Source organism: Alligator mississippiensis, chromosome 11 (genome assembly GCF_030867095.1).
Source record: "Alligator mississippiensis isolate rAllMis1 chromosome 11, rAllMis1, whole genome shotgun sequence".
Classification (NCBI taxonomy): Eukaryota; Metazoa; Chordata; order Crocodylia; family Alligatoridae; genus Alligator; species Alligator mississippiensis.
The window spans coordinates 73,703,632-73,775,720 of NC_081834.1; the positions used below are offsets into that span (position 1 = coordinate 73,703,632).

Sequence of the window (72,089 nt, forward strand, 5' to 3'; positions counted from 1 at the left end):
TTGCTCAAAGACTTTATTCCAAGGTTTGGTATTCCTTTATCCATAAACTCCGATAGAGGAACTCATTTTACTGTGCAGATAATGAAAGAAGTCTGCAAAGTCCTGCAAATCCAGCAGAACTTTCATTGCCCGTACCATCCACAGGCCTCAGGCCAAGTGGAACACCAAAATGGCATTTGAAAAAAATAAACTGGCCAAAATTTGTGCTGAAAATCACTTAAAATGGCCAGATGCACTCCCCATAGACCTTATAAGTATGAGGTCTACTGTCAATCGAAAGACCAGACTTAGTCCACATGAAATCCTGATGGGAAGACCCATGCAGCTCCCTGCCTCACCACCTGTTGCCTCCCCCTTTTACGATATACATTTATTTGATGATACTATTCTAGACTACTGTACGGCAATAATGAAGTGTGTTAAGGCTTTTCATTCACAGGTACAAGCAGCTGTCCCGAAGAAACCAATGAGCCATGCCATTCCATCCTGCCTGGTGACTAGGTTCATGTAAAAGTCCATCAATGGAAGTCATTGCTGGAACCCCACTGGAAAGGCCCATTCCAGGTACTCCTGACAACCAACACTGCAATAAAGTGTCAAGGACTCCAACCGTGGATCCATGCTTCACACATTAAGAAAACATCAACCCTGTTAGACTTAGAGTCTCTTCTATATCAACCTTGTAATCAGCTTCCACAGACTGGTAATGAGCCTAGCACCTGTCAACAGAAGAGCTCAAGACCAGTAGTGAGCCAAACGCCTACTGGCGAAAAGGATTTGCCACTACAGAGTGAGGAGGATTTGCCACTACAGAATGAAGAAAATGTACCCCAATGACACCACTATGCCCTTCGGGAAAGGAAAAAGGCTTCTACCTAGTTCCTGGTTCCCGAGGTGGATTTGGTTAGTCATGACTTGGGTACTTCACAGTCTTTCCTTTTGGATTATCTTATATGAACTTAAAGACTCAGCAGGTAAAAGAAACTTTGTAAATCAGACTAGACTTCAAAACAGGTCAAAAAGATCACTCCCACACTGGCATGCTCACCAAAATGCTTTTCTTCAACTGTCTTATCAATATGCAAAGGATTTAAATGTTTCTAAATGTTGGGTATGTCCCCACTTGCCTCCTAGTACAATGACAGGGGTGCCCATGATTGCTTTATCCCTTAATTGGACGACTTTGTGATATGCATGTTAAAATAGTGAAAAGGTAAAAAGAAAGAACAATTATAAGTTAAAAGGCCCATGGCTATAAATATCTAATATGTTGGGCCCAAAAGGCCCAAAAGTGGGGAATGTGGAAATAAGTTTAACCAGGCCTCTTACTTGAGTAAGAAGAGAGAGAAAGAGAAGAGAAAAAGATGCTAATGCTGATGCTATGTGTTTTAAAATGTTCTAAGATAAGGAAAAACCTTCATGCCTTGTTTTGTCTGTGTGCAGATGTTAACCTCCTTCTTTCCGCCGAACCAGAAGCTGATAACTGTTCCCAAAACATAGTGTTTTGTTTTGTTGTTTCTAAATAAGTAAACTGCTTACATGCGACAAATGAATGATCAACATCTTTCTGTTTTTCTCAAGGATGCTTTGTCTGAACCCTGCATCTTTTCTCGCAATAAATACACTTGTAAATGTGTAGAGGTCAGAGTTCCTTTGAGAACCCTCCCTGTGATCACTTGTATAACTTTAAATAAACCTAGATGGCTCTGCCAATTCTAACACAACCACAACGCAAAGTTTGGTTTCTTCCACAAAGGCAAATAAACATTCAGGTTTTAAAGCCAGAAAAAAAAGTGGCAAATACATTTTATCAAACCTTTAACAATAAGCAAGGAAAAGAAATATATGTTAGTAGCAGTAGACATAGCCGCAGGCTACCCAGAAGTGTGGCCTACGGCCAAAGCAACCAAAAAGGCAGTAATATGAGCTTTACAAAAGGTAACAACTCATTTAAAAAAAAAAACAACACTCCATTTAAAAACAAACAATATCTCATTTTAAAAATTGGATAGTAAAGCAATAGTGTAAAATAAAAAAAAAAACATCAATTCAGCATCCCTTATCATTCGCAAAGTCAAAAAAAATAAACAAATTAAATCAGAAAATAAAAATTTAAGAATTACTCAAAAAGTTAAAAAAGGTGTTCAACAAATCGCTTAAATATTACAAGCTTTGCAAACATGTGAAGAAAAATTAAAAACTAGTCCTTTCACCCAAATAATAGACCAACCCCCTAAATTCCACTAAAAAAAAGAAGCAAAATCAAGTCTAAAACAAATGAATCAAAATCACTCCCTCAGACCTCCGTTAAAAATAAAAGTAAAATTAATTTCCCAGTCTAAACAATAAAAGAACAACAAAGTCTAGTTCTAGTGTGAAAACAAAGCAATACCATATCAGTCAAAACCCACACAAGCAAATACAAAGTCCCAACTGACCAAACAACTGTTTTCCACAAAACGCCGTAAAGGCTAAGGTACTGTGGCATTAAAACTAACCTAAACTAGCTATTAAAAAAGCAAACATCAAAAAGCACCCGTTATTAAAAACACAATAGCCGTCAGGCTAAAAGAGGCCTGAAAAATAGGCCTATACCCTGGCTACTAAAAAACAAGCGTTAAAATACAGCCACTAAAAGCAACCTGGCCCAATACTTCTTACCCGCCTATAGCCTGACAAAAGAACGTATCTAAAACACTCTTATTTCACACCTAAAATTCCAGCAATCTCCAAAGCTAAAAGCTAACAAAAGCCACCCGTAACCCTTACCAAGTGCAAGAGTGTGCCCAAATCAACACCACAAAAACAAAGAAAGTGCAACTGTGGAAAACTACCCACCGTACAGTATGTGTGTCCAACATCAACGAAACATTACGTTCCTCTACAAAATAGCTGTAGTCCCGAAAACCAATTCATCTCTGTTAGCCTACAACAAGAAATATATCACCAACACGGAAGGGTTTCAACCCGGAAAAACAAAAAAAGGGCAAAACTATGCAAAAAAAACATATAAACACGCGACAGGCTTCAAGTAAACTTTGTATTTATATTTGCCAGTATTGCAAAATCAATAGCAAATTGTACACCCAAAAAGCATCCCATCCCAGCAAAAGTATAAGAGGCTTCATATAAAAACAGACCCAAACCTAACTGACTAAATACAAAACAAAAACTAAAAAACAACAACAACAAAAAACCTATCTCCTTCAAAATTTCTATAGATCCTACCCACTCAAAGAAAATTCCCACAATTATAAAAAATAAAATCCCCAAAACTTTTATAATGTTCCCGTCATTGTTTTTTTTTTTTTAATTGTAATCCTACAGTAAAAGGTTCATGTCACCCAAGTCCATCCATAGTACAAGTAAACAAAACCAATCCTGTCTGCTTAGCAAACAAATCCCAGTCTACATCAAAAATGCCGCAAAAATGCCGCAACCATCCTAAATTCATTAAAAACTACCAAAACGGTGCTTAACCAAATAAATATAAAAGTAGTAAAAAACAAGATTACTAAAATAAAACAGCTTACCCAAGAAACCTTAAAAAATCAAATAGTAACTAACACAAAATATCCAAAAAAATCATGTCAGAACCCTAACCATAACAGTCCAACCGCTCAAACAATGACACACCATCATACATTCAGTGTTAAAAACAATACAAAACCTCACAAACAAAACAAGTTCTGCTATATCTTACATTACCAAACGAACTTTTATATTGCACCAAGATAAAAAAAAACAAATGCTTTAAAACAAGTCCAAAAACCCAGCGATTATATCCAGTTCCTATACAAAATAGTACCCAAAATACAAACCCCTTTTTACAAAAATTATTTCTTCAAAAATAAAAACACCCTTAAAAAATATAGGCACGTAAAATCAGTAAAAGTAAAAAAACAAAACTTAACCCCTCTTTAAGTATGTCCCCATCACTATAGTATTAGCAAAAAAAGTTTAAACCCCTAAATCCCCTGCAAAGTAACTCTTTAAAAAAAAACAAACTCTTAAACCCTAAAAAATATACACAATACAAACAGCCCAAATAAATATACTGTCGTAAAAACTTCCTAATAAATCCTTGTCAATTACACCAAAAAATATTTAAAATTACATTTTCAATAAAATTTTCAACCAAACAACAGTAATAATTAACAGTACCATTTAATATCTATGTGTAACTTCAGTAAAATAAAATAACAAAAAAAATCTCCCAAGCTCCTATTAAAAAATACAGTTGTAACACTACCGGGGTAAAAGTAAAAACCATATCTATACTCAACCTACTTATTCCCAGTCTTTAACCTTAACAAAAGTCTTCCCAGTAAATTAAACAACGTCATTAAATCCTTCCTATAAAACTGTTTACCAACAATTATAAAAATTTAAAAAACAATTAGTACTTATACTAACACTCTAAATAAAAAAACAAACAAACTTCCATATAATACCCAAAAAAGTAAACTCCTAAAACTAACAGCAAAATTAAAATCAGTATCTAAACATCACTAATACATTTTCCTAAAATATAAACCCATATAGACAAAATTAATACATTTTATGTTACATCCTATAATCATTACTTTATTATACATCATTATCTCATGTTTTTTTAATGTGTGTACTTACTTGCTATGCCCAAAGGCTATATTAACAAATAATAAAACTAACAAATTACATCAACAACTATATCATCCTAAAACATTTTAATCAGCATAAATATGTGCAAATGCAACCAGTCAAGAAAAAATTGGAAAACCCATTCCATCCCCCAAAAAAACCTTTAAAAAAACACAAACTAACACCCCAGCAAAAAACACAACTTCACAAAACCCAAAGGCCACAAAATCATAACCTAATACTTCTGCTACTCTGCTGAAAACAACCCCAAAACTGCTTTCTATAGCTATTCTAAAAAAATACCCAAAATAACATCTATAAATAAAACTTCAACAAAGCCCAAAGTAACCCTGCTTTGCAACATAGAATTAAGCTTACTCTAACCCGTAAAAAGTAATAAAACTTAAAACTTCATATAATTAAAAAATCCCCTAAAAATAAAAAGCACTAAAAACAAAAATAAAAATCATAAAAACAAAACCTTAAACAAAACTACTTTAAAAAAAAAAAACATTAAAAACCCAATAAAAAAATTAATCTTGCCACCCTGAACGCCAGGTAAAATTCCCCAAACCCATCAAATAATAATATAAAACAAAGTAAAAAGTGTGTTTGATCCTAACCTATGTGCTAGCAACGTATAAATATAATAATAATTACAATGTGTGTATATATATTATATTCATTACAATAAAACTCATACATAAGTTTTCCCTTAACATGTAACTTATAAGTTACTCGCATTCTCCCTTAAAAAAAACACAACCCCACAGAGAGATCAAGAAGCCTCTACTCAAGCCCGAGCCTAAGCCCGCAGGAAAAACACCATTTTTTGCAGCGTGCCAGGCAGGGTTACCATGTCCATCATTAGCACACTGCAGGGCCCAGCAGCCACCTCAGCTTGAGCCTCGGGTAAGGAGGTTGACACGCAGAGGGGTTTCCATTTCAAGGACCTTTGAACTCCTGGATGGGCCAAGGAGTTCAAGGACCATTGAACTCCTGGATGGGCCAAGGAGTTCAAGGACCATTGAACTCCTGGATGGGCCCCCACTGGTAGAAAACAGGAAAGAAAAGTTACTTCCCAACTTTGAGTGACTGTGTTTCTTTTTCCCTTGGGGTCAGCATCCTCGAAGCCCTCCTGCAGGACATAAACAGAGAAATCAGGCAGAGAGACTGAAAACAGCAGCCCTCAGGGGAGAAGGCTGAGAAACCAGAGAGAAGACAGACTTTTTTTCCCCTTCCCTTTCAACTACATTTATAACTCTGTGCAGGGACTAATGATCAAAAAATTACTTTAAAGACATGAAACCAGGGAACAAGGAGACCTGGAGGAGAAAGAAAAGGACAGAAGAGATTGGGTTTGGGTTTTTTTAGGAGCTTTGCTATTACGAAAGAAACAATCGATGAATTTGGGTCTTAAGGAAAGTTGGGACTGCAGATGAAATTGGAAGCATGAGAAAAGACCCCAAAGCCTCACGAAAGCCCCAAAAGCTTGAGCAGCATTTATGTGGTCAGCGCGGTTCCTCTGCAGGAGGCAGGATGGAAACCTGGCAGCACTGGATATATCCACGCACAGGGCTGCCAGATGATTCGACATGTCGAGATCACGCCTGGACTGCGCACCCATTGAACAAGAGCCTACGGGCAGCATGACCCCACTACATAATGCTCGGGTTGAGCATTTCTGCTGGAAGGCATCTTTGAAAAATGAAGTGAAAAAGGCCCAAAAGGCTGGATTGGGCGCAGAAATGCTCCAATGTCCCAGCTACCACAGGACGCATGGGTGGAAGTAGCAAGCAAGGGAGCAAAAGGCCTCGGACAGCCTGCCTGCCTGTCTTTTCCAAGAACCCAAGGAGAGGTCGTGGTTCACCCGCCTGCAACCTAAACATACTGGAAAAGGGAGGGAAGAGCTCCCCTCATTGCATGAGAAGATGGAGGGCAGGAGTCATTTCCAGGGTATACACGGCCAGCGGGCTGCACTTTTCCAGAAAAGAGGCCATCTCAGAAGTAGCAAACACACCTCAGAGGCAAACGTGTTGCGGCGGCCAAAACAGCTGAGCGCACTGCAAAGGGAGCCTTAAGGGCAAGGCACGGCCGTAATCTAGCCTAGCGCTAACAAGGTCTGCACGGCTGGAAAGACATCTCACAGGAGACTCAAGTGAAGCAAAACAAAAGAACCCCTCCAGATCAGTGCTCGCCAACCTTTTTAAGGCAACAATCACTTTTTGAAGTAAAGGGGCAACCCAGGATCTACCACCCGACAGTGGGACATCAGCCTGTTGGGGTTGGGGGGAGGGGTGCAGTGGGTGACCACTGCTCTATGTGGATAACCCCAGGTATGCTTTTCTTTTCATGTGATGTAAAATCGGAATAACTCACTTGAGGGCAATGGAGTTCAACTAGGAGAACAATCAAGGATAAAATCGGTTTCTTTTGGTGAGAAGAGCCCATATCCAGAGGCAGAATTTGGCTCTTTGACCACCTTGGCCCCAAAACAAACAAGCCTTTATTCTTTTGTGGGATGGGATCAAAAGCCACTGTAAATCTGGGTCTGGGAAACGCCACTGCTACTCCTCTCCACGGCCAGAAGGAACTGCTGAGCTTCTAGGAGAGATGTCATGGTCGATACCTGGGAGGGCTCCCTTGCCTGTTTTGTTTCGCTTTCATAAAGCGCTTTCATGCAAGGTGGGGGCAATTTTAAAGACCTGCAAACCACAGAGCAGTGGCTCTTGGAATTGCCCAAAGAGCAAAGAAAAAAATCTCTCTTGTGAGCTCAGCAATTTTGCCAAGGAGTAAGGAGAGTGTCAATAGAGCTATTATTACAGCGCACTGAGATGCTGACAGACACATGCCACCCTCCATCACAAAGTGCTGCTAACTTGCCCGCAGGTCTGTGTGCAGCTGGATGGAGCTGCATGATGCCAGCTTCATTTGCACTCTTTGAGGGGACAGTGGAGCATGGCAGTGGGAGCTGACCCTGTCTCCCCAGAAGCTCTCGCTTGGTGATTTCTTACCGGAGGCTGCATACCACAAAAAGCTGCCTTGTGACTGTAGCAACACACTGGGCACCCTCCGCCTCACCCAGACCCAGGGAGGAAACCCTCCTCCCCTCTTCCTTTTTTCTGCCCTGAAAAACTTCATTTCAAAATTCCTAGGTGAAATGTTTTGTCCAAATCCATCCTGGCCCAGGATCTTTGATGACTCCCTCACCATTGGTTGTAGCGACATCAGTTTTTTTTTTTTTTTCTCTTTTGAACATGTTAGCCAGATCTTCTCCCTCCAAAATCAGCGGGTGCTAAATATTATTGCACACAGATTCATGCCAGGTGTCATCGCTGAAATTGGCCTGATGACAGGAGCACTCTATAGAACATGAACATGTAACCCCGCTTGATAGCTAAGATGCTCACGAAGAAGACATTTTCATGCTGAAGAACAAGCTGCAGAGAGAAGTCGCTTCAGCCATTATCTACAACAGCCCCTGGAAGCACTGCAGGAGTCAGCACTGCAACATGAGATCCCCCTGAGCTGAGACTGTGGCGGCTACATCTGCTTTCAACAAGCTAAAAATAACAGAGGGAACAGTTTGTGGCTGTGTCTGAAAACAACAGAGAGAAAAATCTAGAACTATAAATAACATTACAAACTCAGGGAGCTCACATTTTCCTTACCAATGGGACATACAGCAGGCCCTCCATATCTTTTTCAGTATGGTCAGTTAACAAAACCCAACAGGTACTAAGTGGGGCTATATAACTACTGTATACAGCAATCTGCACCTCGGCATATGTAGCGCAGAACAAGGGCATTTATGTGTTCCAGACCGATACTGAACATGATGCAAATCTGCTTCACGGTTCATTGTGCAATGCCTGCTCCCACTTGCAAGAGTTTTGGTCAGACTAATGCAATGGGACAAGTTGCATTTATGTCACTGAAGGAATCGAGGTAGGTGTCTCAGACCTAAAGCCTCAGACCAGGTGTTGGAACAGCAGGTGGCATAGGAGGTCCATGCAATGCCAAGGCTTGATCAGAGTCTGTAATTAAATCCAGCAGTATTAGGAAAGATCAATGGTTCCTGAAGTGGGGCAGCAGAGAAGTTCCCTGTCCAAAGCAGCTGGGATCTGCCCCCCTGCCCAGGCTTGGAAGAAAGGGCACATCATGATGGGGGCAGGGCGTGGAAGGACGGGGTCCTGGCGGTTCTCTGCTAAGTCCATGTTCCAATGCAGCATTGTCCATGAAAGATGCTATCCTGATTGTAACCCTGGGCATGACACTACATGCGTCCTCACCAGAATAATGGGATCCTGGGGTACCCGGTAGCCAGTAGCCCTGCCCAGCCCCACTGAGAAGCTGCTGCAGTGCCCCCGAGTGGAGAGCCTCCCCTTATAATCAAGCACCCTCGCAGACAATTCCCAAACTATTTACAAGATTTAATTATTTACAACATAACAAATAATCATTAAATAAGCACATAGATATACCGACTAATAAACCCTCAAGAACTTATTTACACAGTCTCTCACTTGCACACGGTGTACTGGGGATCCCGTGTGCACTGCCCCTGGTGGGGTATCTCAGGAAGCAGGACTGTCTGTGTCCCTGCACATGGTCTGTAGATGCTCCCTGGTGTTGGTGTCTGCCTCCGTGCTCCTGGAGTCTCCAGGCAGCAAGCATCAACTCCTCTTCTGCAGACCCTGCAAGACAGCCCCCCCCCCTGCCTTTGACCCCCTTCCCCGACTCTGCTGTGAACAATGTCTGGGCTGCAGGCTGTAGCAACCCTCCTGTCCCCAGCCTCACAGCCCCGGCAAATGCAGCCCCTACCTGGGCTTTGCCTGCCCCTGGGGCCCCTCACCCATCAGGGAAACTAGGGCAGAGCCCGGAAGCGCCCCCCCTCCCCTGACTGGCTCTGCTGTGCTCACCCAGCCACACCGGGTGCAGTCAGGTCCCTCCAGGCTTGGAGTCTCCACACAAGCAGTCCCTGCCTGATCCTACCGCCGCAGCCTCCTGGGCCAGAGAAAAGAACTGGATATTGTATCACACTGGATACTGTGTCACTCCCATTGCAGCTTCTGCTGCTGCTTCCTCAGGGCTCTCTCAGGGGTTCCTCGAGGGACCACTGGGTTGAGACTCTGAATCCGGTCTCTAGCCTGTCCCTCAGCCCCCTCTCTCTCTCTTATTCCCTGCCGTGGGAAAAACTGCTCTCCCCTTTTATCCAAGCCTCTCAGCCAATCCCAGGCTTTTGCTGATGGCTCTATTTAAAAACTTTTCTGGGGTTACATCACCCCTCCCACTTGCAACAAGGCTGCTTCAAACAGCGTCACTTGCTCTCAGAGCCTGCAGTGTCCCCTCTGGGACAAACTCTGTGTCTCTGCCAGGAAGCCCTTCCCCTTCTGTTCAGGTGGGTCCATTTTTTAAAGGCTGCTACATGACGTTGCAAGTTGGAGCCATTAGGATGCTCATGATGCTGAAAAGCATGGAGTCGGAGCAGTGCTCTGACACCCTGCCTCCCGCGCACCTGCTCAGGCACCAAAGACTCAACCTCACAGAACCTCAGCAGACACTTTACAAACATGCAAAAAGCGTGAGACGCATAAAAAGAATAATCCCAGAAGTCAATGGAGTTCAACACGAGTAAGAAGAACTTCTGCTCCTTCCTGGATGGATCCATACTCATGGACACCATACCAACTTCAGCAGAAGATTACAAGATGAAACCAGAGCGCTTTGTTTTTTTTTAAAGGACCCTGAAGAGATCCTGCAGCACCTCAACACTACAGGTACATCAGGATTCAATTAATCTAATCTAACTTCAATCTCGTCTTCACTAGTAAAAGGCTCACTGCACAATGTACTTTAAAAAAACAAAAAACAAAATATAGGGACTGCCACAACCGATCCCCCTATAATTCATTTGGAAACCAAGCAAAACAGTGTGGTGCACGTTAACTGTCCCCTGGCCAAGTGGAATTGTGAAAGAACGAGCTGCACACGACAGATGCTGATCGTGGCTGTCTAATGTGCTCGGATGCTACCATGACCAATACGGCGTTATAGTCTGTATAAAACAGAACGAAAGACACCAGTTTCCGAAACGTAGCAGATTGCTGCCAGACAGTTTAGCGAGAAGGATTAGATGATAAAAACTGCTCTGGGGTTTTAGTATGGGACATCCAAAGATCTTGTAAAAGGCACGCCTCCCTGTAAAACAAGGTACTGGGACACCTGGAAGAGAAAACTGATACAAGTTAGATAAGAGGTGAGTTTGCAGAACAGCCCAGGCAGTCTGTGATTATTACAGCCGGGCCGCTGAGCAGCTCTCCCAGCCCTGAAGGGAAAGCAGAGATTTGGGAGACAGCAACTGCTGCATGGATATCAATGTGCACAGTAGAAACTACCCTACAGATTGCAGTTGATCCGCGGCCATGCTCCTTCTGAAATATGTGGGAAAGCAGAGTGTGGGTAGCTCTGAAGGCAAACAGTCCTTGGCAAGGGAATGTGGAGGTGGATCGTTCCTTCCCTATTCAGGAGCAGCCGGTCCTCGGCACAGGCTATAGCTTTGCAGGAATCAGGGGGCTCCTCCTTAGTCGTGCCCCTTCACCTTGCAGTAAGCTGTCTCTTCCACTCTGAACCTCCTCTGCTGCCCTGCAACAGCTGGAGCACTCTCCTCAAGGGGTCCAATGCCTGTTCTGGAACATCTTCTAGCAGATATCGCCCCAAGGATTGACTGGGCCCTGCACCAGCCAGCAGGTAGAATGGATACATCGGCAATAGGCTAGTGCATAGCTTATGCAGCACACTCTGCCTACATGCGCATGCTTGTGCATCCACCGCGCAAAGGAAGCTAAATCACTACTGCTGCATCAGTGCCAAAAACTCCATGTATGCAGCTAGAATACTGCCATCTATGGCACTTGTACACACGACAGGGGTTTAGTCTTCAGTCCCCGCTAAATTGAAACGGTGGGCCTGATCCTTTTTTTCTTTCCCAGCGGAGCATGCCTGCAGCTGGCGGGAAAGCTGCCAGTGGGCTGAGCAGCCCCTGAGCTGTGGGGGCTCCAGTCTTTCCCTTCACGGCAGTGACTCCTCCAAGGGAAGAGTTGGATCAGGCTGGGTGCTGCCTCTGAGCTGGCAGACCACCTGGGCAAACCTTGGGGGGGGGGGGAGGGCTGCCGTGGACAGAAGGACCGGGGTCCCCCTGCAGCTCAAGGGTCACTTGGCCCATTGGCAACTCTCACCCCAGCTGCGGACAGGCTCTACCAAAAAAAAAAAAAAAAAAAGGATCAAGCTCCTCAGTGCTTCTGCCTTCAACCTGCTGAAGGCACAAGTGGCAAGGGGCCGGATCCTTTTTTTCGGTGGAGCCTGCCCGCCTCTACCATGGCTGGGGGAGCGAGCTGACTAATAGCTACAATGCATCATTGCAAACTCAACTATGCAATGATGCAATCTCATCTAAAACCCCAAAACTCGTGTGCATGCAATGTGTGACACCATTAAGCCACACACAGTGACATTTTTGTCACGTGTCCATCATCACGTCGTCACGTGTATGAGGAACCCTAATTTCATGTAGGGAAGTAGAACAGTACACGTAGTGCTGCTGAACTGAAGGTGCCCATTCAGGTCCTAGACTTGGAGCCCTCTGTCTAAAGGCAGCAGACAAACACAAGGAGGAGGAGATGCTGGTGCTCTTGGTGGAAAACCCACCGTTTCCTTAATCCCCATTTGTAACCACCAGAGCCTACCCGGTAAAGGTCTGACTCCTAGGAGCTTATTGAAGGAGAAAATTCAGACTCTTCAAGATGTTGGCTTTTATTTATTTATTTTTGAATGTGTCTGGCTGTATAAATGAAGTATGTCATGTTTCATTTGGAAAAGTCTGAAAAGCTCAGAGCTGCTGTGATGATAGGAGGAGGAAAAAAGTTCTGTATGCAACCTGGATTTTTCTTTTAGGTGAACTTCTTCTAAAGAAAGCACAGAGAAATCCCATCTATATTGCTCGGTAAACAAAGACAATGCACACAAAAGTGCCATGGTATTTAACAGATGATGAATCAACCAACCAGTAAAAAGACAAGCATTGAAAAATAGCCACACACTTGACTTGGTACGCAGTCCAGATTCCAGTCTGGATAACTACATTCTCACCACCTGACAAGAGCTGGCATGCTCAATCACAATACTCTGTTTTACAATTATTTCTGTTGGCATAAAGCAGATGAAAGAAGACTGACTTTCGAACATAAAATCTCTGCCACGCCTTGTCCATCGTGTTTGTCAGCAACACCAAACCCGAAACACAACGAAGGTCCCAGAACACTTTTACAGCAAAGGCCTCAGCACGCTCCTTGGCTTAACCTGTAATAAAGCTTTTGATTCACTTGACTCCCGCACAGACTACTCACCTGGCATTGTGAATGTGCTACGCAGTGCTCCCAGTTAAGGACACTTTTGTGATATCACATGAGGTCCTTCCCCTCAGGTGGCTTGATTCTGCAGAATAGTCTCGGGCCTGACTTATTGACTCGAAAGCTCATTTACATCACCTAGGCAGCATAAAAGAAGCGTTAAAAGGGGTTGGCTATATCCCCTTTGAAGCTGTGTTTCAATGCACGCCTTTTCCTTACAATCATTAGTCATGAGATGGGGAGGAAGAGAGAGAGGAATGAACTGGGGGCTGCTGATATAGGGTAGAAGTGAAGATAGTTGACACTAATATTTACAACAAATGAATAAGCCAGCAACATGTGTAACAGCTTGGCGTGCAACAGAAATAAAGGCTACTGACAGGTGTCCTTGCAATGCGTTGTGATTTAGGATGCTCTAAAACATCATTAGTCCAATTGACTATATGTTGAACTGGAGTGTGTCAGTGGTTCCTCTGAGTGCACAGCTGATCAGAGACAATGAACACCATCTCTCTACATTAAAATGCAGTGGAATAAGCAAATCTACATCGCTCACAAACTACAGTATGGCATGTCCCACAGTATGGATCATCGAATCATGTGGGCTGTGTAATTGCTGGCGGGGATAGAACTGTAACCTGGGTATACGTGCCAAAAACACCACTTGGGTGGCTAGAAAACTGCCGTTGAGTTGCACTAAAGAGAACAGCCTTCTGCCCTCGGCTCCTGCGCAGCACATTCCTCTTTCCAGCTCAGTGCACTCCACGAAACAAGGAAGTATCGACATCCCCGTAGCATAGGTGGGGAAACCAAGTCCCAGAGATCTGATGTGACATCACAGCAATAATTTGCAGCTAGTTTTCCCGCGTCTGACCCTAGTGCCCTCAGCAACAAGGTGACAGCACTCGGCAAGGACGCCGCAATCCTTCCTCTGGGATCACAAGCCAGGATCAGAGTTGGTAGCTGAGGAAAATGGTCCTTTTAACAAGTGTCTCTGAAGGAGACTTTGTTATCCACAGCGGACCATCCCCAACAGGTTGCTAAACAAGATGATGGACTGAAGTAATGATCTCCAAAGACCTGAGTCAGACTGGAGGAAATAAGCAGAAACAATAAGCATCTGCTATAAATGCAGGATGTTATTTAGCCAGAAAGAAGCTGGCAAGCAATGCTGCCAGCCCTGTGTGCTCTCACTGCAGTCCAGCATAGCATTTATTCACCTAAAAGTTTGATCTGTTCTGCTTTGCTCAGACCTCAAGGGACTAAAGTGCCTGAGGTCAACTTGTCCTGTTGCAATGAATGATACCACCAGTGGGTTCAAACACAGTCACACGCTCAACGTGTTTTGCTGGATCAGGGGCTTTACAGTGGCGCGGATCCTGACCACTGAAGTCAGTCATTGGGAGCTAGTTTGAGAGGCGACTTTGGTCAATGTATATATTAAGGGGTCACTATTTCCACAACGTTATAAATGGGAGAGGGATCCCTGCTGCACGGGACAGGAATCCTAGGGACAGGCGTCAGGATGGACACAGCTGAGATAAGAGCTGGCTCCACCAAAGATGTAGTGCATGACCTTTGCCAAGTCATTTTGGCCAGATTTCTAAGAGCGCCTCGGTATGAATGGGCATTTCAAATATGCGTTGGGACCTGGCTCCTGCTGATGTTAACAGAGTCACTTTTGAAAACCTCTCCAGGCTCCTGTCCACCTCTTTTGGTACCCAAATACCTTTACAAATTTGACTCGGTCCCTCGGTGCTTCATCTCCTCATCTGTAAAATAGGGAAAGCATTTCACTATTGAGGGGGGGCACAGAAGTCCTCAGCTAGATATGCAAGCCTATGAAAGTGCTACTCCAGTGAAGTAGGAGACTGTACGCCTCATAGGACCTGGTTTGGGTTTTCTTGTCCCCTCGCAGAAAGCATAATTCAGTACAAGTGTTAATGCAATATTGAAACACGAGAACAAGAGGACCATGGATGCAATGGTTAGTACCACTGAGTCGTTATCATTAAAGGGAACATAACTAGTTTTCCTTATTTGTGAGTCTGCCAAACAACTAAGCATGTGTTTTGAAATGATTTCTATGAAAGAAAGGCTCCCTTCCCTCTCTTCATATAACACAAGAAGTATTGGCTGTAAGAAACCACCCACGTAGAATATCACTTGGATTCAAAACGGGTGTCTGTTCCCAATATTTAATTACAAAGATCATTCACCCCCTAGAGCTGTTGAGGAGATTATGGGAAAGAACGTCAATTCATCTGCTTTATATTGCCCTATGATGGTCATCTGTAATACTTAGATAAAAGCGTGGAATGTTTTAATTTGGCCAGTTTCATGTTACTGTACTTTTAGGAAGACAATTATGTATTAATGAGAAAACCAGCCATTCTGGCAAGCGTGTTTCCCGAGTAGACCTTTCAAATATAGACATCCCTCACAGAAGCGGGTTTCATTGTTCTGCAGAATGAACCTAACAGAGCCCAGCGAATCAATGCGACAGATTTCAATGCAAGAGGGATCAAGGCTTCAATACAGAAATTGTCGGGTCATTCGAAGGCTTTAGTATGACGCTTGTGCCACTTTGGCCAATAAGCATGCAGAGAGCCACTTTGTCCAAGGGAAGAGCTCGGTGTGAAAGAAAGGGAATAAGGTAATGCAGGATGAAGATGTTCATCAAACTTGTGAAGAAAAACAACTACCTGCATTACCTCTCCAGGCATTTGGGCATGGGGTCTATTCTTGGTACCTGTTAAAATAAAGAATTGCACCAATGAAGATGCGCCCGTTTTACAAACAAATAAGATCAGAATTCGGTCAGGCAGGGTTTGGTGAATTGACCCAAAGTATTCCAAGGTCCAAGGAGCTCTGGGACAGATCCTGAGTAGCAAAAATCAGTATGGCTCCCCTGATTTCACTAGTGACACCAGTCGGCACCTGCTAAGAGCTGTGCCTTTCACTTATGTTTTAGAGCAAAGGACTCCACATACCGGAGCTCATAATGCGGCTATTAAAGTCAGTATCTGCCAATTGGTACCATGCTGCAGTAACCGAGATAGCCCCAAGTTGCCTCTACATGCTACTAGGAAATACCAGAGGTATTTCATGTCACTTTGGTGTGGTCTGTTGACATTTCAAACGACTCCCATTGTACTACCCTGCAAACTACATTACTCGCCTGTGGGCTCCAAGTTATTTATTTTTTAAAAGCTAGTTTTCAAAAGCAGTTAAATGTCACTATTAATGCCTGCAAGGCTGTGTGCGCCATGCAGGTTTAACTTTCAAGGTTATTTAATTCAGCTATCAAGCACTGGCCATATCAAGCAATAGCCTCGGCATCTGCCAGATAACCAGTAGAAGACACTCCCCATTCGCACATAGAGTGTACAAAGTTGGAACACAGCACCCGGGGTTTTGTCCTCTGCCCTGTGTCGGACAATTATAGCATACAAGAAAGGAAGTCACCCCGAGCGGGAACCTAATACAGCACAAGGTGAAGGTCCACAATTCCCACTGAGCTGGGTAGCAGTCATGACCACCCCGCTCATGGTATTATGAATGCCCTGGACCCAGCTCCCCACTCCTTTCAATTCATTATAAGATGGTATAAAGCTATAGAAAGTGCAGGAATGAAGAACTCCCCCTTCCCACGAGGATTATTCCAAACTGAGTATGAGAGCCTGGGGCTCAGCTCCTGAAGTGTCAAATGGGCAAAATGTGAGTAGGAAGTCTTAAAAAGTTCAAAACCATAGAAGATCCTTTCCTCTTACCTCCTGTATGACACGAGCAAAAAAAAAAAAAAATCATCCAGACATTTCTGTATTGAGCCTCAAAGAAGAGCCACCCGTAGGATCAGAGGCTTACACGGCAAGTCATCCGAGGAAAGGCGGAGGGATCTGGGACTCTTCAGCATGAGAAGAAGGCGGCTGAGAGGCGACCTGGTAGCAGCTTACCGCTGCACTAGGGGAGCACACCAAGGGCTCGGTAAGCAACTGTTCCCCATGGCACCCAAGGGGAGAACCAAGAGTAATGGCCAATAACTCCAGGAAGACCAATTCAGGCTCAACATAAGAAAAAAACTTCTTCAACAGTCAGGGCGGCCAGACTGTGGGATAAGCCCCATCCAGAGGTGGTGTGATAGCCTATCCTGGAAATCTCAAGAGGAGGCCAGACTGTCACCTTGCTCGGGCCACCTGACCCCGGCTGTCTTTCCTGCTTGGTGCAGGGAGCTGGACCCAATGATCTTCCAAGGTCCCTTCCAACCTGACAAACTATGAAAGAAAAAAACAATCCATTCCACAGCCGAAGTGAAGATATGGAATCACGCAGAATGGGATTGATGGCAAACAGATCACACAGCTAGAATAGGAGAGAATTAACAACAGCATAAAACCTCCATTAATCACCAAAGATGTACTGCATTCCTTCAAGTCCCAGTTTTGGCAAAGACTAAGTAGAAGATGCTAACTAATCTAATTACCCTAAGGAACTTATGCTAATAGACCCAATTAACCCAATCAAAAAAGGTTACGCATCTCTTCAAACTAAAGCCCCCCAGTGCGCCACCACTGTGCCCCAAGGGTGCCCCTGCTGTGTGTGCCCTGGGCAGTGCACAATAAGCTGCTTGTGCAGGCTAAGGGGTGCCCAAGCCACGACGCCCTGCTGCTGCTGATCCTCCTGGTACCCAGGCTCACCTGCGCTCTTGGTTTGGGACCCTGAGCTACAACAATCTGGCGGGCAAGCCTAGGGTGCCCTGCAACCTCCACTGCCACCTGGCAGGCAGGTGCTGGCCAGGGCTCCCCAAGCTGCTGGTGGTTCATGCAGCTGGGGAGCTGGGCAGGATGGGGTGCTCCATGCCCGAGGGCCCCTTCTATGGTGACATGTCACTGGAGGAGGCTTGTAGGGCAGGGTGGGCCACCTGTGCTGATGAAGATAGCCAAATTGTGGCCTGAGCCCCAGGGTGCCAGAATGTGGGGCAGCTACTGCATAAAGGCCATAGTCTTGCGGGCACAGCTGGACCAACAACTGTGGTCGGTCATGGCCACCCACTGTGCCTGCAAGGCCTCGACATTTATGTGGCACTGCCATGTCAACCTACAGTGCCCTCACTCCGGCATCCCACCCAACAGGGCCACATAAATGTGGGTTCGAGTGCCTGTCCCACTCAAACTGATGCAGTACCTCTGCATCGCCCCATAGCGCCATGAGGTCACCAACCTCCTCCTGGCTGTGGTTGGGTGAACAGCACAGGCATGTGCAAGCGGTTAGCAGTGGGCCTGGATGGGGACAACAAGGAGGACATTGTGGGTCCCTCATAGGGTGTCTGGGCCCCCACGTGACTGTCCCTGAGGTACCCAGCGCAGGGACATGGTGTACAACAGGGAGCTGCACAGCTGAGGCTATGCCACTCAGCACCTGCAGTCACAGGGCAGGCTGCTGGGGGTGTGCAGCAGAGAGGTGGGGCTGGCCCTGGTGCACTCGGCTGTCTGCAGGTGGCCCTGGGGGCTGGCAGGCCTGAGTGGGGGCCACAGGCTCAGCTGTACCCCTGGGATGGGCAGGCACAGCAGGGCTGTGGCCTGCCCAGGCCCCTGTGCTGTGTGGCCCCGGGCAGAAAATAGCTGCAGGCTTTTAAAGCCTGCAGAGAGGGCCTGCCAGCGAGGCAGCCCAGGCCTGGAGAAAGAGAGACTCCCAGCCACTAGCCTTGCGGCTAGCCTTAGTGACTGCGCAGACCCAGAAGTAAACTTGCTGCCAGGTCACATCTATGCATACGTTACTGCGCACATACTAAGTGCGATTAAATTTGCTCCCTGAATTGCTGGCATCATCTCAACGGGCCAAGAGATTGCCGGCGGTAAGATATGATGGAAAAATGCAGTAGCTGCCAGAAGAGCAGACAGCACCCATTTACTCAACACGTTAGCTCCATGCAGAAAGCCGGCACGTAAGAGCCATTTAACTAAGGACACGATAATGCTTTACGTTAGCCCTCTGCCTGGGGGGGAATTATACATGAAGGCCATGATCTAGCACTGCTCTCAATCACATTTCTCTGCAGTCAGTGCGACTTGTGCAGGTTCTTCAAATTAGGCAAACACCCAAGTGTTTTGTTGAAATGCCAAGTCCCTTGCAAGGCCTTCGTTTCTGGATATAGCTTCCTATTTCCTGTGAACTGACAAGCCTACAGCATGTGATCACAAGCCAGCTTTCTTTTAGCCTTTTGTGTACAATAATACACTAGGCAGATTTGTACATCCCTGGTTTCCAGTGACAAAAACAAGCCCAATGCCAGGGGTAAAAACACATTCCAACTAACATCCTCCCTTATCAGCACACAGTCCCCTACACACGTGCAAAATGAGCCCAGTGGCTATGCAGCTCTCTGTCAGGCGGGTTTTTGGTGAATAAGAGGAAGAAAGAATGTGGCTTCCTAACCAAATCCTGACTGAAGATGACCAAACCACCAAGCCACCTCTGGGACTTATAAGCCGAGCACATTTCATCTGGGTTTCATAAAGAAAGGTATGGTGCTCACTGTGCCTTTTATTTTACACAGCTGCTTTTCTGACTGCAACTGCATGCTAACTGGTAACTGAAGAGAGCCAGCAAGCCTGGTAAGTCATAATAAAAAAGCCTCATGGCTTCTTCATCCTCCTTGACTAAACAAAACATATAAAACGTGCAAAAAGAAGATATAAAAAAAACTAGTAACAAAGATTTTTCATCTCCTCTTATCCATGGTGGCCTCCAAACAATATGGTACCATCTGGGCCTACCTAATTTTAGGACTAGGCAATGACTAATACAGTGTTTGGTTATCTCTAGGAGCTGTGGGGCAGGAGGGCTGAACAGCTAACCCAGAGGTAACTGAGCCGATCGTGCAGAAAGATCAGAGTTAGTGGGTCTACTCCTGATCTCACTGAGATCAAAGTGACGCCTTTTTTAACAGTGATGTCTGTTTTAGGAATAAATACAGCTGTTGAGGAAATCAGTCCAGCTTTACAACAGTGCTGCTGGGAAGAGCCTCTCCCTCACTCTCAGTCTCTACCTCAAACCACAGAACCACTCGATTCCATTATTTCATCCACGTGGCTGCAAACTTCAAACATTATTTTGCACCCTGCTTTGATTTTGTAGAACACGGACAATGAGGGCTGGCAGGGACCTCAGGGGGTCTCATCTAGTCCAACCCTCCTCCCAAAGCAGGACCAGCCCCAACTAGATCATACAGCCAAGGCTTTGTCTAGCCAGGTCTTAAAAACCTCCAAAGATGCAACTCCACCACCTCTCTGGGTAGCCTGTTCCAGTGTTTCCCCAACCTCCTAGGGAAAAAAAAAATCCTTCCTAATATCAAACCTAAGCTTCCCTTGCTGCAACCTGAGCCCATTGCTCCTTGTTCTGTCATCTACCACCACTGAGAACAGTCCTGCTCCCCACTTCAAGTAGTTGAAGGTTGCTATTAAATGCCCCCCGAGTCTTCTCTTCCCCTCACTAAATAAAGCCAGTTGCCTCTGCCTCTCCTCTTAAGTCATGTTCCTCAGCCCCCTCGCCACTTTTGTTGCCTTCCGCTTGATTCTCTGCAATTTGTCCACATCCTTTCTGGAGCGAGAGGCCAAAAACTAGACACAGGACTCCAGCTGTGGCCTCACCCATGCTGAATAGAGGGGAAGAATCACTTCCCTGGATTTGCTGGCAATGCTCCTACTAATGCTGCCCAGGATGCTGTCATCTTTCTTCGCAGCAAGGGCACTGTCGGTTCATATTCAGCTTATCGTCCACTGTGACCCCAAGGGCCTTTTCAGCAGAGCTGCTGCTTAGCCAGTCGGTCCCCAGCCTGTAGCCGTGCCTGAGATTGTTGCGTTCTAAGTGCAGGGCTTTGCACTTGTTCTTATTGCACTGCGTGAGATTTCTTTTGGTCCGAGCCTCCACCTTGTCAAGGTCTCTCTGAATCCCAGCCCTACCCTCCAGAGGACCTACTGCTCCACCCACTTTGAGGGCATCTGCTAACTTGCTGAGAAGGCACTCCATCCCAGGTTGCCGAAGATGATATTGAACAAAGCTGGCCCCAGGACTGAACCTGGTGCACTCCACTTGAGATCAGCTGCCATCTAGACACTGAGCTGTTGACTACTGGCCTCTGAGCCCAATCATGCAGCCAGTTCTCTATCCGCTCTATAGTCCATTCATTCAACCTGCAATCCCTTAGCTTGCTGGCAAAAATGTTGTGGGAGACCATAAAAAAAGCCTTGCTAATGGCAAGGGATATCATGTCCACTGCTCTCCGCACATCCACAGGGCCAGTCATCTCACCACAGAAGGCCATCAGGTTGGTCAGGTGTGATTTGCCCTCAATGTGGTGTATCCATGCTGACTGTTCCTAATCACCTTCCTGGAAATGGATTCGTCGAGGATCTGCTCCATAATTCTTCCAATGACTGAGATGAGACTGCCCAGTCTGCAGCTCCCTGGGTCCTCCTCCTTCCTTTTCTTAAAGATGGGCACCATCTTTGGTCTTTTCCAATTGCCTGGGACCTCTCCCACTCACCACGAGTTTTCAAAGATAATGGCCAGCAGCTCTGCAATTGCATCAGCCAACTCCCTTAGCACCCTCGCAAGCATCACCTCTGGCCCCATGGGCTTGTGCACGTCCAGCTTTTCTAAATAGTCCCTAACCTGGTCTTTTGCCCTCCTCCCCAAACGGTACTGCCCGGTGCAGTAGTCTGGAACTGACCTTGCCTGTGATGACTGAGGTAGAAAAGCCATTGAGCCCTGCAGCCTCTTCTGCACCCTCTGTCAATAGCTTGCCTCCCCCATTCAGTTAGGGAGCCATACGTCCCTGATCTTCCTCTCGTTGCCATATTTGTAGAAAACCTTCTTGTTTCCCTTCGTGACCCTTGCTAGCTGCAACTCCAGTTGCGCTTTGGCCTTCCTGGTCTCATCCCTGCATGCCTGAGCAATGCTCTTAGACTCCTCCTTAGCTGTTTGTCCAAGTTTCAACTTCTTGTCAGCTTCCTTTTTGTGATTTAGCTCACAGAAGAGTTCCCTGCTAAGCCAAGCTGGGCTGCTGTCATACTTGCCAGTCTTTCTTTGACTCGGGATGGTTTGTTCCTGCACTCTTAGTCAGGTTTCTTTAAAATACAACCAGCTCTCTTGGACTCCTTTCCACACCAGCCTGGCCTCTCAGGGAACCCTGTCCATCAGTTCCCCGAGTCAAAGTCTGCTTTTTTGAAGTCCAGGGGCCTTACTCTGCTGGCCTCCTTCCTTCCTTTCCTCAGGATCCTGAACTCAGTCATCTCATGGTTGCTGCTACCCAAGTGGCCATGCACTTCTACATTCCCCACCAATTCTTCCCTGGATGTGAGCCATGAGTCAATACTAGCATGGCCGCTAGTTGGCCTCCCAATGCTTGCACCATGAAGTTGCCCCCAACACTCTCCAAAAACTTCCTGGATTGCTTGTACAATTGCAGACAGAAAGTACGGTTTTTTATACCTGTTATCCTTCTTCTAAGCAGCTTCATGGGATTGTTGCTCTCCAGTCCTCTTGTTGCTCACTCGGACAACACCAGTCTTGCTACTGCCACTGGCAGTTCAACAACCTTCTCCTCTTCAACTTGTACTATCTGGGCCTTAACTCAACTGAAATAATCTGTCTTTCCCATAGGCAAAGGGAGAAAAAATTATTTGGGGGGGCTGAGTACACGTGCTCCTCCCCGCTCTCTCCCCATCCAGCAGGTAAGTCTTTGGGGAAACGGGTGGTAGGAGGGGTGTGGGGTGGAGCACATCGAGGCCCACTTGGTGAGGGAGGGCAGGGCCTGGGGTGAATGGGGCCCCAGCCATGCCAGGCTGGGTGGTGGGATGATCAGAGCCTGGGCGGCTTGTCCAGAGGCACGGGGGCTCCCGTCACTGTGCGCATCCCAGTGGAGACCCAGGGGGCACATGCCCCCGCAATCTGTGCACAGGGTGGAAGCAACTGCAGCTGTGGGCTGTGTTTTGCACCCAGTTGCAGCTGCTACTGCCTCCAGAGTCATGCAATGCCATGTGTATCCCATTGCTGGGTAGGCAGGGGGCTTGGTGCTGAGCTCAAAGCACAGTGCACAGGAGCAGCCACCTCCTCCCCATGAACACATCGGGGGGCATGTGTCCCCCAAGACTCCCCCGGGGCATGCACAGAGGCAGGAGTCCCCTGGCACCCCTAGACAATCTGCCCAGGCTCTGATTGTCCCATGACTCAGCCTAGCCTGGGCCCATTCACCCTAGCCCTTTCTCCTACCTGCACCCCACTCCATCTCTTACCATGGGGGCCTGGATCTGGTCCCCCTCCCAGCCCCTTCTCCTTCCCAGAATAGATTGATGCTTGCTGTGCTGGACACCCAGTGATCCACACGTGGGGCTGTGATCCTGGCTGTGCACATGCCTCTCCCCACCTTCACTACAGCCACCCGGAGCCTGCTGCCTGTGCTTGGGGGGGGCTGAGCCCCCCTAGCCCCAGCCTTCCTCCACCTCTATTTCCTCCACTGCTTCTCTCTCCCCTTTTACCATTGCTTACTACATAATCCTGTTCAGCATTCTGAAAAGTGGGTTGAATGGCAGGAACTACATACAAACCCACAGAGAGCTATATTCCAGTCTCTTCTTAACTCTCTGCTTTTCTGTGGCACACGTGTGAACAACACAAGTTCTAAGGGTTCAAAAAGGACAAGTTTTGATCCCTATAACATGTTTCCCATGAGGACTTCTACCCAGCTCGGAAAATGAGGATACTCAACTCTCCACCCTCCCCCTGCTTTTCTGAAAACAGTAGGCTTTGTCACTCTTTTGCAGTTGAGAAAAGTGAAGTGCAAAAGGTGAAAAGGCATTGTAAAGGTCACAGGCATATTATTTGCACAGTCATGAATGCACAAAGTCTAGGAGACAACACATCTCATAAAAGTTAGCTCTTAACTCCCTGCCACACATGCCTATCTACCTACGCATCCCTGGAGCGGCTAACCGGGGCAGGCAAAGTCCGGCCCATGGCCCAAATCTGGACCACCAGGCCATTCTATCTGGCCCACAGGGCCCCTAAAAAAAATTAGAAAATTAATATTTATCTGCCGCTGGCTGCCTGTCAAAGATGCCAGGAGCCAGGGACAGTAGGGCCCAGGGGAAGTCAGGGCAGGATCCTGCAACAGCAAGAATTGCCCGCCCTCCCCACCCCCCAGCTGGAAGCCCCTGCCTAGTCCAGCGGTCCAGTCATGCACCCCAGAGCCATGTGGTGCAGAACAGCTGGCAGGTGGGCAGGACAGTGAGGAAGGCAAGGGAGGAGGTGCGGGGAGTGAGAGCAAATGGGCAGCTAGGAGCGCAGCAACAGTTGGATGGTAGTGCCAGGCTGCACCAGTGTCTGGGCCCAGCACTGGCGTGGCCCAGAGCAAGGGCTGTGGGCTGGCAGGGGACTATGGTGCTGGGCCGGGCTACACCAGCAGGAAGAGAGGGGAGCTGGCCCAGCTCCAGAAAGCCCCTGCTGGCCAGGATACCGCCCTCCTACCACCCCACTCTGGGCCCTGCTGGTGCTGGCCCCAGGACACTGGTGCAGGCCCCACACTCATGTCTGGCTGTCGCTGGCTCCTGCATGCCCACTCGCTCCCCCCTAACCCAGTCCCACGGTACAGGCGGGGACCAGCACGTGCAGGCCCAATCCCATGCTTTCTGCACTTGCCCGTCTGGGTTGAGCATTGGCAGTGCGGGACAAACTGCTGTTCAGCAAGTGGGAAAAGCAGCCCCTTTCTCTCCCCATGCCCAGCGCTTCCTGGTGCAGCCGCTTGGAGCCCACGTGGGGCTGTCAAGGGGTGGGGCTTCAACACCTTGCCAAAACTCGGTAAGTGGCCCGCTGCCCAAACTAACTGCCAGCCCCAAGCTAAAATGTAGATAATCAGAAATACAGTAGGTACAGAATACAGACCCAGTTCTAAAATCCCTGAGAAAGTTAAACTGTGTAATGAAACTAATCAGGAAGAGGAGTTGCCAACTGTTCTCATTCCTCCAACAACGAAATGACAGGAGAGACTTAGTTGGGCTTTAATGGTCAGTGTTGAAATGAAGCAGACAGCTTCTGGGGTTGATAGAGGCATGTTCATTTACTTACTTAAGGCTGAAAACAGCTTGTTCTCCCATGTAAATCCAAATGAAAGAAAGGAGGAGAGGTGAAGGCAGAGCAGGAAATGTGCATCCGTACATCAGAAGAAGGAATCCGGGCAAAGCACGCAGCACCAAGGTTTCGCATGCATGTGCACACTCATGCACACACACTGAACAGTATCCTCTGGAGACCTACGGACCCCACTGTTGCATGCTGAGGAATAACCGGGGTTCATACAGAACCTGTCACTCACAAGAATGATAAAGCACTGAATGTGCACATGCACACAGGTCACTCACCTTTCTGACAACTGCTTCCTGCAAAGCCACACGGCAGTCTCTGAAGAAAGAAAGCACAGCATAAACACTACAGGTAAAACTGCCCCGAAGTTCCAGGAAAGCGGAATGGGATTAGTCAAAATGGCATTTAACACAGGCATTGAGCACAGAACCCCTGGCTTTTGCAATCAGCGCCATGCGATCTTCCACGACCACTAGCAGCAAGGATAGATCTTGGTTTGATGTCTTACCTGGAGGGTGACCTCTCCAGCAGAATAGCGCATCAGAAACCACATGAAATGTTTTGGATGATATTTTCAAAACTGCCTTAGGTGGACTTGGGGTTGGCCAGCAGAGCGCAAGTCTCCTTCCAATCAAAGCTCAAGACTCTGGTTCTCTTAAATCACTTCATCCCTACAGGACTTCTCCCCGTTGGGCCCCATTTCCATTGTGCCACCAGATCCTTAGATAACCTTGAAGCTCTCAGCCCTGATGCGGGAAGAAGGAAAGAATTATGATCAGAGAAATTTGGGGCATAAAGTGCATGTCAAAACTACAGAGTGGGCTGAAGGGATGGACCTTGGCCAAGCCCAATTTAATTTACTGGGCTTGGGGAGCTCTTGCCACTAACTGATAACTGTTTACTTCTCTTTTCCCATGCAGACATGCCATGCCATGATACTGTGATGCCATTTCCCCTGAAGCTCCTTTCTATTTGTTATTAAGAGTATAAAGCAAGGGGGAAACATGACTCTGTTACAGGGTTGACTGGTTCTTCATATGGTCCGGAGCAGGAATCAGATAGTTTGCCTAATGAAGATCATACGGCTGTTGCTTCTTTGCAGATTTCTCTAAAACGGAGTTTATTGATGCAGCATTACACTGCATCTTATAGTGATCAAATACAGCTGAAGCCAAAGGCACCCTGCGCTGAAAATTGGAGCATGAGCTAATAGAGATGGGTCTACCGGCTTCTGAAATGCATTTCACTGGGTTGGCTGAGAAACTCAAAAGCTGAGCTTCCAGGAAAGCTGAGCAGCTCTCTGGTTGCTTCCTCCTGATGGTCAGTTGTGAGTGAGGAGAAAGCACGCTCAGTTAATCACCTCACTTCATGCATTTCTTCTGCTAAATCCTGACTCCTCTACCTTTTCCAGCTTGCCTCATTGATGATGCACTTGACCAGCTCTGCTGTTTTCTGCTCAGCTACTGGGACTCAAACAGCCACACCGCACAGGGAATGGCATCCCAAAATATGGGCAAGTGCCAAAAATGGCAGTAGCACAGCTGAAAGGCTGCCATTAATGTGAAACGGATATTTCCTGGAGTGGGCAACCAAGATCCTCTAAATTAGGGGGCATTGAAAAACTTGGGCCTTTATTGTCAGCCATTTGGATTAAGCTCCAGTTTTGGATTTGTGTACGAATGTACTTTTTTGGAGTACAACCTACAGCCTTTCTGGTAGAGTTTTCTGTTTATTCTCCATCTTTTTCCAATTCATCCTGGTTCCATTTGCATGCACCTAGGACAAGGGCAATGAACCTTTATGACTTCGGGTGACAGTTGATGGTAACAAAAAGGAGATACAAATTTTTATATAACAACATTTCAACAGATGTGCGAGCAGCACTTCAAGGGATTGTAACATAAAATTTTGCCCAGAAGAGTTTATGCTCCAAGGGCTCAGTTCCAAAAATCTTAAAACCAGCAATTTTTAAACTGAATAAAGAAGAAATCCTGTGGGCAAAAATATGTTCTCTGAACTATGCCTTACACTGAAAGCTGACTGCAATATTGATCGTGGAGATGCTGTTATTTACATGTAATAAGGATCTGAAGAAGACCACCTGAATCAAGGGGATTGGTGACAATCTTCACCCCAGGGTACTTAAGGAGCTGGCGAGCATCATAGCCCAGCCTCTAGGGCGGATCTTTGAAAACTCTTGGCGCTCTGGTGTAGTGTCCGAAGACTGGAAGAAGGCCAATGTGGTGCCTATCTTCAAGAAAGGGAGGAAAGTGGATCCGGCTAACTATAGGCCCATCAGCCTGACTTCTATCCCGGGGAAGATCTTAGAAAAGTTTATTAAAGAGGCCATCCTTAATGGACTGGCCAACGCCAACATCTTAAGGGATAGCCAGCACGGGTTTGTTGCGGGTAGGTCTTGCTTGACCAATCTCATTTCCTTCTATGACCAGGTGACCTATCACCTGGACAAGGGAGATGAGATTGATGTCATATATCTTGACTTCAAAAAAGCCTTCGATCTGGTGTCCCATGATCGTCTCTTGGAGAAACTGGCCAATTGTCGCCTTGGGTCCTCCACGATCCACTGGCTGGAAAATTGGCTCCGGGGTCGGACCCAGAGGGTAGTAATTGATGGAAGTCACTCATCGTTGTGTCCGGTGACCAGTGGGGCCCCCCAGGGCTCTGTCCTTGGACCCATACTGCTCAACATCTTCACTAATGATGTGGACACTGGAGTCAGAAGCGGACTGGCCAAGTTCGCAGATGACACCAAACTTTGGGGCAAAGCATCCACACCAGAAGACAGGAGGATGATCCAGGCTGACCTGGACAGGCTAAGCAAGTGGGCGGATGAGAATCTGATGGTGTTCAACGCCGATAAATGCAAGGTTCTCCACTTTGGGGAAAAAAAAAACCTGCAGCATCCTTATAGGCTCGGCAGTGCTATGTTGGCTAGCACTATGGAAGAAAGAGACTTGGGGGTCATCATTGACCACAAGATGAACATGAGCCTGCAATGCGATGCTGAGGCTAGTAAAGTGACCAAAACGCTGGCTTGCATCCACAGATGCTTCTCAAGCAAATCCCGGGACGTCATTCTCCCCCTGTACTCGGCCTTAGTGAGGCCGCAGCTGGAGTACTGCGTCCAGTTTTGGGCTCCACAATTCAAAAAGGATGTGGAGAAGCTTGAGAGAGTCCAGAGAAGAGCCACGTGCATGATCAGAGGTCAGAGAAGCAGACCCTACGATGACAGGCTGAGAGCCCTGGGGCTCTTTAGCCTGGAAAAGCGCAGGCTCAGGGGTGATCTGATGGCCACCTACAAGTTTATCAGGGGTGACCACCAGTATCTGGGGGAACGTTTGTTCACCAGAGTGCCCCAAGGGATGATGAGGTCGAATGGTCACAAACTACTACAAGATCGTTTCAGGCTGGACATAAGGAAGAATTTCTTTACTGTCCGAGCCCCCAAGGTCTGGAACTGCCTGCCACCGGAGGTGGTTCAAGCACCTTCATTGAACACCTTCAAGATGAAACTAGATGCTTATCTTGCTGGGATCCTATGACCCCAGCTGACTTCCTGCTCTTTGGGCGGGGGGCTGGACTCGATGATCTTCCGAGGTCCCTTCCAGCCCTAATGTCTATGAAATCTATGAAATCTATGAATCCAGATGTGTTGCACACTGGGCAAGTCTAGGGTTGGACCCAAATCAAAAGGCCTGGTATTAGCTCTAGCATTAGCCAGTCTCCAGCTTGAAATGCCCCACCCCAGCGAGACTCAGAAGTACCAATATTTGATAGAAGAAATATTAGACAATGCTGCCCTTGGAAACATATTCTTCTCTGCAATGTTCAATGTGTTACCTTGCATCAAGCTATTGAAATATCACCTCAAGTTGCATCCAATCAGAAGCTGACATGTTGCGACACGACAACATACAGTTTAGCAGAACAACGCTCCTGTTCACGTTTAATCCAGGCTCCGTTTACCATGGATGCTGATTACCTTTGAGATTTAGGAAAACAGCTGTGATGCATTACTTGACAAACAAGATTAAAATCCCTCACGTTCTTTACTGTTTCCACTTGCTTCCAGGCATTCAAGTGCCTGGTCTCATTAACTGAAATTCCCTTTCGCTCGTTTTGCTTTTATATGCCGACTATATATGTTAGGGTTGGAAGGGACCTCAATAGATCATCGATTCTGACCGTCTGCATAGGCAGGAAAGAGTGCTGGGTCTAGATGACCCCAGCTAGATCCTCATCTAACTTCCTCTTGAAGACCCCCAGGGTAGGGGAGAGCACCACCTCCCTTGGGAGCCCATTCCAGACCTTGGCCACTCGAACTGTGAAGTTCTTCCTAATATCTAGTCTAAATCTGCTCTCTGCTAGCTTGTGGCCATTATTTCTTGTAACCCCCAGGGGCGTCTCAATGTGTAAAGCCTCATCAATTACCTTCTGTGACCCCAGGATGAACTTATAGGCAGCCACAAGGTCGCCTCTCAACCTTCTGTTGCGGAGGCTGAAGAGGTCCAGGTGCCCTAGTCTCTCCTCATAGGCCTTGGCCTGCAAGCCCTTAACCATAGGAGTGGCCCTTCTCTGGACCCTCTCCAAGTTATCCACATCCCTCTTGAAGAGTGGTGCCCAAAATTGCATGCGGTATTCCAACTGTGGTCTGACCAGCGCCCGATAGAGGGGAAGTATACCTCCTTGGTTCTGTTCATCATGCATCTGCTGATGAATGATAAAGTGCCATTAGCTTTTCTGATGAATTCATCACACTGCCGAATCATGTTCATCTTGGAGTTCACTAGGACTCCAAAATCCCTTCCCACTTCTGTGCCTCCCAGCAGGTCATTTCCTAGACAGTAGGTATGCTGAACATTTTTCCTCCTTAGGTGCAGCACTTTGCATTTCTCCTTGTTGAATTGCATTCTGTTGTTTTCCGCCCGTATGTCCAACCTGTCCAGGTCTGCTTGTAGGTGTTTCCTGCTCTCCAGCATGTCCACTTCTCCCCACAGATTTGGGTCATCCCCAAAATGGGACAGAGTACACTTCACTCCCTTGTCCAAGTCGCTGATGAAGACATTGAAAAGTATTGGTCCAAGGCCCTGCCGGACCCCACGGCCACACCCTTCCAGGTCGAAACCGACCCATCCACTACGACTCTCTGGGTGCGACCCTCTAGCCAATTCGCCACCCACCGGACTGTGTGGTCATCCAAGTCACAGCCTCTTAACTTGTTCACCAGTATGGGGCGGGATACCGTATCGAAGGCCTTCCTGAAGTCTAAGTAAATAATTTCAACTCCTACTTCTGCATCCATGTGTTTTGTAACCTGGCCATAAAAAGAGACTAGATTAGTCAGGCATGATCTACCTGCTACGAACGCGTGCTGGTTTCCCTCAGCATAATTTGTCCTGCTGGGCTCTCGGAAATGTGAGCCTTGATAATTTTTTCAAAGACTTTGCGAAGGATGCAGGTGAGACTGACTAGCCTATAGTTGCCTGGGTCCTCCTTCCTCCCCTTCCTGAAGATAGGGACCACATTGGCCCTTTTCCAGTCCACCGGGACCTGGTCCGTGCTCCATGACTGTTCAAATATTCCCACCAGTGGCTGTGCAATGACATCAGCCGGTGCTTTCAGTACCCTCAGATGGAGCTCATCCGGGCCTGCAGACTTAAATGCATCCAGTTCCTCCAAGTGCCTCTGCACCATCTCAGGGTCTACGCTTGGTAGTCTGGTACCTTGCTGCTGCCTCTTTATAATCCCAGTGAGAGACTTGTCCTGCCCCTCGCTTAGGAACACTGAGGCAAAGAACTCATTGAGGAGTTCAGCCTTGTCTCCCCTGTCCGTCACCAATTGCTTCTGCCCATTTACTATGGGTCCTGTTCCTCCCTGGGCCTTTCTTCTACTCACTATATATCTAAACAACAATTTTTTTGTTATCCTTTACTTGGGATGCCATCCTCAACTCCACGGTAGCTTTGACTTGTCTAACTGCCTCCCTACAAGTGCGAGTAGAGGAGGAACACTCCTCTTTAGTAATCTCTCCCTGTGTCCACTTTTTATATGCCCCCCTTTTAGCTTGTAGACTGCTCTGGATTTCTCTGGTTAGCCAAGGAAGCCTCTTGGCCCCTTTCCCCCTTTTTCCTCGCATCGGGATTGTCTCCCTCTGTGCCCGAAGGATCATTTCCTTAAGGCACAGCCAATTTTGTTGCACCAATTATGTTAAAGGCATCTCGTTCCTCATTGTTCACTTCAAAGCATTTCACACTTGCAATTCACAATGCTTGAATTCACGCTCTGACAGTGCTGTGTTGTTGCAAAACTTCTGCATGGATCAAAATGCAAAATGAGGCACAAAGTGGAGAACATGACAGATATTTCAGTTGGGTTTGGAGAAACTGCTTGCTTATTTTTTGGAGCGTAGGGCCTGGTATCTAACAGATCTCACGTCTCCAAATGGCGCAGGAGTCTCATTGGGAAAGGTTTTTTTCTTGGATTTCCAAGTCTTTTTCAAGATGTTTACTATGCCCTTGTTGGCCTTTGGTTAGGTTGAAAATGCTGCCACAACCTGAATGGAACCCTGGTCCTAGATGATGACTGCCAACAAAGAAAGCACAGCAGTCCCAATCGCAATTCCAGGCCCCAATCAGGATGACTCTGTGACCATCAGGGGACGGATCCAAAAGCAACAACTACCACGCAAGAGTGTTTTGCCAAGATCCTCCTCAGGGGGCAGGAATTTCAGGAAGAAACTAGTCTGATGGCAGAAATCTGGGACAGAAGTCTTGTGACATCACTACTTTTGGTTAAAATCCCACCACGACCTTGGTCCTGACACAGTTCCAACTCAGAGCCTAATATTAGCGTCTCCGCTTCATTTGTAATCTAATCTGAATCAATTTACCCATCTCTGTCAATACTTTTTTTTTTTTTTTTTTTTTTTTTTTTTTTTTACATCTTAGTTTTAACAAAGCCTTATGAGGAGTACAGTCAAGGATATTCTTTGCCCCAACACTTCTCTTAGGCTGCAACATGCTATTCACAAAGAAAAAGTTATGACATGCCATTATGGGCTATAACTCGGTTTAGAGAACACATGAAATCAATACACAATATAATGAACACACACACATTGTATAATTAAGACCGCTTTTCTTAAAATAATCCTGAGGTTGGAGCACACAAAGAGAAAAGGGCTATGGGTCTGAAATAAGCCCCGTGCAGCTGTCTCAAGGCTGGGCCGCTTCTGGGCACTGCAAGAGTTCCTCTTGCATTGTGATTCTGCTTCCAAGATGATAGTCCAGGCAGCTTGGTAGCAACCCAAAAGGGTAACGTCTTGCTGGACCTAGTCCTGGCCACGGGGGATGACCTGGTGAGGGAATTGCAGGTCCTTGACCACATGGGCAATAGCCATCATCACCTGTTGGATTTTACTATCCAGCGCAGGGTGTCAAGGGCTTACAGCAAGACTAAAGCCCTTGACTTCAGAAGGGCCAACTTCAATGAGCTTAGGAGACTAGCGGGGGAAGCACTGAGGGCCCAAAAGATAGAGGAGATGGGAGTCCATGATGGATGGTTGAACCTTAAGGGGTGATCCTCCAGTCCCGTAGGGTAACAGGCACTGAGAGAAGCCAGCCGTGTAAGAGTGCTCAGAAACCCCCTGGGCTCAGCAAGGGCATTCAGCAATGCCTGAAGACTAAAATGGAGGTGTACAACCAGTGGAAGGGAGGGGCTATCACCAAGGAGGAGTACTCCTCCTCGGCCCGGGAGTGTAGGAGGGCTATTAGGAAGGCCAAGACAGAGATGACACTCACGCTTGCGTCCAGGATTAAGGACAACAAAAAGTCCTTTTTCAAGTACATTGCGGGCAAGAAGAGGGCACCAGGCAATGTAGGGCCCCTGCAAGACAAAAGGTAATCTTGTGGCTACGTCAGATGAGAAAGCTGATATTTTTTAGTTTCTTTGCCTCTGTTTTCTTGAACAAGGACCGGGACATCCCTCCTACCAGAGATAGGGACAATCTCGGGGATAGCTCTGTCAGTCCTTCAGTCAGTCCAGATGTAGTTAGGGATCTTCTGGAAGGGTTAGACATTTTTAAATCTGCAGGTCCAGATGCCCTCCACCCAAGGGTGCTGAGGGAACTGGCAGGGGTCATCTCGGAGCCCTTGGCCCGGCTGGATGAGCATTCGTGGTCATTTGGCTAACAATGGTCAAAAGCTGATGGAGAATAGGTTTAGGTTAAAGAGCAGAAGGCAATATTTTACAGCTAGGGTGGCCAAAATCTGGAACCAACTTCCCAGGGAAGTGGTCCTCGCCCCTACCTTGGGCAAATTCAAGAGGAGGTTGGACGATCACCCATCTGGGGTCTTGTAAACCCAGCTTTCATTCCTGCCTGTGGCAGGGGGTCAGGCTAGATGATCTGTTCAGGTCCCTCCTGACCCTCGCTACTATGAAACCCAAGGCTGCTGCCCCTTCCCACTGCCAGACACAAAAAAACCTTCAGCTCAGCTGTCTCAGGCCCACAAGAGCAAATGATGAAACAAGTTCATTCTTCAGTCTCTCTCCTTGTCCCATTGTATTTGTTCTCAGTATTTCCGCTGCAATGGTGATAGGACACAAGATGGTACCCATGTTCTTCACACTACTCCGGACCACAGCATCAACACTGTCAGCGCAGGGGGTGGGAGCCAGGGCTGGCCCTATCACAGACTTTGGCAAAACATACCGACTCTCTGTGACATGTTTCCACTCAAGAAAATGGAAATAGTCTTTACTTTCCTGGGATTTGCATTTGTAGGTTCAGTTAGCTATTCTGATTCAAAACACTGCTTGCAGAAATTTGGCTTGGCAACTCTGCTAGTTCTTTATGGGAAGGATCTGCTTTCATCGCACACAACAAATTTGCCTGACATCTGATTATTTGGTTTCTCAGAATTTTTGGTGAATTCGGGGGGGGGGGGGGGGGGGGTTGGGAAAAAAGAAAAGGAAGAAAAAAAAAGAAAAAGAGAAAGAACTACAGAAGAGAAAGAAAAAGACAAAAAGAAAAGCTATAACTTACTGCAGGGGAAAAAAAAAATCCTGACCAGCGTGGAATCTGAAATATTTAGGAGGCCTTGTATAGCATTTTAAGAGTCCGGTTCCAACATCGCTGTTCAAGTCCAAAGCATTTGTAATTCATTGTAGAAGGAAAGCATTGGCAGGTGGGTCAGTCACGTTTCAGTGACATTACTCATTGTTTGTTACAGTGAGCCATAAGCGTGCATGGTGCTAGGCGGAATACATCATCCTGACCCCAGATATGGAGCCAGCCGTTAGTGCTGATGTAAGTACCAAACATTATCATGCTGCATGGAACTTCCACGTCAGCAGAATGCCTTTATTGCAGCTGTTACCCAGACATAGCTCCTTTCAATAACTGAACGTTATCTCTGGAGCTAATCCCCTCGGGTCTAGTTATAACATAACGTGGTGTTATGCAGGGGCTGTATCTAGCCGTCTGTCTTAAGATATACTAGCATTGTGGCCAAAGATGTAACTAAAGCACAGGGCGGTCCCTAGACTTCAGCTAGCCCAGGAAAGCGTAACAGTGGAGATGTGGCTGAACAGGCTTCAGTGCAGAAACCAGAGCATACACCCCCTACACTGAAGCCTCTTTTTTTTTTTTTTTCCTCTTCATGGAGAAATTAAGTGATTTGCCCAAGGTTGCATAGTAAGTATGTGGCAGAAGAAGGAATTCAATCTGGGTCTCCTGGGGCTCAAGCTGGTGCCCTGCTCTTGAATCACCCTTCCTCTCCCACATGAAATGGAGGAAACTAAACTTATAAAAGGAATTTCACAGCAGTGTTTTGGTTTTTATTGACAACAGGTAAGTGATTTCAGCTAAGGAGGTGATGCCTGGTGCTAAGAAGTGGATCAGGTGGTTTAACAAGAATATCAGTATTCACTTTTCTCTGGCAAGGATCTCAAAGCTCCTTACAAAGGGTCAGCATTTGACATTACCCCCTGTTTGCAGATTGTGGAACTGAGACAAAATCTGTATGGCTAATCCAGTGTCACAACAGGTGTCAGTGGCCTGCCATCGTGGGCCCATTTGATCATTAACTTTGCCTGCATCTGAACTAGAATTACTTACAGCCCCACCGAGAAAATGATAACAAGTGAAGAGCCCCATGTCCGACAGAAAGCACAGAAGACATTTCGCCTGGCAAAGCACAAAGGTTTTCATCCTTGCTCTTGTGAAAATTGCAAGAAGTTTTTTTTTCCTCTCTCTTCTTCCTCCTTCTTGTTCTGTTATGATCACATTTTGGTCCCTCCCCACAAAATCTTATGCCCCTTCCGCATGGCACAGGACAAACCCAAAGATCTTGTCCATGCTGCATTTTTTTCGCACTAATCTCTAGTGTGAATTTAAACACATGGCTCTACAGGTATAACCTTTGCTGGATAATTCTTTGTCCGGCAAAAAGAGGAGGCTTTATGGGTTTAGCACCTGGTCACTCATATCCTGGGCCATTGGAATTCAGAAGGGACTGAGTGATTCCCCAAGCACACTACATTGGTATAAGGCAGGGCAGAGTGACACCTCACTCATAGCATGTGGCAAAGCAAGCTGACTTAATTTAAGGCACCACTCTGCTCTGCTTTCTACCCAACTTCAAATGGACACAGCTAACTACAATGAGGTAAGAAGACTAGTCGAGGAGGCACTAAGGTCCCGGAGGGAAGAGGAGTTGGGAGTCCAAGAAGAGTGGTCGTTCCTTAAGGAGACAATCCTCCAAACCCAAAGGGAGATAATCCCCACATGGATCAAAGGGGGCAAGAGTGCTCAAAAGCCCCCATGGCTCACCAAAAGCATCCAGGAATGGCTCAAAGCCAAAAAGGAGGCATACACCCAGTGGAAAGGAGGGGCCATCACCAAGGAGGCCTACACCTCAGTTGCTCGAGACTGTAGGTGGGCCGTTAGGAAGGCCAAAGCAGAGATGGAACTGGGACTAGCAATCCGGATCAAAGATAACAAGAAGTCCTTTTTTAAATACATAGGGGGTAAAAAGAAGGTACCAAGTAACATGAGGCCTCTGCAGGACATGCTTGGTAATCTGGTGGTAGCATCAGATGAGACAGCTAATCTCTTTAACAGATTCTTGGTTTCCATTTTTCTGAGCAGGGACAGGGACATCTCCCACCAGGATCCCCGACGGACCCAGGGGAGGCACAGCCAGGTCCAGGGTCAGCAAGGACCTAGTCAGGGAACTTCTGGTGGGACTGCTCCTGATGATCTCCACCCCAGAGTGCTGAGGGAATTAGCAGAGGTCATTGTAGGACCCCTGGCACAGCTTTGCAAGAACTCATGGTGCTCTGGCCAGGTGCCAGAGGAATGGAAAAGGGCCAATGTGGCCCCCATTTTCAAAAGAGGGAGGAAGGAGGACCCAGGAAATTATAGGCCTGTTAGTCTTATGTCAGTCCTGGGGAACCTGTTTGAGAAAATTATCCAGGAGCACATCTGCAAGGGGCCAGCAGGGGAGATGATGCTTAGGGGCAAATCAACATGGGTTCATTGGAGGCAGGTCTTGTCAGACCAACCTGGTGGCCTTCTATGACCTGGTCACAAAAGCCTTGGACACAGGTGTCACGGTAGACATAGTCTCTCTGGACTTTAGGAAGGCCTTTGACACTGTCTCTGACCCCATCCTCATTAAAAAATTAGGTGACTGTGGTGCCTATGCTTACACAATCAGATGGGTCACCAATTGGCTGGAGGGCCGCACGCAGAGAGTGGTGGTGGACGGGTATTTTTCAGCCTGGAGGGATGTGGGCAGTGGGGTTCCCCAGGGCTTGGTCCTCGGACCTGCACTATTCAATATCTTCATCAGCAACTTGGACGAGGGGGTGAAAAGCACCTTGTTCAAATTTGCAGATGACACTAAGATGTGTGGAGAAGTGGGCACGCTAGAAGGGAGGGACAGGCTACAACTAGATCTGGACAGGTTACAGGGTGGGCGGATGAGAACAGGACAGGTTTCAACACAGACAAGTGCAAGGTACTGCACGTGGGGAGGAAGAACCAGCAGCATACCTACAGGCTGGGGAACTCCCTTCTTATCAGTGCAGAGGCAGAAAAGGATCTTGGAGTCATTATTGATGCCAAAATGAACATGGGCCAACAGTGTGAGGATGCGACCAGGAAGGCCAACCGCACCGTCATGCATCCGCAGATGCATCTCAAGCAAGTCCAAGGAGGTGATTCTCCCCCTCTGTGTGGCATTGGTCAGGCCGCAGTTGGACTACTGCATCCAGTTCTGGGTGCCGCACTTCAGGAGCGATGTGGCCAGTATCAGGAGTGTCCAGAGAAGGGCCACCTGCATGATCAAGGGGCAGCAGAGCAGGCCCTATGGAGAGAGGCTATGGGACCTGAACCTGTTCAGCCTCCACAAAAGAACAGTGAGAGGGGATCTGGTGGCGGTCTACAGATTGGCCAAGGGGGACCAGCAGGCAATGGGAGAGTCCCTGTTCCCCTGAGCACTGCCAGGGGTAACAAAGAATAACACCCATAAGTTAACTGAGAGTAGGTTCAAATTAGACATCCATAGGAACTACTTCACAGTCAGGGCGGCTAGGAACTGGAACCAACTTCCAAAGGAAGTGGTGCTTGCCCCCACCATGGGGGTCTTCAAAAGGAGGCTAGACAATCACTTAGCCAGGGTCATTTGACCCCAGCATCCTTTCCTGCCTATGGCAGGGGGTCAGACTTGATGATCTGCTCAGGTCCCTTCCAACCCTGCCTGCTATAAAACTATGAAAGTATACTTAGGTCCCTTCCACTTCCCAACTTGTATCCCCTGCCACCCTTGATTTAATGTGTTAATTTAGGTTATAGTTCTACTGTCATTAAAGATACAATGGCAGTGCAATAGTTTTAACCTCATTTAATGCCCCCAATACCCAAGCTGGGTTCCCAGGCGGCAGTGTAAATGCACCCTTAGAAACATATGTGCAAGTCTATTTATACAATATTCTAGGTCTAAGCACTGCATATGATTTCCATCCTAGAACAAATTATGGAGCAAACATCTTAGATCCTTGGCTTTATAGGTCCTGATGCTACTTTGATTGAAAGATCAAGCATTCAGACATAGGGAAAGCCATTTGCTCTTCTATCCACTGGGTTTTCACTTGGATTGTGAGCTCTTTGGGGCACGGACTGGACAAGGGGGTCCCACTCCTCGACTGCAGGTTCCCCTGGGCTCCTACCACAATACCAATGATGACAGGAGTCATGCTAGGAGCTCTTCTTAGTAAGTACATTATAAAAGTCCAAGTAGGCAGAGGCCTAGGTCCAAACCACCTCCCCAGATGGAGGGCTACAAGCAGCTTAGTGATTTAAAATGGCATTTTCCACAAGCAGTTTCTTTGCTCTGCTATTGATATGCCCATCTGCTAAAAGTGCCCTACTCTGTATACTTTCAGGTCATTGGCAGTTGCTGAATACAGGCTGTTCTGGCTCACAAAGGGGAGAGGGAGAAAGTACAGCAGAGGTAATTGCATATAATCTCATTTTTTCTCCCTGGGTTTTCTGAGAATAATTTAAAGCCCATCATGTACTTTAAATTGCTGGAGCAAAGCCACATAGTCATCGTTGCAGTCACCTAGCACAGTTGGTGGGGCAGGGAACAGATGAGGTTTGAAAGAGGAAGGTGACACACCAGGTTAATACAGAGGTGGGGGGGACAAAGCTTGGGACAAGTGATGTACCAGGTGGGTTTGTGTGCAGCTGTTCTACGAGGGAGATTCTTCTGCCCGAGTTGAGAGCTCTTGCTTTGTTTTTTGACATTCAAAGGTATTTCTGTGCTAAAAAGTGGTGCTAGTGGTACTTACAGCAGACAAGACCTTCAGCTGGTGCATGCCATGATGCAAAGAAGAACTCAGATGAAGGCTGGTTCTAATCACATCCCTCCCACCTGCATCTCTAGACTATTTTTGCTCTCCCCTGTGCCACGTAGGGGGAGTGATCCTAGCACATGGGCTCTTTCTGCAGCAAAGAGACAGCAGGACAACCTTGAATCGGGGGCAGAGGAAGGCCATTTGTCCTATCATCAGCTGTATCCTAAACACACAAAGCACTGAAGTCTTGAGGACTGTGGCATTACTAAGCCCAAGACTTCAAAAATGATTAAATCAGACATACCAGGAAACTAGTTTCCAAAAAATTGCAAGATACTTACTTTTTGTTTTAAGGAGAACAATGAAAGTGGTGCTCTTTTTCTGTGTTTTTGGACCCATCAGGATGTTCACGAGTTACATTTTCAAGTTTTGTTCCTGCAAATAGCTAGGATTGTTTATGCAACATTGCAAGTTGAGATTCCTACACCTTCCCGCATCAGACATCTGGAGCTGGGATTTTACAGGACTACACAAACATTAGGACAGCTGGCAATATGGGGGCTGCCACAGTGCACAAGCATGACATTCATTGACAAAGAAGCAAGGCTTGCTACAAATAATGACTAAAAGAAAGCAACTTAAGTTGACTGACTCTTCCATCGTGTTCTTTCTGAAATAACCTCAGAATTGAATTGCTCTCCCAATGATCGAATGGCACAAACATTGAAAATGATCCTTTTTGCTGAACGGCTCCTAAGCTCTATCTTCTGAAACGCTATTTGCATTTCTCCCAGTGCATCTGGAAAACAGCCACTTCTTTTTGTCAAGCTTGTCTTTTATTACCGAAAGAGCTGCAGCTGGGGAAATATTAATCGTGTTCCTATACTAAATAATGCAACAATAAATGCCTTCAACATGAAATAAAAGCTAAATGTGAAATGGTAAGGGGAAATAAAGGTCTTGGGACTCAAAATGAATAAAGACAAGGAAAAAAACAGCCCACAGTGATAAGCAGTTATAAATAGTACATGCATTTTTGTTAGCACACAGGAAGAATAAATGTGTGCCATATAGTTGATCTCAGCATAGTGCATTGGGGTTATTTTCTGTATGAACTGGAAAATAGACTGGCATTTTAAAGGGATTTTAGGTCACTTTACAGATAGAAACATAAACCTGCATTATAGGGGTCACTGACATTTCTAAAGCTGCAGATCAGCTGCTGCGTAACAGATGCTCCCAGGGACCTTGGGGTACATGTCTACAGCGTGCAGTGCAGTGCCATGCAGAGATACCCCTATCTAGCTGTGAGCACAACACCTTGTGTACCTTCCTAGGACTAATAAGACGTACTTCTCAGCAAAGTTTCTGCCAGTCTGCATTTTCAAAGAGCCTGAGCACCGATGCCCTGCCACAGCTAACAAGCTGTTCAGGGCACCCACTCCAGATGCCCAAACAGGGGACTTTTTCCATTAGGCAAGACATCCGCCTGTAGGCATGTTCTCATCGTGTCTGAGACCTTGCAAAAGCATTGCAGCCATGTGGCAGATAGACCGAGGAGCCACACAGCATCGGCACAAAAGACAGGCAGGGGCTTAGGGAATAGGGGAGGGTGAGCAAAGACAAAGACAGGGTGCTGTGTGGGGTTCTGTCTGTTGAGGCTCACCCAGAACCACCTGGAACGGGACAGAGTAAAGCAGAGCTGCTGCCAGCACCTCCAGCGCTGACTGCTCAGTGAACAGCAGGGACAGTTTCAGCTGCTAAGATGTGGGCTGCCTAAGCAACTGCCCTGGCTTAGATGTTCCCCGCAAGCCTAGAAGGTTTATGGCTGAGGATTTCAAGCAGAGGGAAGCCCCTCTCGCCATCCTGTGAGCTGCTTAAGCCCCTCTCCTCGGCATTATCCTCAGCATCAGGTTCCTGGCTCACTTGGGCAACTCCTCACTCAGCTGGACCATTTCTGAAAATCCTTTTCCTGGGCACCTCTCCCCTCCACCAGGCTCTCCACAGGGAGCCTAAGCAATGAAGAGAAGTCTGGCTTGAGGCTGCAAATCCCCCCATGCAGAGGGCTGTCTGCCGGGCAGACACGGCCCTATTGAGCAAAAGCACATTAACAACCCTGGAAACATCTACAGCCTAACACAGCACATCAAATGGGCACAACAGACATGACAGAGCCTCAGAAGCTGCTTCTTATGCATTTCGCATATATTTGTCTGACACTGCAATAGATACTCCAATGATGTTAAATGTGGGGAACTGCACTTTTAAAGGGTGGTTTTATACAGAACCTCACCTCATGCAATGCTAATCAGACAGGAGGACCCAGATGGGGAGTGACACAGGACTTCTTCCCTCAGCATCCATGACTCTGAGTGGTGCATTATTGAGTAATGCAACAATGAAACTATAGTACTGTTAATATAATATGTTGATCATCAGGAGTTCAGTATCTGCTTCCATGCAATCAAACGCTTCTGGGCACTTGATGGTGAAGACCTGGAACAGAATTCAGGATTTTTCTTTCGCTGCAAACCCCAGGTCTCTATAACTTGTGCGACAGAAGTGCCAGAATAGCACTACTATTACAACCTATGGAGAAACCACTCGTAGCCTAGGCAGAGAAGGAAAAATGGTCAATGGGGGCAAGATCTGGATCCTGTTCTTTCCATTCATTAGGTAGTTATTGAAGCATTCAGTGCAGTTTCAGTAGATCTCAATATCCTGGAGTCTCAGCTGTGAAGTTCAACTGGTTCATTTGTAAGCAAAGCCACTTTTAGGAGCCACTCAAACGCTGCCTGCTGAGCTAGAGCACTTTGAGAAGAATTCCTCTAATGCGCTGGCAGCTCCAATGGAGCAAAGCATGGGAATGGCGTGTGATCGACAGGCCTGAGGAGGGGAGCTCAGAATCAGGACTGGTATTTTCAAACCTGGGGTACTCCTGGCACCTATCTACAACAGTTCACTAAAAGCAGACTGCTTTTCAGAGAGGCTGAGTACCTGAAGCCACCAAGATGTTGCCAAACCAGAGGATGTTAAACAACTCTGAAAATCATTTGGCAAAGACTTGGCTTGCATTTGGGAAAGACTCTGAAAATCATTTGGCTTGCATTTGAGCAAGCTCCAATTTTAGATAAGTAAAAGGGTTTTTTGGTTGGTTTTTTGGATGTTTTTGCTTGTTTGTTTTTTTTTATCTTCCACTTATAATTCCCTAGCAAGCTCATGTATCTTTACTTGTACAAGGAAGTTCAAAGACGCTGTACTGACAGCACGAGCTGGTTGGGAGTCAGATAGGTGTTGATTTACTGACACCAAAATCTGTAATGGAAACTTACCCATTTCAAGAAAAAAAAATTGCCGAGTAGATCCAAGATGGAATTTGCAGTGAGAGAGAAAGCAAGCATGCGCGAGCATGTGTGCACGTGCACCAGCCCAAAGTTGCTGATAGCCCACACTTCCATGGTCTCACTTGTTCTGCTCGGGCTTGGACTAGATGCTTGCGTGTGTGGCTCTCCAGCATCCCAGGTGAACACCTCGATCACCAGTTTTTACTACCAGGCTCTTACTGGTCCAATGAATTTTTATACCAGTGATAAACTGGAATGTTTTCAGTGGGAAGAACTGAAAGAGAACCATACCGCTCATCTCACCAGACACCGTGCTGCGATAGCTTTCAGTAACTGCTGGAGTAAGTTTGAAGTCACTAGCCCTTGAGCGCATGTCTGCAATACGTGCAAAGAGTACATCTATTTGAAGGCTACTAAAGATGGCCTTTCCTAATGCCCAGCATAACACCCATATTCACTGGTTGATCTACCTTGTTAATGAAGACAGCCACAAAAGTCCGATAGAGTATGGTCGTATCACCATCGCACAGTTAGATGAATTCTAGCGGAAACTTCCAAAGCAAGGGGTAAACAATACAATAAGACATCTTTAAATTATTTCTGCTTCTCAAAGAAATTTAGTGTTTAGTCTTTTAAAAAAAGAAGAAAAAAATCTTTGATCTGAGCCAGGAAACAACAAAACAGCTGTCGTTTTGCTGTCAAAAAGCATGAAACCATGTCTCATATGATCGGATGGAAGTTGGAATCATCATGCCATCCCTAACTGCCTGCATGCATGCATCACCTAAAAGCCTCAAGAGGGTTAAGCTATTATAGACCTGAATGGACATCATGTTTCCAACAAATGTCAAGGAGTACAAAAGCATCTTGCTCTCAACCTGGCAGCTCTACAAACAGAACATATTTTAAATGTCCACAATGAATACATCAAGCACATTTCCTGTCTCAAGTGCATCAGTTTAAATTGCTTCCTAACCTGTTCCCATTTCTATTCTTTTTCTCGACACGTATCAGACTGAGACATTCAGGCCAAGCTATGCAGAACTGGCTACAGGATTCAGCCACAAACTCTTATCAAGGTCAGTGGAATTCAAGCAGCTAAATTCCCTGGACAAACTTTGCAATTGTTAATCATGGGTCTCCTTGGAGAATTTGCTCTGGTGGGATCCAAACTGAGAAAGCATACTAAATAGCCTCTGTAAATGCCATAATTTTAACGTGCTGCTCTAAAGGTATTTAGGTAGCCCAGGGTAAAAGCTCTGCTACAAGAGAATGGTAAAGACCTTTTCACAGTTCTGATAATGCTGTCACATCACAGAGCAGATTAGTTAGTTTTGTCATGACTGAACGAGGAAGGATAATGCATATTCAATTCTCTGATAAGGAACAAAACACAGCCTTTGAACAGGATACAGTATGCCAACTCCAGATGTTAAGAAGGAAAATATTCAGCACCAGTTACACGAGAGGCCAACAAATCTCTCGGTGCTGATAACGACTTAGAAGTGTTGAATAAACTCAAGATTTCCACGTTATGCACCACGGTCTGGGTAGCTAGCACGTATGGGGAAGGGGAAAGGAGAGGCGGGGAAGTAGCAGAACGCTGCTTTTTCCTGCAGCCCGTTTCCCTGTCCTTCTGAACAGCTACCACTTGTAACAGATGCACCGTCATAACGCCAAGTTCTGCAGGTCTCCTCGGAGAATTCAAACTCGACCAACGTGTTCTCCATATAAATTCAATAACAGAGCCCTCAACCATTTTGCAAGAACCAAGCGTAACCTTTTATGGATGCCATGGTGCTTGGCTATATACATGAACCCCATATACAACAGCTCCTTCTCACCGCAGTCTTTCATCGTATTAGACATCACAGCAGACATTTATTTAGGCCTTCTTATTAGGCACCACATTACATATTGCTTTCTCATTAAAGGGAAGAAAGTTCCCTCTGTACCCAAGGGGACAGGCTGATAGCATTTGGTGTATAATGCTTTGAGATGCCTGCTTGAACGAGTCCTATTTTGCTCTCTTTTCTAAGAGCCCTGCCAAGAGACATCACCCCCGCTGAAAATTCAGGGTATAACATGCAGGTGATTCTTGGCATGCAGTGGCAAAACAACACCGTTCCTATTTACCAGAGCAGATGATCCAGCCGAATCAATTCTTTTGTAACACAGCTGGAATCACATCGCTTTTGGTTCCCAAAAGAGAGACAAGACTCCATTGAGACCCCATGGACGCAAGACCCTATTGACTTGAGTGGGCGTGGGACCAGGGTTTAACCTGAGGCCAAAACACTACCAATGCTCTCTTCTGGGATTTGCAAAGCAGCACGTCACTGTAGATGAAGTCCTCTGAAATGGGACATGGTGCTGCGGCACATCTTAGTACTCGGGAACTGTGCCCAATGCTACTGCCAGCTCTCTGTCCAGTAAGATTTTGATCTTGCTTAGAGTGGGTCAAAACCTTAATACTGCTTAGCATAAGCACCCTATCTACACCACTACTGGGGAGCCCTTACTCTACGTAAGCTGTACATTGAACAAAATGGAATTATTCACACGAGTGCTTGCTAACTGAGATTCACAGATAATCCAGCCTATGGTGATTAGCCATCATATTCCCACTGGCTTCAGTGGGAGTACAACCAGACCCTTAAATAAGCAAATGAAGTCAATAGTTCACGCTCAGATGAGTAAGGGCTGGAGAACAGAGCATGAACACAGATGAAAACAAAGCTGCATTTTCCAAAATATCCCAAGCACGCTTGATACAATGCAATAGCCTTGACTTTATTGTTGATTTTAGTCATCCATTTTGCTGCTAATTTGTAGTATTCTGTAGACTGCAGTGGGCATGCAGCTGTTACCACCAAACACATTTAACCCCGTGAGCAGAAAAAAAAAGTTTGCAGTGTGCCATTTCCCTTGCAGGTTTCCCTTGTATCCTTCTACTAGGAACTATGTTTCCTACCAAGAAGATATGCTGAATAAAATACGACATTTCAAGAGTGAAATTCTGCTGTATGTCTCAAAGGAGAGCTTGGCTGAGAATGACACCTTGTGGAAAAGCCCCACAGAACCTAGCAGAAATTGAGCATGCATCTGTAAGAGCTCTGAACACTCCCATAGGATCTGACAGTCGCTTATGGGATTTTTAAAGCTCCAGAAAATTATCTCATTCTTTTCTCAGTTCTGTGGACTGGATTCTTGGTGGAAATCAGCCTGAAATTATATTGATTTATATCAGTTGGAGATCGGTCTCTATTTTCAAGCGTAATTTCTATGGAAGCCTAGTTTTATTGCAGAATCCTACTGTAATCTATAGGATTCGGTGTTTTTCTGTTGCTGCAGAGGTTATTCCTATTCCCAGAGAAGTCAGCAGCAAATCTCTCGTTAACTACAGGCCAAATCATATGCAAATACCCTTTAATGCTCCAAGAAAGGAACATATCCCAATAATTACTACGTAAATTGGAAATTTCCAGTCTCATTAAAAAGTAAACGTTTTGCACAAAGAAAATATAATAGAAGTTCACCAGCATTGTGGTGCATTAACTGCCTTTACTTTCCAACACGTAATGTGATTGAGTTGAATGCAAGCATCACCAGTTAAAAGGCACAAGTGAATTAATAAAGTGATTACTTTCAGTATTTGTGTGCTTGCGGGTGTGTGGGTCGGGAGCGGTCTGAGGCCCTCGGGGGCGCGCGGCGGGCTGTGGCCAGCAGCCCTGGCACGCGGGTCGGGGAATGCAGGCCGGCGGACTAGAATTAGGCATGGATGCGAAGTGGTTGATTAAAGATTATTTTACTTACACCGTAGATGGTCACGGTGCAGGCAGGAAAATTGCTTGAGTTGCAGTTACAGATAGGAAAGAAGAGAGGACAAGAGTTCTAATCTCGCGAACTCTAGCCCAATCTGGCTGAAGGCTCTAAAACCGCGAGCCCGTCATGTCAACCGTGTGCGGGCTGGGGGCAAGCCGGGCCTGTTTTTGCGCACGCGGGCTGTGGTCAGCAGCCCGGGCATGCGGGGTAGGAGAAAACCACGCAGCAGCAAGGGACGCGCAGGCTAGAATTAGTTACAGAGGCGTAATGGTTCATTGAAAGATTATTTACTTACACCCAAGATGGTCGCGGTGTAGGCTGGACAGTTTCCAGGTGCAGCTCCGCTTAAATCCTCGTTGGAGGACTATGACAAATTCGGTTCTTTGGCCCCGGAGTTGTTTAGGCTCTGCGGGTTCGGCAATTCTTTCCCCATGGAGTTGTTGAAGCTCCATGGGCTCTGTTTGGTTCCCAGTCCCCAGAGTTGTTAAGACTCCGTGGGTTCGAAAATTGGGTATATAGGAAAGGGATACATCTAGGATTGTGCTCGGTGATGGGGAGAGGCCAGAGGCTGTTTAGACCTCTGTTGCCTGATTAAGAGAGGCGCGTTGGGTCCGTAAGGGTCCACATCGCTTAGAGATCTTCACACAGTGCGAAGTCTCCTTCTCCTGGTGAGTTCTGTCTCTCTCCAGTTTTCCTCTCTCTCCGACTTGGGCAGAAACTACCCAAGCCTTTTGTACGGCTAGCAAGCCAATACCTAGCCGCCACGTATGCCTTTACTCAGAATCGGCCAATAAAGTGGCACAAATCTGAATACAAATGGCGGGAACTCCTTTGCACCGTGCATCTCTGAGATGCAAAAGAAATGCACCATGCAAAGGAGGCTACAAATCTGGCGGGAAATTCCCCGTTGCACCGGAGATCTCTCCCACAGCAGAGAACTCCACCATGCAAGGAAGCTGTAATTTTAGCAGGAACATAATTTAGCGTTGCCGAAGCACACACAAACAAAAACTCACAACTTTGGGTTGTGACAAACTGAAGAAAACAACTCGGAGAAGAGCTCTGGATACACTCACATGAAGTTTGCTAGGCTCCGTGGAACTTGCGCGCAGGGAAGGGGTTCGTTGAGGGATCGCGCTCGGTGATGGGGAGAGGCCAGAGGTTGATCACACCCCTATAGCCTTCTTAAGGTACACGCTGGGTCCGTTAGGCTCCGCAGCACTTAGAGTTCTTCATGAGACGTGAAGTCCTCCTCCTCCAGATGGTTGTGGAGTCCTCCAACTTGGGCGGAAACTGCTCAAGCCTCTTATACGGCTAGCAAGCCAATCACTAGCCGCCACGTGGGAATAATTTAGAGCTGGCCAATAGTGGGACACAAATTTGCATGCGGGTGGCGGAAACTCCTTTGCCCCGGGGTTTTCTCTTTGCAACTGAGAAATGAAACCTGCAAAGAAAGCTCCTCGTGGTGGGAAATAATTCAGCAGTGCCGAAGCACACACACTAAATCACACCCTTGGGTTGTGACAGTGGGAAAATGTCGGTCATTTCACCTCTTACGGGCAGTTAAAGAAAGATGATTTTCAGAAACACACCTACAGAGGCGTGACTGCTTACAGGTCTAACTGAGCTCCTGTGTACACATTTACTGCAACCGCACACGTCCCTAGTAAATGCATGTGCAGTTCTTTACACTTGCCTGGAGTCAACAGTACTCTGCACATGTCTAGTCACCTGAAGAAGGCTTAAATGCACTGGACATTTGTCCCACATCATCTGTAGGGAGCAATCTGCTGTCAAACTAGGGACAGAGCCCAGCTTTCTCAAGTTAAAGCCCATTCCCTTAACAGCTCTGGCACATGGCCCCTTAGAGTAACAAAAGCCATATTTTTGATCTGTTAACTCTGTGCCTAATTCCCATATTGCCTTAAAGCATTTGTATAAGTCTCATTAAAGTGTTAGCCTGAATAAGGATGACACGAAGAGTAAGGCTTGAAGTTGATCAAGCGCTGAAGTGATGTTCTGAATCCTGGCCCCAAAGAAGAAACCATTTTCCCTCCCTGCTTTCTTCTTATTCCAGCTCTCTTATTCTTTCTTTTCAATCAAACAGCAAAGCTCCTATTCACAAGGATTCCTGCAGCAGAAATCTCATTGCACGCTTTCTAAAATCTCATTTGCTTACCTTTTCGCAACCCCATCAATACAGAAAGCATCTTGCAAAAGACAAGTACAAATATGTCAAGATTATCAGGAGAAAGAAAATCCCCAAATCTCCAACAGGGTATTCCCCGTGGACAGTAAGATAAATTTAAAGTAGATGCAGGAAACGGTTCTTACAATACTCATTCATTTCATTATAATCTAATACAAATAATTACTTAAGCACAAAATCTAGAGGACTTCTTAAGGTTTATCTTTCATTGAACTTTTAGGCTACAACTTCCATAACTTAATTGAAATTATCAGCTCAGTAATCACCACTGTCCTTGCATACCACATACAGTCACAGTGAGATGAAAGGATGAGACAGATTCCTGGCAAGATAAAGTACAGTAGGTTAGTGCTAATACAAAACTATATTTTAGGCTTTTCTTAACCTGTTTCCATGCAGCAATCTCCCAAAGGCCCCTTCCAGTCTTGTTTTCTTGTGCAGCCTCTATACTATTAAGGCTGTCCCCACTGTAATCTTCTTCAATGAAACCTCGTTATTTAACAAGCTTTCATTGTTCAAACAGAAACCAAAGAAAGCTGGCCTTTTTCAAAAAAAATCCAAAAAGCTTTCACCGACACTTTTTGGAAGTGAATAGCAATTCGGGGTATGCAGCTTCAGAGACCTGATTTCAGGGAGGGGGTTGACAAAAAAAAAAAAAAAATGCTTTAGTTGGGGGGGGGGGGGGGGGGGGGGAAGATTGTATGTAAAATTCAACTAGTTCTCATTTTCCTATTTAAAAGCTTCGGTAAAAATATATCCTCCCCCTACCCCTCCACCACCTTTTAAGAAGAAGGGAAAACTCCCCTGAAGACATTTCTGTGGGAATCCCCTCTATACTCTCTGATGATACTTCAGTCGTCCATCCAAGGATCTTGAAGCACATTACAAATATTTAAATGAGCTAATCCCGTCAGACTTTTTTCAGATACTGTTACTGCAGGAATTACTAACAGCCTCACAAGTTCTTTTTTCTTCATGTAGGAGTATGGTTTTACTCTTGGAAGGGGCAGCATGTTGACAAAATTGAACAATGTATATTATTATTGCCTTCAGTTTAGCAATGAGGTAACCAAAGAGAACAGACTGCAAGTTTGGATTAAGTTGATTTTTGAACTGAGTTCCCAAGCCCGGGATTTATTAACTTGCCTAATACTCAATTTTTTCCGGACACCGATCCTGTTCCGATTTTTTCTCTCTTAAACATAGGCGACCGTGTTGTTCAGAGCATCTGAGGTGAAATCTCACTAGTGTTTTGCACCGTGACATTCAAGAAAATAAGATGGCATTGAAAAAGCATTGCTATGCGATGATCCTTTGAGAGACGTGCTGCGGCAGATGGCACAGAGTTGACTTTTTGCTTTGTAACATATTGATAGGCGGTTACTAGGAACCAGAAACTGGTGTGCAATCCTTGCCCGGGTGCTATTTGTGACCTCCTCTGTTTCAGGGCTAGTGTGTAAAGAAAGCAAATGAGTTAGGCTGCATCACTGCTACCCTTGAAGTCCTTAACAAATCAACAAGTCTATGATTTCCTTCTTCATTGCAAAGCTGAAGTGTAAGGCCCCACAGTTCTGCTAGTATTTGAAGAAGGACCGACGCCATTGCCAGCAGGAGGACAACATGTTCAGAGTGGGTGATAGTGGCATTTACAGACAGAGGAATTGAGGGATCAGGCAAAATGCATGTGCGCACACATGCACACACACCCATTTTAAAGTTTGAAACAATCCAACAGCAGCTTTGAAAAGTGAAGTATTCTCAAGTTGATACCCATTCCCATATCTATTTGTATACATCATTTGAGTAATTAGACGTATTAAAAAGCCGTGCCTGTTGCCTTTGACCCAGTTTCAGAGACATAAGAAGTCACAATGGACAGAGACTGATGCTCTACAATGCAAATTGCTCTTTTATGTGGACAACACCAGGAACATACAATACAGGGAGCAAAGCATGAGTTACAAGGACAGAGACATCTGACTCCCCAGGTCTCTCTCCACTATTTATCCCCCTTCTCTCTCGCCCCCTCCCCCCCAGCCTGTCTCTTACCCATTGACTCCTCAATCTACATTTTCACTGACTACCTGTCTTGTATACACACCAGCCCAGCCGCTGGCTTCTTTACTTTCCATTCCCTCCAGGAAGAGCACACACCAATTGCTGAAACTTCCTTAGCCTGACAAAGGGTTTTTGAACCTGAAAGCTCGCTTAATAATTGTTTTCCTACTATTTAAGTTGGTCTAATAAAAGATATCAGATTCACCCAAAGAACCTTGTCTGCCTAAGGACAAGCAGAAGGTACTGCTGAATGACTATCACTGTGCTCCCTCTACAGAACAAGGAGCAGAGTCTGCTGAGCCCAACATATGCTAAGTAAATACATTGTACCCAGACTAAACTTCCTTTATGCTAAATTCGCTGAATAGGAGTCTCTCGCTTTTTCTCTCTTGCACACACACACATGCCTCCATTTCTCAAACATTTGCACTGTTTGACAATTGATTTCCTCCATGAGTCACCAGGCCCGTGCTCTAATTGTTGAGCGCATAGCTCCTACTTAGCTTCTGCTGCCAGGTTAAGGCTTTCTTTCTAACCTATGAAAGTACCTACTGACCAAGCCAAATATTGCTTGCTTGAGCACGGTACAAAAGCAGAAAAGTAAATAGCCCCTGCTCTACATAAACCAAAAAAGACATACAAGGAGTAGGGAGAAAGTATAGCAGTAAAGGGAACAGGCAGAAATGCCAATTTTGCCCCATCTGGCCCCTGAAAGCGGTCTACAGCCATGACCAAACAGAAGTGTACAGGTGCAAAGCACTTTAAAGGGGCCCAATCCTGCACAAATCTGAACCCCCATTGCATGAGGGTTCAGAGGAAGAGGTTTCAAAACAGCGTCTTCAGTAACTTGTGTCTGCTCTGCCTCCCAGCCTCCCAGCTGTTTTTAGAACGGGAGGGGCAAGGGAGCAGAGGGAGTTTGGTCTGGGGTTTTTCAGCCTCTGCTGGAAGAGGGGCAGGTGAATTGGAGCCATGCTAAAGTGGGGGGTATGAGCTCCAATTCACCTACCCCACCCCCCAGTACTGGCTGGGGAACCCTTTGAATGAGCTCCCTCCGCTTCCTGCCCCACTCCCACTCTGAAAGCAGTGCCTGGGCTAGGGGGGGGAGGAGGGGCCATTGCTAAGGGAAACCTGCTGCAGGCTGGCACCCAGCAGCTGGATTTCCCAAACCTTCCTTCTCCCTGGACCCAACAATTAACTTCTACTTGATTTGGGGGATCAATGCAACTCAGAACACCTCCTGCAAAGTATGATGAGTTACAGTGGGAAGTTGCTCTTCTGCCTGTGCCCAAAAGCACACAACTGAACCCTCTTGTAGGGCTGTGTGAAACGGCTGTTTCATTTCAGTTTTGGATTCAGCCACTTCAGAGGGACAGGGATTTGTTTTGGTGTTTTGGATCACTGTTCCATTTCAGATGCTGCCGTTTCAGATGCTGACTAACTCTGCTTCAGAGTTTCGATGCTGTTTTGGAGATTCGGATCAGCCGGGGAGAGGCAGGCACAGCTGGGCAGTTGCAGTTTCTCCCACAGCTCCTCCAGCTGTGCCTGCCTTTCCCCAGGCCGGGGGAGCTGTGGGATAAGCCCCCATGGCTGCCCTGCCCAGCCAAAGCATCCTGGTACTTATATATATATATATATACATATACATATATATATATATATATATCCCTGCACTCACCAGCTCCAGCAGCAGTGATTGGGACCCTTGGGGGCTCATGACAGAGCCCCCCCACAATACAGCATGGAGCAGTGGGGATCACCCCTACCCACCCGCCACCCTCATGGAAGCTACCCGGTGGCATGGGTACAGTGCAGCTTAGCAGGGTGCTGCATGCTGCCTGGGAGCTGGGGCTGCTGAGGCCTAGCGGTGCCAGGCTCTGGCTGACAGGTGGAGCTGTCCCAGCTCCCAGACAGCGTGCAGAACCCGCACAATGTGACAGCTGCTGTGCGGGTGCCAAGTGGGGGGATGATCCCCTCTGCCACCCACTGACCCATGCTGCCACCAGCAGCCAGAGGTCCTAATTGCCACTGCTACACCCGGTGAGTGCAGGGCTTTTTTTTTTTTCCCCGTAAGTCCTGGGAGGCTGGGGCCAGGCAGGGTATGGGGCCAGGCAGGGCAACCATGGCGGCTTCTCCTGTGGCTTCTCTGACAGTGCTTGGTGCAGACTGCACCAAGCAGAGTCAGGTGCTGGCGCTGGCCCCAGCCAGCAGCATACTGTCACCCCCCACACAGATCCAGGGGCCTGCGCCCCCCCAGGAGGGCTGCAGGGCTATGCCAGACTCCTCCTGGGGGATGCAGGCCCCCGGATCTGCATGTGGGATGACAGTAGGCTGCTGTCCCTCCCCCACAGCAATGGGACTGGAAGGGACCTCAGGGACAGATTGTAGACACTGGTCAGCTACAGATGCCAATATCAGAGCCCTCCTTCCGCCTCTTCCCCCTCCCTCTTCTTAGTTTCTGTTTCCCTATGAGCTCAGCTTCAAAACATCCAAAACATTTTGGATGGTGTGGTTTTGTTTCAGAGCCTTCCATTTCATTTCGGATTTGCTGTTTTGGGCGTCAAAATGGGCTGAAATGCCTCCAAAGTGAAATGGCTGCCAAAATTTTGTACGACCCTACTCTCTTGGGATATTCAGAGCAGAATAGTGTGTTTCATGATTCTCCCATATTCTGCTGATTGGGCTTAGGATTTTATATTGCTGCCCATCATGGTAGTATTTCCCATTTACCTTTGTCTTTCTTTTTCTGACTCTTTCCTCTATTTCGTGCTTTGGAGTTTAAGAAAGGGCCAATATAATGTTAGCAAATGATTAAATAGGAACATACCATCTGCTCAGATGTCCTTACAACCAATCAAGACCCTTCTTTCGAGGAAGCTGTTCTCATGAAGAGGAGGGGGGAGCTCTAACAGAACTGAGGACATAGTATCACATGCATTACAAATGCAAAGGGCCAGAACTGAAAGTCTTGTCCTTACACTCAAGATATCCATTAGAGCAGCTGTATAAAAAAAGCTCTCTCAAAGAACAGATTTCATAGTGTTTGTCTTCTGCTTCGGCCTGCAGAGGTGGGTGAGTAAGCAGCTTGGGTCTAAGCTGTGTCTATCTCTAGAGGAAATGAAATGGCTTCCATTCAGGGAGCTGTGGCAATCTTCAACATATGCAGCCTCACAAGGCCCTTGTGTGCTAAAGAAAGTGCTTTTATGCCTCTATTTTACAAATGGAAAATTAAGAAACCGAGAGAAAGGGACAAATGCAGAAAAGAATTAGGTATATGAAGGAGTCAGGATTTAGGTAACTCCACCCACAGTTGCAGTCCTAAAAAAGCCTGCTTAGCTGCTACCAAAACATGGAGATGCCTAAACTTCACAGCTTCCTTCCAGCTTCACTCTTAAGTTTCCCAAAAATCAAGAGTTTTACCTGTTCCCATGCCCAGAACTACCTGAGTCTTGAAAGGCTAGAGCAACCTGTGTCTAGCTGATCCCAGAGGCCTTCAACATGTACGCATCCCTCCATTTACCTGGTAACTGTTGACAGAGCCAGATACACCTCTATCACTGCTAGTCTTTCAAACCCAGCAGCAAAAGGAGGTAGCAGTCAGACTCCCCGGGTGTGTCTACATGTGATGCTTTACTATTCAGTGGACTAATTTACTGCACAGTAAAGCATCACCAGCTACAGGTGCACACATTCACTGCACAGTCAAGTACTCCACTGCGCAGTTAGTTTACTACCTGTAGTAAAATAATTGCACAGTAGTTTACTACCTGCTTACTACCAGTTGGCTACCTGTAGTAAACTAATTGTGCAGTAGATACTGCATAGTAACGCTTGTGCAAACACTGACTGGGAGCAAATTTGCTCCCGGTCAGTCTATGCAGCAGGGAGCCATAGGGGCAGGAAGCCCTCTGTCCCCAGCCCTGGTGCTGCTCAGCTATCTGGCTCCCCCTACAAGCTGGGAGCCAATCAGTACTGGGACTGGGAAACTCTCAGCCTCCTCTCCTGACTCCTGGGACATACCTGGCAGCTTTGGAGAATGAGCAGTGGCTGGAAACTCATCCTCTGTCTGTACACTGGAGCACTGTGGGTGGTATGGAGCCGGCTGCTCCAAGAAGCAGACCGGAGATGGGGATCCAGCCCTTGCCTGTCCCTTGGAGCAGGTCTGCACCTTGTTGAGCTGCTCTGGGGATTGGGCGAGGGCTGGAGTCCCAGCCCCTGCCCACCTCCGGGAGGAACATGCCGCTGTGTCAAAGCAGGGCAGCTGCTGGCAAGCTTCATTCCCCTCCAGTGGGCAGGAGGCTCACCAGCAGCTGCACCACATCTGGGACAGCTCCTAGCAACTACTTGCTGCTAAGGGAAGCACTGCCTGGGAAGGGGCTAGCTGGCAGCTATGACCCTGCAATGGCACAGGGCCAAGAGAGCTCTGCTCACTGTAGGAGCAGCTCTCTCCCAGCCCCATGCACATCAGGTCCCCTCCCAATGTGCATAGATTCATAGATGTTAGGGTCGGAAGGGACCTCAATAGATCATCGAGTCCGACCTCCTGCATAGGCAGGAAAGAGTGCTGGGTCTAGATGACCCCAGCTAGATGGTTATCTAACCTCCTCTTGAAGACCCCCAGGGTAGGGGAGAGCACCACCTCCCTTGGGAGCCCATTCCAGACCTTGGCCACTCTAACTGTGAAGAAGTTCCCCCTAATGTCCAATCTAAATCTGTTCTCGTGTGCATGCAGCTGCTACTGGCACCAAGTTGGGCCAAGCCAGTACAGTCACGTGCAGGATCATTGCTGCCTGCTGTGAGCAGCCCAGGCTCCATGGTGGGCAGCAGGGGCCAGGCCAGGGCCTGGGCTGTTTCTAGCAGACAGCCACAAGGCTGCAAGTGACTACACCGGGTACCTTAGCCCCAGCCCAGAGCATTGCTGGCAGCAGCTTCGCATATGCCTCAGGGAGCACAGCAGGGAAGGGGCAAGGGCTGCGCTGCCACAACATGGATCAGGCCCCTCATTGCTCCCCTGCCATCAGCCTCTGGGACACCGACATCTTTCAAGTCCAGGTTGCAGGGTTCTTTACCCCTCTGCCCAAAAACGTTGCTGACCCCTGAGGTACAAGCTTTCAAGCTAGAGGCATCTCCACCCTTTCTGAGCTGCCAGGAACAAAAAGAGTACAACTGAGCCACAAAGAGAGCAAAGGAAGAGAGCAGGATTATGCAGCCTGGCTTGATAGGAAGGGGCAGGAAGTCCTGGGTACGGGCCCCAGTTCCCAGGAGTGTTTCTGCATTTTATCTTTTTGAAGAAAGGTGCAGACACTGTGCTGGGAGCAGGGACTAAACCCGGGACTCCCCTCTCCCAGCTGCCTGTTTGATCACTCTGCTAGAAGCCTGTGCCCTCTTGCGGTTACTTTCTGGCTTATTGCATCTGGAATGCTTTTCTGCACAGCTGCACGACGTGAAGAGGACCCCATGGAAGTCTCCGGTATCCCAGCTTGGCATCCTATCAATTAAAGCAGACTTCCAGGTCCTGCCACTTAGTTGGAGATGCATTACATAACAGTGTGGCTCAGTCAACATGACAGATCAGTACTGCAAGCAACACTCGAATTAACAAAACTTTAACAACAAACGCTGTTTCTAATTTCCTCAGGGCCATGATTAACAACAAGAAAAAATGTGGCATGGGGAGGGGTTGCAAAAGGGAGCTCACAGCTTTTGTCAATCTGTTTAAAAAGTATGTTTGGGTTCGTTGTCTGCAAACCCCATGCTGAGCCTGGGATAGAGCATTTGCCCTGATGAAAGTGTCGGCAGGTTTACTGGTAATTAAATGGTTATGTGTCCATCCACTTAGTATGCTAGTAAAGAGCAAATGAATTCAGTTCAGATGAGAAAAGAGGAATGAGTCCTAAATCACTTTGCTTGGAGATGTGCTGCAAAATATTATTGCTATTTTACTCTGAAACAAAAAATATCTTTGATCATAACCAGAGTCTGAAGCACTTGCATAGTGCTTTCCTGATGGACCGCAGTAAACTAATGTGGTAGCCTGTCAAGAAAATAGTACTAACAGAAATAATATTGCTCACCTGAAGTATGTATGACAGAATGGTGAGAGATTTAATCTTTAGAGGGGCTTCTTTCTTCCATTGATCACCTTTTTTCAGGGGTTGGGCAGCCAGCTGGCCTGTGGTCACAGAACTACACTGGGATGCTGAAGAGCAGACGTTAGAAAGCAACTCATCAGACCCCACCCCTATTTAGAAATATGGAAAAGGAATCATGGTCATGACCCTTTGTGAACCTCCTCCTCCTCCTCACCCCCTCCTAGGTCTTTGCACAAGGCAGCAAGCCCAAAATCACTGATAGTGTTACCTTTGACACCAGTGACCCTAGAGAAGTATAGCACTTCAGTGGTGTGTGTGGTGGGCGAGTGGTAGGCCGGGCTGTGGCCAGTAGCCCCGAAATGGCAGGCGTGTACTTTTGACCGATGGAGCGGAATTAGGCACTGAAGCGTAGTGGTTGAACAAAGAGATTATTTACTTACGCCGTCGGTGTACACAGCGCAGGAAGAAGAACTGACTTAGGTTACAGTTGCAAACGTGAGCTCTCTGAGTCAGACAAACTGACATGAACGGCTTATCAGGCCTGCAGGGCATGGGGGTACGTCAGGACAGTCAGCAACGGGGAGTCGTTGATGGGTGATCAGACCGCCAAGTTTTCTCCGAGATGTGCGCGGAGTTCTTCGACTTGGGCAGAAACTGCTTTAACTTTTATATGACTAACAAGCCAACCACGAGTCACCAAAAGTGAATAATTTAGAACCGGCCAATGGTGGTGTGCGTATTTGCATAAAGGTGGTGGGAACTATTTACTGCACCGGGGTTTTTCACTATAGTGGAAAATTCCACTGTGGCGACAAATTCCACTGCATCAAATCAATGAAACCTTCCACTGTGACATAGGCACTTAACTACTGGGTTCTGACAGTGTGAAAGTCAGGGAGCAGATTCAATTTCCAAAAGCCAAATTTCAGAGCAGAAAAGAAACACTTGACTGCCAGCCACAACAGGCTGACCTTCATGCACATTGATGCCTCGGGAGGAATGGAATAAATCTCATCCCTTTGCTCCTTCTGGTTTGGATCAAAGTGTAATAAAGTTGAATAGTCACGATTCAAACTGAACAGCAGCAATTCAGCCCAAGAGCCAGCTCCACTTTCTGACATGCAACCAATGAACATAATATACATGTGCAGGAAAGTCTCATCTTGCCCTGTGGACTGGAACAACTGCTGACAACCAAGCCCAAACCCCTAAGCAGCGAGGGACTGGTTGGAAGTCCGTTCTCACTGAGAACCGATGCTTCGGCGACTTAACTGTAGCCAAGATGCTCCAAATGAATCTTTACCTTTGCAGAAAGCTCGCATGTTGAGAGGTAAGTCACTGGGCTGAGTCCCAGAAAATCTGGGCTACTATATTATACTAGACAAGTTACTTCATCTCTGCTTTCTAGCCTTTCTGTAATCTTTTCTTTTTTTTTTTTAATCTTGATGGTAAGAATGTCTTATTCCAGTATGAATTTCAGTTCAACTTGCTGTACCTTTCCCTGCTAGGTAGCCAGTGTGATTCTCTAAAATAGTGATTAGTTCAAGTCATTCAATTTACTGGTCTGTTTATTCCTTATTCTTTTCAGTCTGATACAAGCCAAGGTGGATCTTAACACAGCCAAAGGGCACGCACCTCTAGTTAATATTCAGACGGCAGGAAGTGTTTGTATCAGTTTGGAGCACACAAGAGGGGGGATTTTCAGGGCTAGGGACAGACATGCAAAAAGCCAGAGCCTGAATTGATTCAGTCTTTCCAGGTTAGTCTAACCTGCAGAGAGTGAACAGGTTTGCAAGCGGATAGATGTCCAGCACATGCCTGTGGTGGGTCAAGCCAGACACCGTGGGGTGCTAGAGCAACCCTCCCTTTCACAGGGAAGCTGAGCTGAGGGGTGGGAGGGGCTTATGGCCGGCCCCGGCAGGCCCACCTTTGTGGCTCCCTTATAGCTCGGAGCAATCCGGGCATGCAGGGCTGCCTGGCCCCAGAGGGAAACTGTGTGGAGCTGCAGGCATGATGCACAGCCACGATAGGGGCAGCCAGCACTGTGCTGGGGGCAAGGAGCGCAGCCCCATGCAGCCCGCCCGGTTGCCTCTATCCCCGTGGCTCTGCGCTGCGCCTGCAGCTCCACACTGGACTCTGCAGGGAAGCAGGGGCAGGAAGTGCCTCCACTCCCAGCAGAGTGTGGGAAGCAGCTGGCTCCTGTGCGGGGCTGGAGCTGCAGGCTCAGGATTAAGGAGCAGAGCCACAGGCATAAGGCAGGCTCCGCTCCCTCCCCCTGTGCAGCACTGGCTGGCACCATGCACGAGCATCCTGACCTCCCCACCTGCTGCTGCTGCCAGGCAGGAGGGGCTGCACACCAGGGGGGAGGGTGTGGGGGTCCCTACAACCTTCCTCGCACCCCACACACCCACACCCTGCCCAGCTGAGCTCTGCACTCCCGCTGCCCTTCTGGGAGGAGGAGGAGGAGGAGGAGGAGGAGAAGGGGGAAGAGTTTCCCCCCGCATGGAGCAGAACCTCCCCCTGTTCCCCACCCCCGCTCTGGGGCTGGGCAGCATCGCATGGAGCCTCCCCCACCACCGTCCTAGCAGGGGGGAAAGGGGAGGTGGAGGAAGAGTCCCCAGCCCTCTTCCCTCTGCTCCCCAGCAGACAGCCTGACCCTGCCTGAGGTTGGGGAAGAGGGGAAGGAGGGAAGAATTAACCCCCTCCCTGCCCACTTTACCTTAACAGGGCCATGCTGGCCAGTGTCTCTGCTAGGGCAGGTCCCTGCTCTGGCTGGAAAGCAGAGAGAGGGGCCAACCCTGCTGTGGAGCAGAGAGCTCTGCTCAGCCCAGAGAGCATGCTGGGATGCTGGGGGCATCTGGTTTGTCCTAAACCAGCAAAGAAGTCTGAGTTCCAGCTCCACGTAACTGCAGGAGACGTTGTAAGCATCTAGCACCTTTCAAGAACCCACCGCAAGGGGTTTTGCATGTTCCCAATCAACTGCACAGTTTTAGAGGTTAAGCCTTAAAAAGGGTGGGAGGGGGAGGCGGGAAGCAGGGAGACAGACATAAGACACATTCAAAAGGAAAATAATTCTGCTCAAAAGTTCAAGCGCCATTTTAAATTTCAGCTTGCTTTTTGCAAGAAAGGTTGTGTTTGCCATCCAGGTCTCGGGAGCCACTTCTGAGCACCGCGCAAGGAGGGTTGTGTTATACAGCAGCACAAGGTGCAAAAGGAACAAGACACATTACTTTGATACAAGTTTTTCCTCCTATTTATTTTACCTCTCCAGCCTGATGCTATTAACAGAGAAAGTAACAGTTGCAAAAACTGTTTGGATTTGACAGGCCCTTCATTGCAGCTGAAATTTGTTCCAATCTCTACCAACAGCAGGGACGCAAACACAAGCGGGGCTGGGATGCAAAAGATCTTTATAAGCCAAAGGGTTTTTTTTTTTTAAGTATCTACTGTTTTTGGGGATACCCAGTCTGAGATACCTGTGAGAGGACTGCTTTTCCAGAGTGGGGAAAGTGCTCCACATAATCTGAAAAGCAAAGTCTGAACCCTCTTCCAGCACTCAAAGAAAGGACTATTAAAGATGTCCTGTGATCTGGCACCTTTGCATGTGGACGTCAAGTCAGGCACCACTACACAGGACAGCCGGCCTGAATGTAAACTCCGAATTTCTGTCTCTTTTCAGCAACCAGCCTTGTTTCACAAGAATGAACACATGCCTCTCCCTCTAGTGAAAGCCAAGTCTAAAGCCCTAGTCCTCCTCGATCTCCTCCTGGTGTGATATAAGCCAGAATTAAGCACCCACTACAGGCTGGTTTGAATCAAAGTGACTCACCATATTTTAAAAACTGTAATCAGTCTAAAGTTTGAAGTGAAACGTCATCATTCTTCTTAAAAAGAGGCAAATGATCGTGTTTGACCATTTCATTTTTTTCTAGTTAAAATGATAATCATACAAAACTTGACAAGGCTTTTTTTCCCTGAAGAAACACTGTGGTTTTAACATACAATCAGTTCTTAATGAAAATCTTTACACTGAAGAAATCCTAACCTGAGCTTTCTATCAAGCAGCGGTTCTCGACCGTTTGCACCTTACATCCCATCAACCATTTTGTCAAAAACCCTGGTCCCACCATGATGCAAACAAAACCCTACTTTCTCCAAGAAGTGTATTTTTATATGTATCTGCATTTTAGTATTATATTAATCATTAATGGACTTTTTTACGGACATTAAAAATTGCAATAATTTTGTTGAGAATAAGTTTTCTTGCTATAATTGTAACGTCCCACCTACCTGACCTTTGTGTCCCACTGGTTGAGAAACACTGTTATAAAGCCACATCCATTACCGCATTGCTGATGTTACTGGGATTGAAATGGCTAGGGGCCCCAAGCCAGAGGGTTTCCACTTGGATCCATCCCCTCCTGCCCCGCAAGTGAGAGGACATGTAGCTGAGGTTCACTGGTTAAAGGTCATTACACTTAAGTTTGAACCTGGATCTGGAAGGTCCGAGTTTGGGGTAGGATATTTAAATCCGCACATTAGGTCCTAGCCCATCCACACATTAAGGCAAAGGTTAAATCCACCCGTTTCACTTTCTTGCTTCAGCCAGTCCACAACGTAAGAATAAAACTGGCCCATCAAGTTCAGTCCCCTGTATGCACAGGCAACCAGTTCATAAGCCCCCTCCCCCCCCCCCCCCCCAAAGCAAGCCCACTCAGAAGAACAAAGTGAGGTATGATTTGAGCTTCTTATCCAGCAGCCAAATCCCACCCTTGCCCCGCCAGACTCCACCCGTTCAAAGGTTAAATGTCCACTAAAAACAGGAGCCCACAATTATTCACTTCCATTTAACCAGGACTACAGTGATGCACAGTCCAAACTGTGATTTAGGACGAGTCTGTGTGGGTAAGACCTCAGCTAGTGTAAGTTGGATTTGTTCGACTGAAATCAAAATTGCTCCAGTTTACACCAGCTCAGGATCTGATTCTTTTTTACCTCTTCAGGTCCTTACTAAGAAAAATGCCAGCCATTTCCTGGCTGCCACCCCCACAGCAGCAGATAAAACAGTCTGAAAGCATCTCTTAAAGTGCTTGTTTACATGGTGCTTTTTGATCTGAGAAAAGCACTGTCTTGGGTACAGCTACTTGTCTCACTGGTTGCAGGCAATGTATAAAAGTGCGATTGTGAAGGTATGAGCTTTATCTAATCCGCAGAAATCCACAGCACCGTGGAGGCAATGGAGTCCAAATGTGGGAAAACGATATTTAGCAAAGCCAATGCGGGAAAATGATATTTAGCAAAGTCCAAATGCAGGAAAATGATATTCAGGCAAAGCCAATGTGGGAAACTGTCTTCTGTTGTTGCTGCTATTTTCATTCTGCTTCACAATGAAGAAAAATGTTGAAACATCAGTGTTTTGCAAAAGGGACAATCTGGTTCCTGCTCCACTCTTGTTCCCCAATGCGGCAGATCTAATGTGTGGATAGCGAGCAGGATACGGCAAGGCAATAAGAGAAGGTGCATTGAAGGGAAGGAAACACGAGGACCACAGGCATACAAATGTGTCGATCTTGCAAACCAGAGCCACAGAAGTGCAATTGAGGCAAGTTTGGATGAGGTTCTGGACAGAGACTGTAATTCATTCTGCCAACCATCAGCACGTGAAGTCTAACCACAGCCAACATGTTGAGGGGAAGAGAAAGGGAGAACGAGACTACAAACTGATTCAGTAATCCAGTTTACTTCTTCATACAAATCTTTCCTTGCTCTGATCTTTTGGCCTCACGGTAACACTGAGCTGGATGCCAGATTCAACTCAAAGGGTCACAAAACCCTGGTGTAAATTTAGAGAATCCCCCTTTTTTTTTTTTTTTTTTTATTAACAAGCCACTTTCATATAGCTAAGGTCAAGATGCAAACTATCATATGAAATTCCAATCTCCTCTCTATATTATGGCCAATCGTAGTAAGGTAAAAAATTCCTGGGGACTCATAAACCAAAGAGAACCAAAGGGGGCTCAACTCTACTTTCAGACACCATTTCACAGCTCCCAGGTGCTGACTACTGACTTGGCTGTTTTCCTGAAAACTAGCAAAGATGCACATTATGTTTGGTACCGTGCCACATAAAGCATATCTATACTAAAGCTGGGTTGACCGTTGATGTGTTTTCCTGGTCTGGTAGCAGGTCAAAAAAAAAAAAAAAAAGAAAAAAGAAACAAAGGCCAAAAACAAAACAAAAACTGTGTTTGGGGAATGACCCAAAATTAGTTTGTAAGGTTTTTTGACAAAACAAACAAACAAACAAACAAAAAAAACCAAAAACTTGAAAGAATATCAGTTTGGGGGTCTCGGAAACATTGTGTTCAACCAGAATTTGAAATAAATTTCAGACCAAAATGTCATTTTGAATAAAACACGCCAAAAGGCTTCATTCTAATAACATCATAATTAAACATTTCAGTTTTTCAGATTAGTTTTAAGGGACAGTTCAGGGAATACATGATGATTTGCAAAATGTTTTACTTGATCCATTTTTCATTGAAAAAAACTTAACCCCACCCAAGAAAAACAAAAGGCCACTGCAGAACAACACTGCACATTTCTGTTAAGTTTGCAAGGGAGGATTGGGGCAAAGGGTCTTTGCTACTTGAATGCTGCATTTGATTCAGCTCACCTTCCACCAGCACTATCATAATTTTCTTGTAGGTCCCACTTAAACAAGATGGAGCTGATAATGGGCGTTTCCATTCTTGCACTAATGTAAACCCAAAGTAGTTGTATCTGTTTTGTTGGATTGACTGCAGCTTGAGTGAGAGCCAATGCTGGTCCAGTGACTAACCGCGATAGAGCTCTCTCTTCTGAAAACTTCAGTGTTTTACAAACGGATTTATCAACTGCATACACTGCTCGACAAGTAGATCAGATTATGTATCTACAGCTACACACAGAAAGAAAACAGGTAGCCCAGCCCTGAAACGTAGGCACCTCTGGGGTGATTTATGATGACTGCTAGGTCACGTACAGCATTGCTGTATGCATGTAGTCTAAAACTGAAACAGAAAAAAAACAGAATCGACCACTATCCAGTTAAAACTGTAGAAGCAATTTTAGGTAGAACATCTTCAAATGTGATTTTCGGTGCCCTGTGGGCTTAGGACAAAAGTGGCGCGTGGATACTTTGCATCTTCTGTGTTGTAACAGGTTTGTGTGTAAGAGTTTAGGGCTGCAGCGTGGTGGAAGTCAAACACCTTCAACTCCCATGGCAAATGGCTTGAAGGTGTGAAGGTCCCACCCACATGAAATCGCTAGGTGGTCTGTTTATTATTGTGCTGACTTCTCTGAACGTGGAAAGGCACCAGATAAGTCATAAATACAAAGGACAAAGTCAGTGATAAAAACCCTGGTTCTTTCTCACTCAGCAAAACCAGACCTTCAGTTCAAGCCATACCCTTCACTCTCTTGGACTTACTGGGAGAGGAGCATGCAAGACGCTTAAGTGGAACAACCCAAGACCTTGCTTGTCCCAGAGTGGTGCAGGATCTGTGCGAAGCAGAGGGGCTTTATAAATTCAAGGTCATCCTGCTGGATATTTCTTGGTCTCCAGGCTTATGAAGTCTTTTACCCCTTGGTGAAAGGGGTGCTAAGCAATGACCCTGGCATTCAGGCTGTTAGGGTTGTTTTCTCGGGGCTACTAGCTCTGCGGATGCTGCTGCTATGTTGGGGCTTGACACTGCGGCGCAAACACTTCTTTTGAAGACCCAGTTGTTAGCTCAGCCACGACAACCTTGCAACATGACGGCCTCATGAAAAATTCTACAGGTCCGGCTTGAGCTTGCTTTGCAGAACCCATCAGCACGTAATAAAACCCCAACTAAGGTGCGACTGCCTGCACAAACAAATGGACCGCACGGACACTAAATATAAAATGAATGCTTGGCAGCTGGGTCCTACCTCAGCTCTCCAAAGCACAGCAATTCAATGGTCAGGGTGAGCCTGTCCTATCTCAGGACAGCCTCACAAGAGTGTTGCACTTAAAAAACAAATTTCTAACCTAGTGCTTTACAAATTGATGTAATGCTCAGTTCATGAATAGCAGAAAGGCTTGCTTTGATAACTACCAACAAGTTACAAAACTAAATGACAGTAAAGGTTTCAAATGTTTTGAACCCCATGCAGTATGAATATAAGGTCCCTTTGGCCTCCACTTTGCTTCGCACGAAGAGCATGTACAACACTATCAGTCCAATTGCCATTTTGCATGATTAGCTCCCTACTCTAAAAAGCAATACCTTCTCCCAGACCATTCAGGTGTTTCTGCTCCAGGGCCAACCAAAATGTGAAAGCACTGAAAAAGAGCAAATATCTATGCTGAGGTTATTTCTGCAAAAACAATTCCTCTGCACAAACACAGAGCACCACCGAAGCACGGTCACCCCTGGCATGCACATTTAAATCCCTGAGAAGAATAGCACCACAACGGAGCACATCTTAAGGAGCGTTCAGCACTTTGAATGCTTAATTTAGTCCTATGCTCTATATAGAGTGCATGTAAACATTCACACACATCTGTAAAGCCTGGTAGATAAAATTACTTAATGACATTAAAATGTTTCAGATATCTGAATAATTTATCTTCTACTCCCCCGACCCCCAGCATCTACTTATCTACTTCTGCCAGCACATTGCCTGTAAGGTCTCGAGCACCAGCATGATTTAATTCATATTAATTTCATTGCAAAACTCTCATTGGCCTCAGTAGAAGCTGGATCAGACCTTTGACAAGCAGCGATTCTTTTCTCTAAATAAGGAGTTGAGTGAGATGCTCTGGCAAGGGCTATCATGATGTCAGATGATCACTTCTAATTTAGTTTTCCAGGGCATTTTTTATAAGCTTTCATAAACTATCTCCCTATTTGTCCAGGGGTGCTTTGTTCACAGAGACTGCAAAGGGCGCTCCAAGGGAAGTACTGGACACAGGAGGATGAACTCCCTATTGAGGGGGTTGCTTGCTCCACTCTGTTGCGAAGAGCTGCAAACGAATCCCGTTGTCAGAACTAGAACCGAGCTATATCGGTACATGCCTGTGGCTGGTTGTTGGACTCAACCTGTCTGATTTTCACCTGCCCTGAAGCCTCATTTGTTTATACATTGGTACAAAATGCTACAATCCCAATTCAGCAGACTATTATTATTTTTAATTTAATTTGTATCTGAGGCCACCTTAGCCAAAACTAACTCCAAATTCAAGAGTCCAGAACCATAAGTGGCCCTACTACCAGCAAACATCCTCCACCCTCACCTGGGGCTTCAGAGGTTTCCAAAACCTTTGGCGGGCATCCTACTTGCAAGCCCAAACCCAGAGGCTTGGTGTTCGGATGCCCCCGAGTTTTGCTTGCCCTTAGCCATAAAGGCCTCGGAGCAAGCAAGGGAGGAGACTCCCATTTCCATAAACTGGGCTTAAAGCAGCTGCACCTCGGCAGGTACTGAACCATGCCACAAGACCAGTTCTCCTGCAAAGCGGTTCAGGAAAGCTGTCTTCTTGGACACAGATATGTGGGATTTCCCCTACCAGGTTAAGAAGCCACAACACTTATCCTGAGCCTTCAAGAGGCTGATCTCGATGTCCTTGACGGGACGACATTTAAAGGCAGTGGAAACCTCTTTCCACCCTGTATCTGCCACAGAAAAGAGAAGGTGGGAATGTATGTAGCAGTGAAAGATATAAGTAGAGGCTGGCTGAGGGGCAGCAAAGACACAGATTGCCCAACAGGCAACTTGAAAGAGTTGTAAGTCTCCTATGAAAAGTGTTTCTATGCCAAAGGTGTCCAGGGGGCCAAGTTTGAAGTTGAGAAATAAAGTAGAAGGACAGTGAACCATCTCACAGCAATGGGCCAGCAGAGGAAAAAAAGCACCTGCTTTTGCACAACTGCTTTCTGCCAGGCCCCTGGAGCACACGTGTATCAAGGAGAACCAGGTCTGCTTCCTTGCTGGCCCTTCTAATCTGCACTTGCAGCATTTTGGTTGCAAAAAATACAGAGGCTGGCTCTTCAGTAGTCTAGGGGAAATGTACACTGGAATTGCAAACCTATGAAATATCTTTCTGATGGGACAAACCTACAAGAGTTCATGGTAAAACAAAACAGTTGTTTCATTTTGTAACCGGGTCCATATTGCTTTTGCCAGAATTGACCTATGGCTCTGAATTTATGGCCAGAGAAAGTACACCAATCCCCGTTAAGAAGCAGCCCTATACATTCTCCGGCAATTTAAACACATATAAGGTTTAAAGTCCTGACAGGATAGAGCCAACACACTTTATAATGGAAGAAATTACCGTTGATTGCCTGCCAAGAGACGTTTCTGTAAGTCACATGGAGGCCAAAGCACCAGATGACCTCCTGTGGGAGACCGCAGGCAAGAATGGATTCTCCCCACTCAATACTTTATTCTCTCCAAGTCACCGCTGTGATGTCAAGCTCAAGAGAGCGATCCAGGTAAAGGAAAATGAGAAGCCGGCTGTGCGCATGTTGCTGGGTGACCGCACATATTTAACAGACACAACACCCGGGTAAAAATCAAGTATGCAGCACTTGTGCATGGGCGATTATTCATGTGAGACCTACCACCAACAGCTAGACAACTTATGATAACTAGCTATTGTATTGCGCTTTTCACCTGCTTTACATCAAGTTTCCCTATACTATTAGCATAGCATGGGGCAGGCAGTTATTTTGAGCAGAGGGACACTTAATGAGTTTTGGCAAGCCATCAAGGGCCACATGACAGGCAGCCAGTGGCAGATTAATATTAATTTTCTAAATTTTTAGGGTTCCCGTGGGTCAGATAGAATGGCTTGGCAGGCCACACTTTGCCCACCCCTGGCATAGCTGAATCCAAATCCCAGTGCAGGATGGCATTGGAAAATAAAGGGAGCACCTGAGCGAGTAAGGGTGAGAAACATGACATTGCCAAGGAAAGTCTGTTTTGACAAAACAATTTTGTCCTGACAAGAATGGTTCCATAATAACCCCAGGTTCCTCTTGCACCGAGCGGCACAGGCAAACACACCCTACAAGTCTGGAGAATCGAGTCGTAGAGAAGTCCTACTTGTTACATCACAAAGATGCCCCTATGAGTAGGAGCGTGCAGAGAAGCACAGCACATGCATTGAATCATAGAAAACGAGGGTTGGAAGGGAGCTCAGGAGGTCACATCTAGTCCACGCTCCTGCTCAAAACAGGACCAGCCCCAACTACATCATCCCAGCCAGGGCTTTGTCAAGCTGGGACTTAAAAACCTCCAAGGATGGAGGTTGCACCACCTCTCTGGGTAACCCGTTCCAGTGCTTGGAGAGGTGGCGCCAGCACAGCTAAATCCATCCTACAGTGCTAGAGGACCGAATGACAGAGCACTCCTGCTTGTCCTATCACAACGCTGTCCCTACAAGTAGGAATACCCAGAGAAGCATGGCACGCTCAAGGACACAACAACTCGATAATGAGTTTTCAGTCTGGCTATCAACACCGAGACTGGCTTAATCATGCTGCTCCAACCCAGCTGCTCATCATTTCAGTTCACTCTGCAATGTTGGCATGCGGTGGCTGGCTACCTCTTGGCACAGACCCTGCATGGGGCAAAGGAATGGTTTGCTGAAGTCATTTTCACAGGCAGGGAGGTTGACAGTAGAGGGCATTTTCTGAAAATGGGCTACGTTTTAAAGCTGATATTCACTTACGAGTCCAGGGACAGAGGTCTTGGGATATGCAATTCTTTCCAATTTGACCATCTTGGTTCTCTGTATTCTCCATCAGTTTTGAATGCTGACATCAGATCCTCCCAGCATCCGCAAGCACACGTGATCATATTCTCCTGAGTAGCCTTTGGAGAACAAAGCAAAATGCCTTATATTATCGCTGCACGGCCAAAATACCCTATCAAGGAAAAAAGCCCCTTTAGTGTGCAAGGGCTGCTCAGGGCTCACAAAGGGAGGCTTAGGAAACCAGGATATGACTTTGATTTCTCAGAGGGCTGAGCAGCACCTCCAGGTCTGGCCTTAAGTGTTGCTAATCTTTGTGATGCTTGTAAAATGTAGTGGTTTTCTTGCCCCTTCTTACAGTGCCAGCTCCTACAGGCCCAAATTATGTGTGATTTTCTGCCTTCACTTGAGCAACCACACACTTCCAGCTGTCGGTGCAGGCAAAAGCTGGAAAACTTTTGAATCAGAAAGGGCCAAATGAGAAAGAAAGATACAGACAGACAACCACAAGTCTAGGGCTTGTAACATTTTAATTTTGGTGGTGGGTGTAGGGGCAAGGGAGGGAATGAGGAGCTGGCCCCACCGCCTGCAAGCACACACATGCTTGTGCGATACCTCAGAAAATTCAAAAGAAAAAAAACAGTTAGAGTTAGAAGTAGACATCCCTCAAAGTGGTACCTTGGCTCTTTTTTGGATTTCTCTCACCCTGGATAATGAAACCAGTGTCAGCTCTGTCCAGACGGCTTATCAGGGAGTGCTGCCGTGAGCATTGGTTCCTTTGCGGACTAAGGCTTTGTCTCCCCAAATTCTCCCCCCCTTCCCCTTTATGCACCTAAGTCAGCAGAACATGCCCACAAACCAAAGCCCCTCACCAGAGGGGCAACCAAAGCCCAGACCTCACACTGGGTCCGTGGACCGAGGTGAACGGTACCCACACACCCCAGAATCATTAGCAGCAAGGGAATTGAGGCTGAAGCACAATTTGTACCACAACAGGCACCAGCCCAGCTCTAGTGTATTTGGGGTGTCATGCATTTCCGGTCCTCTCTGCCAGCATGGAAAGCCTTTGCTAATGCAACCAGATGCAGTTCACTTGCTCACTGTCTCTCAAATAAGTGGTTAGTATTTCATGACCAGAGGACCCAGTCAAGCAGAAATGCCTCTTAGTTTGGAAGGACTAATCAGGGTTCAGAGAAGCACAAAGGTAGAAACACTGTGGGTACATCCACATATGCCGGCACGTGCGTTTGCAGCAGCTCAAATAGGAGCAGTGCAAATTGGAGCCAGGGATTTTTGCTTCCCTGCGTGCACCTGGACAAGCGCTTTGGTATGGGGCAAGTTGTGCCACTTGGGGCAAAATGACCCTGCCCAGGTCCTCCCAGATCTGCAGCCAAGGAGAATTAAAGCCGGGGGCCAGCACCTGTGCTGCCCCCAGCAGTATGAAAACCTGCCCTGGTGTGCAGCTCAGGGCTACTTGCCCACAGGAGCTTCTGAGGGCCAGGCAGGTGGTGTCTGGGGACACTACCCCTTGTGCCAGTTGGACTGCTGAAGCAGCTGGGACCTGGAGTGACCCCTGCCCCCTCTACCCATGGCAGCGGTCTGGCAGCTGGGGCTGCTGCCTGGCTGTGACTGCTGCCACCTGCAACAGCATCCACCCCCTTGGACCTGCAGCCCCATGGCTGTGCATCTGCCAGACCCAGATGGGGTGCCCTCACTCTGCCATCTGGGCAGCTATCACCCAGAAAATGTGCCCCTTGCAGTGACCTGCTTTGAACTGTCCAAATGTGTCCTCTTGGCCCCAAATGGCCAACAGGTCAGCCACCTCAGCTGCCCTCCAGCTGGGTCCCCAGTTCTGGCCCTGGACAGGCTCCTCTGCCCCCGTCTCACCACCTGAGATCCTGGTGTTCCCCGTTTAAAAATTGCAAAGTCTCTGATAAGAAAACCAAATTCTCTCTTTAAAATACCTAAAATAGTCTTCTTTCGCTATCAAAATGAAATGCCACTATACAGAGAGAGATGGGTTGGGCAATGTTTTATTGATCTATTTACAAGTTTAAAGCAATTCCAGGGGATAAAACTAAGGGAAACTAATGTCACTTCTGTTCAGTCAAATCCTTAGCACTGCCACACATGCATATGAAATCTTGATGAGACTGGCTGAATAAATAACACCCTTGAAAAAAAAGTAATTATCCGTGTTTTACTCCAACCTCCCTCCAATACACACACACCTGCACTCCTGTTGCTCAACCAAGACAACTCAGTAGGATTTCACTGACATGCCCTCTGAATGGATGTGCTGTTCAGTGGGCACAAGCACAGTGCAAAGCAGTTCAGCATCACCTAGGCCTAGTAATAGTGTTTGCATCTCTGGACTTGAGCCTGGGACACAAGTCTGTACCACAACAAGTCCAAGCCTGTGCAGGTCTGGTGTGTTTGGGGTATGACATGCTTTAGGTACTCACTTTTGAGGCACCAGCAAGCCCAACTGTTGGGGAGCTCCTTGCAGTGGCTTTGTCAGCTCCTCTAAGCAAGTTCAGGTGTGGAACCAGGTAGAGACGCAAGCAGTAACTCCTTAGGGTCAGCTCTGGGATTCCCTGGCAGAGGCTCCTGGGCCCCTCTCCACCACCAGGTGTGAGCAATAGCTCATTAAAATCAGCCTGCTTCACCCACATCTGGGCTTCCCTGATAGAGGCTGCTTTGCCAGCATGGAAACCCTTTGCTAATGCAGCAAGGAGATGGGGTGAACTAGCTAACTCCGTCTCAGATAAGGAATGAGTATGTTATGACTAGAGTACCCAGTCAAGTAGAAAAGCCTCTTAGTTTGGGAGGACTCTTTGGGGTTCAAATAAGCACAAAGGCAACATTTTGGGTCTGGTTTGTCAGAGGACTGAGCAGCACCTCCAGCTCTGGTCATACAGGTTGCTGACTGCCGTATTCAGCACGAAGGGAAAGTATAATAGTAATAATAACCATGTCCCTCAGACAAATAGTAAGTATTTCATGGTTAGAGCAGCTTGTCAGATAGAAAGGGATGGGAGTTTCTAAGGGCTTCAAGAAGCTTAGGGCCAGGACTGGAGAGTGACATGGGTCTGATCTCTCACAGGAGAGACTGGCACCTGGAGTTTTAGCTGCAAGGGTTACTAAGTTTTATGCAACTAAGTTGAGTTATTTCTTTTTGCAGTCTCAGCTCCAGGAAAGCTATAACTATGTGAGGTGCTCAGCCTTCACTTAGAGCAAAGCACACTTCAAGCTGGAGAACATGTGAGCCTTCAAAGGGTAGAATCAAATGACTCAAAAAGGACAACTATAGATGGAGAGCCAGAGTGCCACAGCTAGACCTGGAGCATTACAAAGCAGGCAGCTAGAGAAGTTACAGATACCTGCTCTCTGTGTACACCCCGACATATATGCAGAGTCCTTTGGTCACCTAAACAGGCCTATCAAAATTCACACCAGTCAAGCCCCTGCTCAAGGGGCATAGGCAAAGCACAGACTGTCTTTGTTGTGAGATAAATACTAGCTGCACAAGAATAAATTATTAGAAGCAAAAATCAGCCTGGAACTGTTTGGACCCCAACAGGAACAAACCTAACCAGTCCCTGTGGAGTACCATGAACTCACACTGAAGCACTTCCACTATCACCCCTGGAAGAGGGGAAGCACCTCTTCTTGGCTTGGGCTTATAAGTGAACTGAGCTACTCTCAGAAGAGCAGCATGTGCCTCCAGGTACAGGTGAAAGCAAAAGGTGG

At 46.8% G+C, this 72,089-nt stretch overlaps 1 long non-coding RNA gene across 1 annotated transcript; it reads right to left on the bottom strand.

Moving 5' to 3' along the window:
- Nucleotides 1–12,438: 12,438 nt before the first annotated feature.
- LOC132243952 (uncharacterized) lies at nt 12,439–25,911 on the bottom strand. The gene is made up of 4 exons (XR_009455514.1): nt 25,678–25,911; nt 25,448–25,487; nt 14,761–14,803; nt 12,439–13,169 (listed from the first exon to the last, which is right to left on the bottom strand). It is a non-coding gene; the product is annotated as an uncharacterized LOC132243952 (long non-coding RNA).
- Nucleotides 25,912–72,089: the final 46,178 nt, after the last annotated feature.